The 72,089-nt window shown below is 33.9% G+C and overlaps 3 protein-coding genes across 3 annotated transcripts; all 3 read right to left on the bottom strand.

The window, feature by feature from the left end:
- Positions 1-27,487: 27,487 nt before the first annotated feature.
- MKKS (MKKS centrosomal shuttling protein) lies at positions 27,488-45,186 on the bottom strand. The gene is made up of 4 exons (XM_074287855.1): positions 43,756-45,186; positions 37,266-37,441; positions 35,519-35,629; positions 27,488-28,251 (listed from the first exon to the last, which is right to left on the bottom strand). The coding sequence occupies exons 1-4, from the start codon at positions 44,741-44,743 to the stop codon at positions 27,814-27,816; spliced, it is 1,713 nt and encodes a 570-aa protein (XP_074143956.1). The 5' UTR covers positions 44,744-45,186; the 3' UTR covers positions 27,488-27,813.
- LOC141555183 (uncharacterized) lies at positions 44,764-45,120 on the bottom strand. The gene has a single exon (XM_074287857.1). It carries the CDS (start codon positions 45,118-45,120, stop codon positions 44,962-44,964), a length of 159 nt encoding a protein of 52 aa, XP_074143958.1. The 3' UTR covers positions 44,764-44,961.
- On the bottom strand, positions 44,764-51,198 carry LOC141555182 (uncharacterized). Its single transcript, XM_074287856.1, has 2 exons — positions 50,983-51,198; positions 44,764-45,186 (listed from the first exon to the last, which is right to left on the bottom strand). Exon 1 carries the CDS (start codon positions 51,196-51,198, stop codon positions 51,001-51,003), a length of 198 nt encoding a protein of 65 aa, XP_074143957.1. The 3' UTR covers positions 44,764-45,186; positions 50,983-51,000.
- Positions 51,199-72,089: the final 20,891 nt, after the last annotated feature.

Genomic DNA, 72,089 nt, shown 5'->3' with positions numbered 1-72,089 from the left:
CTGAAGACCCATACTGCTCATAAGAGTTGGAATTAATAAGTACCCCTAGAAGGGTTGCTATAGTGGAAAAGAGAAATCTAAAATCACAACACTATGAAACTATTAGTAGGAGCAAATAACCTATATATTGCTATAGCCCAGGAATTAAAAAAAAATTTTCCACTCATGATTCCTTTTCTTTTTTCTTTTTTTGCTGAGGTAATTGGGGTTAAGTGACTTGCCCAAAGTGACACAGCTATGAAGTGTTAAGTGTCTGAAATCAAATTTGAACTCAGATCCTCCTGACTTCAGGGCTGGTGCTCATTAAAACACCTTCCTTCCTTCTTTCTTCTGTCCCTCCCTTCTTCCCTCTTCCCTTTCCTTTGTCCACAAAAGGTATGATACCCTTATCATACCCTTACCTACAGATGCTCTTAAACGCATTTTTTTCTTTTCTTTTGTACCTCTGAACCCTCCCAATATATTTTGGGATTTACTGTTTAGATTTGTTTCTTAAGGATTATACCTTAAACCAAAACCAATCTGACTCTCACTGATTGGCCATTAATATGTTCTATGTCAAGCCCTATTTGGTCATTTCTTGGGTTTTAATTGACTCAGATTGAATGTAAATAGTAATCACTTTTGTTTTAGCAAGAAATCCTGAGGGTCTTCCTCTCCCAGATTTATTTATTTAGATTTTTTTAAATAGGTGAAAGAGGAGATTCTTTGCCTCAGTGACTATCTAGCCTTAATCACTGACTGAGGGCAGCTCAGTCAAATTTAGACCAGTTGAAGACCTTACCTTAAAAGGGCCAAAATCTTCCACTGCATTTAGGGCCATTTTCAGTCATCCTGATCTATGTCTGGCTACAGGACCCAGATGGTTCTGGAGGGAAAAGTGATACAGGTGACCTTGTATAGTCCTCCCTCACTGAAATAGCATTGATTAGCATGCCATAGTATCCCCTTCCTGACGTCATGGTCCTTTTTGAGAATAAAGGATAAAAAACAACAACAGCAATTCATAGAATTGACCAGGATGTCAAGTTATTAATTGGTTAATTAAACATCTGGGGTGGAGTGTAATATGGTATATAGTTTGGCCACCAGATGGTGCTTGTATTACACATAAGTAATGTGCCCCCTTCTTGGACCCACTTCCCGCCCCCCCCCCCAAGTCTCAAAATAATAGGAAATGAATGAAGTATTCATTAAGCACTTGCTTTGTGCATATAGAAAAAGTTAAGTCAGTCTCTGTTTTCAAGAAACTCACATTCTTAAGAGGGACACGATATACAGATTTTAGCAATAAGTTAAATTGAAAAATCCCATTATCCTAAGGATGTAGCCAGCATAGCAGATGGTAATGCTTCTTAATGTCATTTCTACTGATTAAATCATATCAGTCTCTCATGGTGAACCATTCCATAGTGCAAAAGAATTTTATTTCCTCTGTCTTCAAAAGCTGTGACTATAATATCTAGAGGAACAACTGTCAGGTTGCCCCCTCCACAGGGGTGGCTTTCCAGAATGAAGGCTGAGAGCACTGGGCTAGAAGTACTGCAGTCCCCAAGTATTGCATTCAGAACCCTGGGCTCTCTCTATAAGGATCTAAGAGGGGATGTTGTTCAAGGTGAGAATGGTGACTTAACTTGCCTGGCATATAATGTCTCCTGTCTCTCCCTGAAACTTTATTGCTTTAGGTAGCCTGGCTTGCTTGTCTTGTGTGTGTGTGTGTGTGTGTGTGTGTGTGTGGTAGTTGGTAGGCAGTTGTTGCCATTGGTGATGAGTAAGAAGGAACCCCTTCCTACTATGATTACTCGTTTCAGATGGCTGTGGGGGCAGAGCAAGAAGCAGTTCTGGCAGTTTTTGAGACGTGGAGGACTCTTCTTGGGGTTAGAGTCTCCGGTTGTCTCCATCAGAGGGGAGATGGTGCTCAAAGTAGTGGAAGTGAGGTGATTTGCTTGGCAAATGCTTCCTTTTGTCTCTCCTTCAAGATGTCTTGCTTTAACTAAGCCTTGCTAGCTTGTTTATCTTGTGCAAACAGACCCTCTGAAGAATTCAGGAGCAAGATTAGAAATATATTCAAAGTTACCAAAATGGTGAATCCTTTTCATCAATCAATCAATCAAGCCCACTCTTTAACTTTTAGAAATTACTCTTCTTATTCCTGGCTCCTCATTCATATGATTTGACAATGTTCTTATTAGGTCATATAATTTCTTGAAACTCATTAAAGTAATAAAATAAAGGAGCACATGAAATAACTACCAAACAATGCCGTAAAACTATAACCAGTCTTCAAATAGAAAAGTGAGGGTTCTTTGTACTTTGGATAAACTTCTCTTCACTGCCTCCTACTTCTTCCATATCTCTTCCCAGCCTATAGAAGGATGAAAAAATAAAGATAAGATTTAAGAAAACATTGAGATTTTTTTTTTTTGGCAGCTCTTTTAATGGTCTAGGAAGGTAGGGTCATTGTGACTGTGGATCAGGCTGAGTTTACCTCGTCTTCATCAGAACTGAATCTGGTTTAGGCTACTCTATTTCCAGTTTGTTTTAGGTTCACAGAACTCTAAGTCTCTATTTGAAGCTCAAAGTAGTTTCAATTTTCCATTCCCTTCATCTCCTTTGCAGGAGCTGTGGTGCTCTTTCCCTGATCTAGCCTGTAGGAAAGGAAAATCTAAACAGAATTTGGACGGGAATCTCTTTTCCACCTGAAGACCTCAACTTATAGCCTTAAGCCCTTGATTTTCTTATTTTCAAATATTGGACTTTAGTGTTGAAAATTATGTTTCTCATATGTTTATTCCATTCTAAGTATCTTCCCTATGATTAAAAAAAGGAAATGTGTCATCCTTTATTATTTTGGATTATACATTTTGTTAAAGGAAGTATGAAATTACCAGCAGCTGAACTTCCATCTCAGTTCTATTTCTCTGGTTTGAAAGATTCTAAACTGACCAGGAAGCACTTTGAACTCATATAATGTCTATCAAAACTTTGTTGGTGTTTAACTTTAGATTATTAACTGTTTTTAGCTGGGTAGGGAAGATGGAGAGGACAATCTCTTCTTGGTATTAGGAAAGATTCAAACCAGTCTTTATAATATATAGCTGTACCAGTCCTAAAACTATATTATAAAGCAGCAGTCATCAAAACCATTTGGTATTGGTTAAGAAATAGAGGAGTTGATCAGTGGAATAGATTAGACGTACAAGAGACAATAACCAAAGACTACAGTATTCTGCTGTTTGATCAATCTAAAAACTCCAGCTTCTGGTATAAGAACTCACTATTTGACAAAAATTGCTGGGAAAATTAGAAAATAGAATGGCAAAAACTAGGCATTGATCAACACCTAACACATTAAACCATGATAAGGTCAAAATTATTTCATGACTTAGTTATAAAGGATGATACTATAAGCAAATTAGAAGAATAAGGGATAGATAACCTATGGAGAAGGAATTTATGACCAAAGAAGAACATTATGAAATACAAAATGAATAATTTTATTATATTAAATTAAAAAGATTTTGTATAAACAAAACCAATGCAGCCAAAATTAGAAAGGAAGCAGAAAATTAGGGGAAAATTTTTTAGATCTTAGCATTCTGATAAAGGCCTCATTTCTAAATTATATAGAGAACTGATTCAAATTTGAAAGAATACAAGCCATTCTCCAATTGGTAAATGGTTAAAGGATATGAACAGACAATTTTCAGTTGAATTTAAAACCATTTCTAGCCATATAAAAATACTCAGTCATTATTGATTAATAAAGGAAAATTAAGACAACTCTGAGTTATCACTACATACCTCTCAGATTGGCTAAGATGTCAGGAAAAGATAATGATGAATGTTAAAGTGAATATGGAAAAACTGGACCACTAACACATTGTTGGTGAATTTGTTGAACTGATACAACCAGTCTGGAGAGCAATATGGAATTATGCCCAATGGGCTATCAAATTGTTTATACCCTTTGATCCAGCAGTGAGTGTATCCCAGAGATCATAAAAAAAGGACCCATATGTGCAAAAAAATAATGTAGCAGCCCTTTTCCTGTAGTGGCAAGAAACTGGAAACTGAGTGGATGCCCATCAGTTGGAGAATGGCTGAATAATTTATGGTATATGAATGTTATAGAATATTATTGTTCTGTAAGAAATGATCAGCAGGATGATTTCAGAGAGGTTTGGAGAGACTTACATGAACTGATGCTAAGTGAAGTGAGTAGAACCAAGAGAACATTTTATATAATAACAAGATTATGTGATTGATGTTCATTTCTGATGGATGTGGCTCTTACAAAAATGAGGTGATTCAGGCCAATTCCATTAGACTTGTGATGGAGAATGCCATCTGCATCTGTAAAGAGTAGTATGGAGACTGAATGTGGATCACACATAATATTTTCACCTTTTTGCTGTTTGTTTGATTTTTTCTTTCCATTTTTTTCTTTTTGATCTGATTTTTCTTGTGCAACACAATAAATATAGAAATATGTTTAAAATAAAGTAAATACAGTAGATAAAAAAGTAATATTTAAAGAAAGTCAGGGAGATCAATGGTCAAAGTAGAGGAGGGAGAAAAGAGTATTCTAGGCACCAGGAACAATCAGAGAGAATGTCTAGAGACAAGAGATGGAATTCCTTGTTTATGGAATAGACAGGAGGTCAATGTTAGTAGACCAAAAAGAACATGTTAAGAACAATGGTATAAAAAGACTGAAAAGGTAGAAGGTGGCTAGTTTATGAAAGGGTATGAATGTTGAACAGATGTCCTTGAGGCAATAAGGAGCCACAGGAATTGACTGAATTAGAGGGCAGTGTTATGATTGGACATGTGTTTCAGGAAAAAAATCTTTCACTCCCTTAAAATAGCCTTTGAGAGTCAAGAATCATCTCCTTTAGAAAAGAAGCACCGGAGAAGAACTCCCAATGGTTAATGGGCAGCAAGATAGTATGGTGGATAGAGTGATGGGCAAGGAGTTTGAAAGAACAAAGTTCAAATCCTTACTAGTTGTGGGACATTGGCCATGTCATTCTGCTTGCCTCAGCTCCCTCAACTGTAAAATGATGATGCTCATAGAACCTACCTTCCAGGACAGTTGTGAGGAATCAAATGAGGTAACACATATAAAGCACTTTGTAAATCTTAAAATACCATATAAAGACTAATTATTATTAATAACAATCACCACAGGATTATAGGATCATATAATATCAGTTATCTAAACTGATATTGACTAGTAGTCTGATATATGACTGATATATGATTTAGTAGCTATCTATTCCAATTCAAATCTGGAAATGAATTCCTTTTACCTAACATATTTTTAGTATTTCGTTCTGGCTTATCTTACAAATGAGGAAACTGAGGCAAAACAAGTTAAATGAATTGCCTTATAATAAGTGTATAAGGCCAGGTTTGAAGTCAGGAACATGGGGTCCACCACTCTATCCACTATACCATCTAGATGCAACCCTCTTACATCTTACCCGGAGTATTGTGTTCAGTTTTGGGTACAATGGATTAGGAAGGACATTGATAAATTGGAGAGTTTAGAAGAGGGAAGCCAGCATGGCGAAGGACCTTGAGTCTTATCAAATTGGCTGAATTGTAAGGAATCTCAGTAAGTAAGAAATCTTAAGTAAATCTCGGCCACATCTTTTCTGTAACTTTTTTGCTGAGAACATGAGAATGTGCTTGCAGTTATCTGATGGAATTCCATAAAAAGAATAAAGAAAGGCAGATCCTCCTTTCTTATGTTTTAATCAATGAGTATCCTTTATTACAGGTCTGTGTTTACCTCAGAAACCTGGCCAGTTCCTTGAGTAAACACAGTCCTCCTAAAGGAATGAACAAATATTCTCCTTGGTGAGCCTCTTACAATGAAGTATCCTGTACCTGAGAGGATGCTACGTCTCAAAAGTCACATATCAAATGAAAATACTTAGCATAGTGCCTTTTTTATTCTCAGCCTATAAAAACCTCTTAGTGGAAAAGGACTTGGAGGATTCTGCTAGGAAGTACTATACAGCTTACCTAACAATGGCTCCCACTTGATATTCTGAATAGCTGTGACCATGGGTCTTCCCAGCCAAAGAATTGAGACATTGGTGCTTCCTTGAGTGGTGATGATATATTTTGTATATTGTTTGTTTGTTATAGAGGCCACTGTGTTTGCTAATGGTGTATTTCTTTTGTGCTATGAGCTTCCTGTTCTCATATCTTATTAAAATCAAAATTCTGAACAGTAATAAACTTGTACCCACCCTCTTTAAGATTATGCCTGTTGAATGTGAATTCTGAACCTAAATTACTCTTACATGAATAAAGGAGATTCTTTGAGCCTGGCCATATAAACAGTTCTGAATCCAGTCTAAACCATGTTTCTCCAGCTTGTCTATAAGAATACTATGAGATAATTTTACCAAAAGCTTACTAAAATTTCCAGCACTCTTTTCACCTATAATTTTAAGAATATTGTCAAATAAATAAATGTTAGGCTATTGCCTATTCTTGGTGAAGCTATGTTGGCTCTAAGGCATCTCTGCCTTGGAAACTCCTGCTTTCTACCAATACAGATATAAATTTCTTTATAATTTATATTCGTAAGAGGTCATTTTAGGGAGACAATTTAAGTAGCTAACTATTTATTTATTTATTATCTTTCTAAAACCTTTTTTTAAATACACATTGTCTTATGAATCATTTTGGGAGAGAAAAATTAGAGCAAAAGAGAAAATCTATGGGAGAGGAAAAAAAAAAGAAGGGAACATAGTATGTGTTAATATACATTTAATTCCATGGTTCTTTTTCTGGATGCAGATAGCATTTTCTGTCCAAAGTCTATTAGAATTGTAGCTAATATTTATATAGCACTGTTTAGTTTATGAAGATATTTATTAATATTTGTATCATGCCATTTGATCCTCAAGACAATGCTATGACATAGTTACAATTATTATCCTCTTTTTAGAGATGGGAAATCTGAGACTGAGAGAGGTCAGATGACCTGCTATGGGTCACAGAGTTAATATGTGTCAGAGGCATGATTTGAAACCAGATTTTCCTTGGATTCTAAGATTGACCTTCCATCCTGTATTCAATGCTACCTCTTCTCATAAGAGCAACATTTCTGAACATCTGGATTTTTAGCAAATCATTATATAACATTTAAAATGTCCAACTCCATATCCCTATTCAAAGAAATATAATGATGATGACTCCTTAGTCAACATGAAGAATCATTTTGTAAAATGATGAATAACTTCCTTGATTAATCATATTTATTTTATTAATGTTTTATTTCAAATTTTTAAAAATATACTTAGTTATAATCTACCTCTCAATACCGTATTCAAACCAGGATCTCTATGCCAGTTGAAGAAAAATCAAACACTTTGGAATTACTAGAATTTTAAAAACCTTTTGAAAATATCAGAGATATAGCTTCACTTTCCAATCTCCTTTGTCAATATTTACTCAAGATAGTAGAATTGTTGGTTCTGATTGTTAAAAAAAAATAATAATAATAATACTTACATGGAGATATTGGAATAAACATTCTTTGAATGATTTTTAGCCTACATGTTAGTGAAGAACTGACATTGAAAAAATGACCATAACATTTGCAATGTAAAAGAAAGAGAATTTCTAATATTAAATAAGTAAAATTTGCCATTTAAATTGCCTGCTACTTTAAAGGAAATATGGATATTTGTTTACTTTGCACTCTTATTTTATTGACTTTATTTGAGTTATAAGTTGATAATTTTTATACCAATTTCTATTTCTTCCTTGACGATAACAGAAAAAATTTCATTAAATTCTATTGGTTAGTAAAAGTCTATTATGATGGCAGAAATTAGATATGGATCCACACTTAACACAATATACCAAGATAAGATCAAAATGGGTCCATGATTTAGCCATAAAGAATGAGATCATAAATAGATTAGAGGAACAGAGGATAGTCTACCTCTCAGACCTGTGGAGGAGGAAAGAATTTATGACCAGAGGAGAACTAGAGATCATTATCGATCACAAAATAGAAGATTTTGATTACATCGAACTAAAAAGTTTCTGTACAAACAATACTAATGCAAACAAGATTAGAAGGGAACTAACAAATTGGGAAAATATTTTTACAGTTAAAGGTTCTGATAAAGGTCTCATTTCCAAAATATATAGAGAACTGACCCTAATTTATAAGAAATCAAACCATTCTCCAATTGATAAATGGTCAAAGGATATGAACAGACAATTCTCAGATGATGAAATTGAAACTATTTCCACTCATATGAAAGAGTGTTCCAAATCACTATTGATCAGAGAAATGCAAATTAAGACAACTCTGAGATACCACTACACACCTGTCAGATTGGCTAAGATGACAGGAACAAATAATGATGAATGTTGGAGGGGATGTGGGAAAACTGGGACACTAATACATTGTTGGTGGAGTTGTGAAAGAATCCAACCATTCTGGAGAGCAATTTGGAACTATGCCCAAAAAAGTTATCAAACTGTGCATACTCTTTGATCCAGCTTTGCTACTACTGGGCTTATATCCCAAAGAAATACTAAAGAAGGGAAAGGGACCTGTGTGTGCCAAAATGTTTGTGGCAGCTCTTTACATAGTGGCTAGAAACTGGAAGATGAATGGATGTTCATCAACTGGAGAATAGTTGGGTAAATTATGGCATATGAAGGTTATGGAATATTATTGCTCTGTAAGAAATGACCAACTGGAGGAATACAGAGAGGCTTGGAGAGACTTACATCAACTGATGCCGAGTGAAATGAATAGAACCAGAAGATCACTATACACTTCAACAACAATACTGTATGAGGATGTATTCTGATGGAATTTGATATCTTCAACATAAAGAAGATCCAACTCACTTCCAATTGATCAATGATGGACAGAAACAACTACACCCAGAGAAGGAACACTGGGAAGTGAATGTAAATTATTAGCACTACTGTCTATCTACCCAGGTTACTTATACCTTCGGAATCTAATACTTAACGTGCAACAAGAAAATTGGATTTATACACATATATTGTATCTAGGTTATACTGTAACACATGTAAAATGTATGGGATTACCTGTCATCTAGGGGAGGGAGTAAAAGGGAGGGAGGGGAAAATTTAGAAAAATGAATACAAGGGATAATGTTATATAAAAAAAAAAGTACTCATGCACATGTACTATCAAAAAATTATAATTATAAAATTTTAAAAAATAAAAAAATTAAAAAATAAAAATAAAAATAAAATAAAATAAATAAAGTCTATTATGAAAGATTTTGGCTTAATCTTTCATACTTCTGTTGAATTAATTTTAAGTTGTTAACAGAGGAACCAATCATCAGGGAAGGGTTCACTATATGCCAAGCATTGTGCTAGGTGATAGATCATTCCTTTTCTTCTGGTCATATCCAAATCTCACTTCTATATTCTGGTCCCCAAAGCTCTATCTTTACTCCTCCACCATCCCACAGGAAGAGTAAGGAATTCCTCTACTCAGGCAGAAACCAGCTAGACGGTGCAGTGGATAAGAGTCTTGGGCTTGGAATGAATCTATAGGACAACACACTTACTAGCTGTACGAATCTGGGCAAGTCACTTAACTTGTTTGCCTTAGTTTCTCATCGATAAAATGAGATGGAAAAGGAAATGGAAAATCACTTCAATATATTTGCCAAAGTCACAAAGAGTTAAATATGACTAAAGTGACTCAGTAATACTCAGGCAAAAACTTCCCTCAAATCCACAAATCTAAAAAGTAATTTCTTTCTTGCTCTCCTAACATTTGTTATGGACTTTTAAAATCTAGGTCATGTATTTGAGCCTATCTTGGTGAAGCATGAAGCACTGGTCTAAAAGCAACTTTCTGCAAGACTATTCTCCAGTTTTCCCTTCAGTTGTTGTCAGTCAATGAATCGTTCTCTCAGTAATTGAGGTCTTATGGGTTTATTAACTACTGTGCTTATTTGCTTCTATATATTGGGTAAATTATCTGTTCCAGTGATTATTGTTTTTAGCCAAAACTAAATCATTTTATGATCCACTTGTGGTGGTTGTGAAGATATTCTTTTTGGGGGGCTTACTTCTTGGGCATCTCTTGAGACAATATTTCTTCATAAAGTTTGGAATCTTGTAACATTTCTTGACTCAAGTTTCTGATTTGGGTTTTTGTTCTAGCACTAGGCTCGATTTTTGGACAGGATGGTCAGACCTCATTAGGTCCTGAGCTCTATTTCTTTGGCTTATGTTTATTTCCATCTCCCATAATATGTAAGGCACAATTCTGGAAAGGTTCAGTGTCCCCACTTAGAATTCCATTGTTTATTGTTCTAGATCTGGATGTTGCTATAGCTTTTTACTCCTCAAATGTCTTCCCTGACTGGAACAATATTATGAATTTATGGACTTTTATCTGAGACTGTGCAGCTTTCCTTATGGGGCACCTCCATTAGGGTACCTCCATTAGGGTTTGCATATTCTTGCTGTCTTTATATGCAGAACATACAGATATTGGATAGAGAATCTTACTGACATTTCTCTTTGGATTTCTAATTAATCAAAGTATTGCTTTATTTTTATCACTATTGAAGTCTACATGGAAAATCATACTTTTCTTTTGCATTTCATGTTTTTGTGTTAATTGAAAATCTAGTTGGGTTTCTTTACAACTTTTTTCTTATTCCTACTGGTTGTTAACTTTATGCTATGTTATTTTAACTACTTAATTAGTTGTGCTCTTCTGTCCTCCATTCACTTTCTTATCCCCAAATTTTTCACACTTTTTCAAAGCACTCTCTTTTTCTTTTGTCTTAGAGCTGCCCTGATGAATGGGCCTGGCCTACTCACAAACCTTAATTTATTCTGAAAGTGGAATATCACTGAGTTAATTTTTTTCTTCTGAAGACAATGTTGTAAAATTGCAGTAGCCACACACATTATAGGACTTCCCATGGCCAGCAAATGAACAGTGCATTAGGAGAGCAAAGTTGCAGAAGAAACCTCATCTCCCTGAGAAATTTTAAAAGCTAGATATTTGAAATTGAGATGGAGCAGCAGAGACAGTGCTTGGCCAGGAGTCAGGAAGCCCTCAGTTCAAATTCAGCCTCAGATGGTTACTATCTATGTGATCCAAACAAGTCAGACCCATATCTGTAAAATGAGCTGGAGAAAAACATGACAAACCACTTCAGTATCTCTGCCAAGGAAACCCCAGATGAGGTCATGAAGAATCAGATGTGACTGTTATGACTGAACAATTTGAAACTGCAACAATACATGTCATAGGCTTGCTCTGGGGCTTGAATAGTGCATGGGACAGAAGCAAGGAGGAATAGCAAGGAACATTCAAGATAAAGGGCTGGCATATTGGTCCTATTATATTTTTTTCTGTAAGGATTTCCCATAAACAAAGGAGGGAGAAAAGCAGCCTACCATACCTCAAAATATAAAGCAATAAACCTCAAAACCATATATTAATAGTTAGAAAACTTAAAAGTTTATCAGTGGAAAGATTGGGCATATGATGCCCTGATGAAATTTGAAAAGTAGCATAGTGTTAAATACAACCAGGAGCTCCAACCAATGGGTTAAGGCCCGAGAATCAAATGTTTCCTTTCCAATCTCAGCTATACTGAATTTAGGCAAAAACTTTTACTTAAGTAATCAACATTATCCTTTTTACCTTCTGGGATCTACTTTGTCCTTATTTAGTCATGAACTTTTCATCTATTCATGGAAAAACAATTTTTTCCTTTTTTCTCTATGACATGACCTTTTTATACCAAGGTTATTTACCTATTTTAAGCTTCTCTTAGTATATTGTTCAAAGTGTTGTCTAAACCTAATTTCTGCCATGCTTCTGTTCAGTTTTCCTAGTAGTTTTTGTGAAATACACTGGAATGAGTACTTATCTCAGTCTTTATCAAACACTGTTACTGGATTCATTTGTTTTGGTTTGCTGATATTAAATTTGTTTCACTGATCAAACTTTCTGTTTCTTACTAGTACCTGGTTGTTTTAAAGATTATTGTTTCTCAATTTGAGACTTGTTCTTGCTAGGTCCTCTTTTTTCTCTTTTTTCCATTTTTTTCCCTTGAAATTTGTGATCTTTTGTTCCTCCAGGTTAATTTTATTATTTTTTCTAGTTCTGTAAAGTAATCCTTTGTTAATTTGATTAGCATTGCACTAAGTAAATTAACAGATAATTTTACTTGTGTTATATGGGTTTGTTCTACACTCAAGCAATTAATATTCTCTAATTATTTAGGTCTTTATATTTGTAAATATCATTTTTTTGTATTTATGTAATTTATTGGTAATATTATGAAATGCAAGTGATTTATGTGAATTAATTTTATATTCTTAAACTTTATTATTGTTTCAATAAATCTTTTGTTGACTTGGTTTCCTTAAGTATACCATTACACAATCTGCAAAAATAATAATTTTATTTATTCTTTGCCTATGTTTATTCCTTCAATTTCTTCTTGATTTCTAGCATTTCTGCACTATATAAAATAGAAGTGGTGACAATGTATAAATACATATATATATATATATGTATACATATAGAGAGAAATTCAGGTATTGAAGAAATTTTGGGTATAAATCCAGCTGGGCAATAATATATAATAAAATATAATATGTGCCTGTGGTGTTTGTCTTAATATTTTCTTGGATTTTTTTGCATCAATGTTCATTAGAAATATTGTGCTCTGGTTTTCTGTTTTTGCTTTGTCCTTATAGTCTGGGCAGTTTTCTTTCATGATTTCTTAGAATATGATGTTCAGGCTCTTTTTTTGGTAATGACTTTTAGATAATCCAGTGATTTTTAAATTATCTCTTCATCTGTTTCCCAGATTAGTCATTTTTTATATGAGATACATTATTTTTTCTGTAACTCATTTTTCCCCAATTTTTTCCTCTACTGCTTTAATTTTATTTATATCTCTTTTTAAATCTTACATCATTTCTTCTAATTGCTTGCTATTCAGCTCCTACTGTTATGTCTCACAGACATCTCACTATGGATAAAGTAGAATCAATTATTTTCTCCTACTCAAACCTACCTGTCTTCAAACTTGCCTATTTCTGTTAAGAAGACATCATTCTCATTTGTGGCAGCCCTCTTTGTGGTGGCCAGAAATTGGAAACTACGTGGATGCCCATCGATTGGAGATTGGCTGAATAAATTGTGGTATATGAATATTATGGAATATTATTGTTCTTCTGTAAGAAATGACCAACAGGATGGTTTCAGAAAGGCCTGGAGAGACTTACATGAACTGATGCTGAGTGAAATGAGCAGGACCAGGAAATCATTGTATACTTCAACAACAATACTATATGATGATCAATTCTGATGGATGTGGCCCTCTCCAATAATGAGATGAACCAAATCAGTTCCATTAGAGCAGTAATGAACTGAACCAGCTACACCCAGCGAAGGAACTCTGGGAGATGACTATGAACCACTCCATAGAATTCCCAATCCCTCTAATTTTGTCTGTGTACATTTTGGATTTCTTTCACAGGCTAATTGTACACTATTTCAAAGTCCGCTTCTTTTTGTACCGCAAACAACTGTTTGGACATGTATACATATATTGTATTTAATTTATACTTTAACATATTTAACATGTATTGGTCAACCTGCCATCTGGGGCGGGGGGAAGGACGGGAAAAATTAGAACAAAAGGTTTGGCAATTGTCAATGTTGTAAAATTACCCATGCATATATCTGGTACAAACAAACAAACAAACAAACAGATAAATAAATAAATAAATAGAAAATTTAAAAATAATAATTTTAAAAAAAGAAAACATCATTCTCAAAATCTTCAAGGTTTATTATCCCATAATCACCCTTGAATCATCTATAATACCTCAGCCCTATGCCATATTCAATCTGCTATCTTGCTGATTCCAACTTCATAATGTCTTTTACATCAGAACCCTTCCCTCTTTATAGCCACCACCTCAGCTTTTAGATAATTATAGTGCCTTTCTAATTGATCTCCCTTTCTATTCTCTCTTTTTCCACACAGATGACAAAATAATCTTCTTAAATAAAGACTTAAAGAAAGTCTGAATGACATTACAGTACTTAAAAATCTTGAGCAACTTCTCCTTGCTTCTATGATAAACAAACTCCTTATTCCTGGCATTTGTTTAGACACAATGAGGTTCCCACCTACGCTCCCAATCTTATTATCTTACTCCTCTTCAGAACTTTATGTTCCAGTCAAACTGAACTAATGTTCAGTTATTCCCTGTACAAGATTCTTAATTTCTTACCTCTGCCAGAATGTACTCCTTCATCTCTATTTTCATAATTATTTGTTCAAGGTTCAGCTCAGATACCCCTTCTTTGTGAACTTTCCACTCCAGCTGTCAGTGCTCACTCTCCCGTGGGTTTTTCTTGTCTCATATTTATTGGTGTATATGTTTTGCAGAATATAAGCTCCTTGAGGGAAAGGACTGTTTTATCTTATTTGATCCCGTAAGGAGCAACACTCTATCTCTCAAAGTAACCTGGATAGCTCTATTAGGAAAATTTTCCTTACATCAAACTCAATTTCCCAATTTCCACCCATAAGAGACTGAAAGTGTTGCAATAAGGGTTGATGAGACACATTTAGGGAAAAGCAAGTAACAATTTGGTGAAATTACAATCAAGAAAGAAAGATGGTTGTAGACAACTAGGGAGGTCCTTAAATGTCCAGCTAAAGGCTTTAATTTTATTTTATTTTACAACTAGTTTCCCTTATTGAAGGTCATGTGATTAATGCCAATTCTTGAATTCACATCAGCCATGATAGATTAAAAAAAATGAGGTAAAGCTTTATGTAGAACTATTCATAGTTTCTTATAGGAATTTTTTTTTAATTTTTAATTTTTTTTAAGTTTTCTGTTCTGTTGTCAGACACTCATAAGACTATAAATTTAATTCTGTAAGGGACTTTAGAGACCATCTGATACAACTCCCTCATTTTTCAGATAATGAGTTTGAGTCCCAAAGAGATTATGGACTTGTTCAAAGTCACACAGTTGATTTGAACTCGTGTCCTTTGATTCCAATGTTAGTATTCTTTCCTCTGTACCATGCTATTTTGGCCAAGATCATCATGACCTAAAACCCTGACATTTGCCCTGATTAAATTACTTTTAAAAAGAAATGTCATACTAGGAAGAAAGAAATCATGATATTTCAAAATAACAGTTTTTCTAATACATAAAGTTTTCAGAGTAGAAATACCACCAAATTATATTAATTTTACTAATATTATATTAAGCTTAAGGAAACTATTTTATTTAATGAATTAGATTACAGTGGAAACTGAAGTCACATATCCCGTTTCATTAATCTTTACAAAAAGGGCCTGAAAATTTTTACTTTTCAAAGTTCAGATGGGCAAAGTATAGACTGAATCCAGGGGAAAGCAATGGCTTTCTGAAGTACCTATGAACAGATTTATTTTTCTAGGAAGTGGAAAAACAAAAGAAAGCCAAATGTAATGTTTTCTATGTCACTGAAAATAAAAGCAGTATTTATTTTAAGAGCAGTACTCCTGAAACGTCACATTATTGTATTTCAATGGCAAGCTGTTATTAAGAAAAATACTATTCACAGTCGATGTTACAGAGTCATCATTAACTGAAGTAATACTAGTATTCTTGTTGTCTTTTCAAATACACACACCCTGATTTGGCCTTGCTATTTCTGATCTTTTCTGAGCTTGCTGGATATATACTAGGAAAAACTTAAAACGGGAGAAACAAACAATTCCATATATTTGGAAATTCCAAATCACTACTTCAAACCTATTCCAAAAGAACAGCCTCTAAATATAATGAAACTTAGTGTTTTGAAATTAAACAGCAATACTTTCTTATTTCTAATTTACTAAATGCTAACTTGATGATCAAAAGACGCTACTGATTGTACTACTTTGACTCACAAATTAAATATATGTTGGTCTACTTCATCATCTGAAGTAAAAAATTCTTTATCAGAACAATTTGTATTTGCTTAAGTTTTAATTACAAGTTTCAGTACTTAGATCAATGATATATTACTTCAGATTGGGAAGGGGGCGGAGCCAAGATGTTAGAGAAGGCACACACTCTTTAAGCTCCTCTCATGCCCTCACTACCAATCTTTGAATTTAGCCTCAAAAATAGTGCTTGACTGGTGAAATTCATGAAGATTAAAGGTGCAATGACTTACCAGCTGAAGATAATCTGGAAGAGTGCCAGAGCAGGTTTGTCCTGAGGGATGGGACAGACCAGCAGCAGGCAGGGAGATAGGAAAGTCTGGCATCCTGAGAGTACCAGGGACAGGGGTAGTCTCTGTGGCTAGAAGAGCAGTGGAAACGGCCCTGCCATAGGCTGACTGCTTTGCCTTGATTGTAAAGCAGGGGACCAGCACAGAGATTAGAGCCAGAGGTACAGGGTACTCTAAAATCACCAAAATTGTATTCCCCCCAAACCGAAAGTGACTCAGCATAGACCAGAGCAACTGTTCAGTTGCATGCTGAAGCACAGCCAAGGCAGCTGCAAGTCTACATGGCGGGGGGGGGGGGGGGGGGGGAGGAGGAGGAGGAGGGGTGCATCCCAGGGCAGCCTCTAATCTGCACAGTGGGGGGCTCAGCCAGGGGCAACAGAACTTCCAACAACTGTGCTTTAGGGCAGAGACACTTCCAGTCAGAGCAGGGCTACTCAGCTGGTCAGCTGCTAATACCCACAGTCCCCAGCCAGCTTTGGATTGGGGTGGTGACACTTTCACTGTTCAACCTCTTACCTCAGGGCAGTTGTTAATCTGCACAGAGGGGTTCTTTACAGGGCATCCCCATAGCTCAGCCTTGCAGGCCAGAGTCACTTCCATTGGGGAACTATTTCCAAGAGCATCTCGTACCTGGCCATTCTTCCTAGCCAGTTGACAGGCCATCCATAGACCTATCCCTGTTCTGCAGAGGAATCTGGTAACCTCCTGGCCCTGAAGGAAGACCCTACAGGCTTTAAAAAATGAGTAAAAAAATTAAAAGGACGATTGATAGCTTCTATACAGAAAGAGAGCAGGTTTTCAACCCCGAGGAGAATAATACCAGACAGTATCCTGACAATTGTTAGTCCCCAACACAAAAGATTCTCCTATAAGAGACTATTAAAAATCTTAAAAGAGAGCTAGAAGAAAAATGGGAAAAAGAAAGAGAAGCTATGCAAGAGAGTAACAAATTCCTGAAAGGTAAATTGGAAAAGGTAAAAAACCAGGAAGTTCAGGGAAACAGAATTTGTGAACTGGAAAAGGTAAAGAACTCTCAGGAAAGTAGGATTTGTGAATTAGAAAAAAAAATAACTCACTAAAAAAAAATTAGTGAAATGGAAAAAAATTACATAGAGCAAAACAACTCATTTAAAACTTAATTGGATATATATAAAAAGAAGTAAAAAAAGCTAATCTAGAAAATAACTCATTAAAAATAAGAACTGAACAAATAGAAACAAATGATTCCCTGAGACATCAAGAATCAGTCAAGCAAAACCAAAAAAATGAAAAAATAGAAAGAAATATTTCATATCTACTTAGAAAAACAACAGACCTGGAAAACAGATTTAGGAGAGATAATCTGAGGATTATTGGACTTCCAGAAAATTATGATGAAAAAAAAAAAAAGGCTAGATACTATTTTACAGGAAATCATCAAAGAGAACTGCCCAGAGGTAACAAAACCAGAAGGGAAAATACACATTAAAAGAATTCATTGAACATCTTCTGAAAAAGACCTAAAAAAACCCAAAAAAACTCCACGGAATATTGTGGCCAATTTCAGAAATATCAGACTAAGGAAAAAATATTACAAGCAGCCAGGAAAAACAATTCAAATATTGAGGTGCCACAATAATAAGTGTCACTCAAGATCTGGCTGCCTTCACATTAAAGGATAAAAGGACCTGGAATCTGATATTCCAAAAGGCAAAAGAACTTGGAATGCAACCAAGAATAAACTACCCAGCTAGCTGAGCATTTTCTTCCATGGAAGAAGATGGACATTTAATGAAACAGATAAATTTCATTTGTTTCTAAGGAAAAATCCAGATCTAAACAAAAAGTTTGATCTCCAACAAAGAGAAACAGAAAAAGTTAAAAGGAACTCTTGAGAACTGTATTTCTGTTGTGGATAAAGTCTACATGTATAATTTCTACATGTGGATAAAGTCCACATGTATAATTTGATTTTACTGATATAACATAAAAAAGGGAAATAGAAATAGAAACGGAATAGTATCATAAAAAAGGAAAAGGGAAGATAAAAAGAGGGAAACTACATCCTAGGAAGAGGCAAAGAAAATGTATCATATATGAGGGAAGTTAGAGAGGGGGAAGAACATTGTGTGAATTTTACTCTCATCAGAGTTGGCTCAAAGAGAAAATAACTGACATATTTGTTTTACAAAGAATTCTTTCTCACCTCATTAAAAGGTGGAAGAGAAAAAGGGAAAAGGAAAAGAGTAACAAGGGAAGGGTACAAAAAAGGGGAAGGGATTTAAAGGGAGGAGGAAGAGATACTAACGAGGGAGGGCTGCGTGATGCAACTGGGACCCATAAGTTTAATACTGGGGAAAGGAATTGGGGGGGGCAAGGAAAAAAAAAAGCATAATCCAGGGATGTTATGATGGCAGGAAATACAGAAGTAGTAATTTTAATTGTAAATGTGAATGAGATAGACTCTCCCATTAAGTGGAGGCAAATAGCAGATTGGATCAAAAGTCAGAACCCTATAATATGTTGTTTATAGGAAACACATTTAAAGCAGGGAAATATATACAGAGTAAAGGTAAAAGGCTGGAGCAGAATCTATTATGCTTCAGGTGAAGTCAAAAAAGCAGGGGTAGTCATCCTTATCTCAGATCAAGCAAAAGCAGAAATTGATCTAATTAAAAGAGATAAGGAAGGAAACTATATCCTGCTAAAGGGTAGCATAGACAATGAAGCAATATCAATACTAAACATATATGCACCAAGTGACGTAGCATCTAACTTCCTAAAGGAGAAGTTAAGAGAGTTGCAAGAAGAAATAGACAGCAAAACTATAATAGTGGGAGATCTCAACCTTGCACTCTTAGAATTAGATAAATAAAATCACAAAACAAATAAGAAAGAAATTAAAGAGGTAAATAGAATATTAGAAAAATTAAGTATGATTGATCTTTGGAGAAAGCTGTATGGTGATAGAAATGAGTATATTTTCTTCTCAGCAGTTCATGGAAGCTTTCCAAAAACTGACCATATATAAGGACATAAAGATCTCAAAACTAAATGTAGGAAGGCAGAAATAGTAAAGGCTTTCTTTTCAGATCACAATTCAATAAAAACTACATTCAACAAAAACTTAGAGGTAAATAAACCAAAAAGTAATTGGAAACTAAATAATCTCATCTTAAAGAATGATTGAGTGAAAAAGCAAATTATAGACACAATTAATAATTTCACTCAAGGTAATCATACCAAATTTTGTGGGATGCAGCTAAAGCGGTAATAGGGGGAAATTTTATATCTTTAGAGGCTTACTTGAATAAAATAGAGAAAGAGAAGATCACTGAATTAGGCTTGCAACTTAAAAAGCTAGAAAAAGACCAAATTAAAAACCCCCAATCAAATGCTAAATTTGAAATTCTAAAATTAGAAGGAGAAATTAATAATATTGAAAGTAAAAAAACTATTGAATTAATAAATAAAACTAAGAGTTGGTTCTATGAAAAAACCAATAAAATAGATAAACCTTTGGTAAATCTGGTCAGAAAAAGGAAAGAGGAAAACCAAATTGTTAGTCTTAAAAATGAAAAGGGAGAACTTTCCACCAATTAAGAGGAAATTAGTTACTTTGCCCAATTTCATGCCTATATATTTGATAACCTAAGTGAAATGCATGACTACCTCCAAAAATATAAGCTTCCCAGAATAACAGAGGAGGAAGTAAATTGCTTAAATAGTCTCATTTCAGAAAAAGAAATAGAACAATCTATTAATCAACTCCCTAAGAAAAAATCCCCATGGCCAGATGGATTTACATGTGAATTCTACCAAACACTTAAAGAACAATTAGCCCCAATGTTATATAAACTATTTGAAAAAAATAGGGAATGAAGAAGTCCTACCAAATTCCTTTTATGACACAGACATGGTACTGATACTTAAACCAAGTAGGTTGAAAATTGAGAAAGAAAACTATAGACCAATCTCCTTAACAAATATTGATGCTAAAATCTTAAATAAGATATTGGCAAAAAAAAAAAAACTACAGAAAATTATCCCCAGGATAATACACCATGATCAAGTAGAATTTATACCAGGAATGCAGGGCTGGTTTAATATTAGGACAACTATTAGTATAATTGACCATATTAATAATCAAATGAACAAAAACCATATGATCATCTCAATAGATGCAGAAAAATATTTGACAAAATTCAACATCCCTTCCTACTAAAAACACTTGAGAGTATAGGAATAAATGGACTATTCCTTAAAATAGTCAGGAGCATATATTTAAAACCATCAGTAAGCATCATATGTAATGGGGATAAACTGGAACCTTTCCCAGTAAGATCAGGAGTGAAACAAGGTTGCCCACTATCACCATTGCTATTCAATATTATATTAGAAATGCTAGCTTCGGCAATAAGAGTCAAGAAAGAGATTAAAGGAATAAGAGTAGGTAATGAGGAAATCAACTGTCACTCTTTGCAGATGATATGAGATTCTAACCCCAGAGATTCTAATAAAAAGTTATTAGAAATAATTCACAACTTTATCAAAGTTGCTGGATACAAAATAAATCCACATAAATCCTCAGCATTTTTATACATCACCAACAAAATCCAATAGCAAGAGATACAAAGAGAAATTCAATTCAAAATAACTGTCGATAGTATAAAATATTTGGGAATATATCTACCAAAGGAAACTCAGGAATTATATGAGCAAAATTACAAAACATTTGCCACAAAATAAAGTCAGAGTTAAATAATTGGAAAGACATTAAGTGCTCTTGGATAGGCCACGCGAATATAATAAAGATGACAATACTCCCTAAACTAATCTATTTATTTAGTGCTATACCAATCAGACTCCCAAGAAACTATTTTAATGACCTAGAAAAAAAATAACAGCAAAATTCATATGGAAAAACAAAAGGTAGAGAATTTCAAAGGAATTAATGAAAAAAAAATCAAATGAAGGTGGCCTACCTGTACCTGATGTAAAATTATATTATAAAGCAGCAGTCACCAAAACCATTTGGTATTGGCTAAGATCAGTGGAATAGGTTAGGTACAAGATAGTAAATAAAAATAGCAATCTAGTGTTTGACAAACCCAAAGATCCCAACTTTTGGGATAAGAATTCATTATTTGACAAAAACTGCTGTGAAAACTGGAAATTAGTATGGCAGAAATTAAGCATGGACCCACACTTAACACCACATAAGATCAAAATGGTCCATTATTTAGGCATAAAGAACGAGATCATAAATAAATTAGAAGAACATAGGATAGTTTACCTCTCAGACTTGTGGAAGAGGAAGGAATCATTATTGATGACAAAATAGAAAATTTTGATTACATCAAATTAAAAAGCTTTTGTACAAACAAAACCAATGCAAACAAGATTAGAAGGGAAGTAACAAATTGGGAAAATGTTTTTACAGTTAAAGGTTCTGATAAAGGCCTCATTTCCAAAATATATAAAGAACTGACTCTAATTTATAAGAAATCAAGCCATTATCCCATTGATAAATGGTCAAAGGATATGAACAGACAATTTTTAGATGATGAAATTGAAAGTATTTCCACTCATATGAACGAGTGATCCAAATCACTATTGATCAGAGAAATGCAAATTAAGACAACTCTGAGATTTCACTACATACCTGTCAGATTGGCTAAGATGACAGAAAAAATAATGATGAATGTTGGAGGGGCTGTGGGAAAACTGGGACACTGATGCATTGTTGGTGGAGTTGTGAAAGAATCCAACCATTCTGGAGAAAAATCTGGAATTACGCCCAAAATGTTATCAAACTGCATACCCTTTGATCCAGCATTGCTGCTATTAGGCTTATATCCCAAAGAAATAGGAGGGGAAAGGGACCTGTATGTGCCAAAATGTTTGTGGCAGATCTTTTTGTAGTGGCTAGAAACTGGAAAATGAATGGATGCCCATCAATTGGAGAATGGTTGGGTAAATTATGGCATATGAATGTTATGGAATATTATTGTTCTGTAAGAAATGACTAGCAGGATGAATCCAGAGAGGATTACATGAACGGATGCTGAGTGAAATGAGCAGAACCAGGAGGTCATTATACACTTCAATGACACTATATGAAGATGCATTCTGATGGAAGTGGATCTCTTCAACAAAGAGAAGATCTAATTCAGTTCCAGTTGATGGACAGAATCAGCTACACCCAGAGAAGGAACACTGGGGAATGAGTGTAAACTGTTTTGCATTTTTGCTTTTCTTCCTAGGTTATTTTTACCTTCTGAATCCAATTCTTCCTGTGCAACAAGAAATCTGGTTCTGCACACATATATTGTATGTAGGATATACTTAATACATTTAACATGTATGGGACTGCCTGCCATCTAGGGGAGGGGGTGGAGGGAAGGAGGGAAAATTCGGAATATAAGTAAGTGCAATGGATAATGTTGTAAAGTTACCCATGCATATGTACTGTCAAAAAAAAAGTTATAATTATAAAATTAATTTTTAAAATGTACGGACAAGAATTTACATTCTAAAAACATTTTGCTCATGTGCTAGAAATGTTTGAATACAAAGATTTCTGTTATTCAGGCTATAGTTTTTTGCAAAGATGATATCACATAATAAAAATGGCATATATAGTAAAGACAGGTGGAATACAAAGCAAGGTTATATTCTACTGATAATTCTGCAAGGTGATAGAAATTTTACTTTTATTATATTCAGTACACAAAAAGCCTTTAAATTTGCCAAGTGACTTTTTTCAAGATTTTAATATTATCAAATGAAGATAGAATCGTATTGGAGCTACTCACTAATCTGTTACATCATAAAATGCATAGACAAACACAAAAACTAAAAACTAGTTGTGTAGGTTGTGAAATGCCGCAACTAAGTACAAGTTATAATCAGTTTGCTTACAAAAATCCACCCTTTTTCTTGTAAGTAAAGAAAAGGTACTCACTTCAGACCACCCATTTGAATTTATAGTGTTCATAATAAATAATGAATAGATGAAAAATGTAGCATACATAACATGCTAAATATTTTTTTAATTTTAATTTTTTAATGTTAATGAATCATTTGGAGAGAATTCATAAACAGCTCAATTACATTTAGCATTCAGGAGAATAGAGACATTATGCTCATTATAACCTAAATTCCTTATAAGAGGACTTCAAAGTTAAACTAATGGTTCAATATATTTCTCTCTTTCAAACAAAATTTAAGAATTAAGATTTACTACATCAGACTGCTATTTTGGGGAGTGGGGAAATAAGGGCGGAGAAAATTTGGAACACAATGAGTTACAAAAATGAATATTGAAAACTTTCTTTGCATGTATTTGGAAAAATACTGAAAATAAAAAACTTTAAAAAATAATTTACATTCCCCCTTCAAAAAAAACAAAACAAAACAAAAACAGATTTAGTTGATACATTACAATAAAGAAAATGTAATAAAAACTTGAATGCCTGAATTTTTGCTGAATATACCTAACAGATAACAGTAGAGAAGTATTACTAAAAGGCAAAATAAAAAAATATCATAACTTCTTAAAAAATGTAAAAATTATAGGTTTTATGTATTTACTGTATGCTGTTATTGTTATGAAAGTTTCATAATCTTCAGAGCAGAAATATGACATCCAAAGGAAATAGCAATACAGGTTAGAAATGACTTGATAATAAAATCTGACATTGAGAAATTTTATAAAACCTGATGGTATTTCTCTTCGGATGAGAATTTAAAATACAGTTAAAGGAATCCACATGTTTTAAAGTAAAAGTTTTTAAAAATTATCAAATTCATTAATGTTTGTAGTTGTTTTGGAGTAGAAAATTAGTAAGTAATGTGAAACCTTCCCTTGGTTTGCAAAGAATATGCTTTTTTCTGCTTGTATATATAAACTGTTTTGAAAGGATTCTAATCTAAGCGCTATCCAGTAGATTTTAGATAATTATTTGTGCCAAACATAAGGACAGGAAAAAATAAAAGGTAGTTTACCTGAAGGAAAAACACCACACATTAAGTACTAATTTTTAACAATTTTGAAAATTATTTTAACACTTTACAATTTAGTTCCCAGTTAAAAATATTATGCCTCTTTAAATATATATATATATATATATGTATATATGTATTTATGTATATGTATTCCTGTAACTTGCCAAGAATAAGTGAGTTTACTCAAAATGAATTCTTAATTTAATGGTATACCATAGGAATGTTTTCTTTCCTTCAAAGCCCTAAATGAAGAGTTTGTTAAATTTGTTAAATCAAACACACATTAATTGTAATCTTTTTTTTTTTTTAAATACACATTACATCTAGGGCCATCTCCAGTTTTCCTATACACATACATTCTGCCATTAGACCTAGATGAGTCCAGAAGGGAAAGTAAGGTTGTGCAGAGTGCATAGCCCTGCCACCTTCCTGATGTTATGGTCATTCTTGGGAATAAAGAATAAACAATAACAAGATTGAGAGACTACTGTGTTTGAAAGATGTGGCTTAGAGGAAAGAATCTGAATGAATTAGGGAATAATAGAGTAAATGGAAATATTTAACCATTAAAAAAAATTGTCCAATCCCTTTTCACCAGGACTAGAGATATGCTGACAATTGAAATACTGTTCTGTATGAAATGTCTTGTCTCCATAGATTATATTTTTCTGAAATGATTAGGTTAGCTAATTGGACTCCCCCATGGAACTAAAGATTATGTTACCCTATTTCATATGTAATACTTACTCACTAACAATATATGTGCCATCAAACAATGTGATTTTGTTTTAAGAATTCCCCAAAGAATAGCTTTTTCTCCCCTTTAAGAATACTAAAGATGGTAGCATTTGTGAAGTTTTAGATAGTATGCTATGTACTGTTTACTAAGCTTTGTATTACGTTCCTATCTTGTGAAACTACCTCACTTATATAAATTAAATAAACCCAAGGGAAATAAAAGTTTTAGTAATGGGCAATTTAAGCAAAAGGTTATGTGGGGGGAAGTATGGCTTCCCAAAAGGCTAACAATTTAGTAAGTCTAACATGAAAAGATTCATTATAAATCACAAGTAGAAATATTTGATTACAGGTTACTTATACCTTCGGAATCCAATACTTAACTGCAACAAGAAAATTGGATTTACACACATATATTATATCTAGGTTATGCTGTAACACATGTAAAATGTATGGGATTCCCTGTCATCTAGGGGAGGGAGCAGAGGGAGGAAGGGGAAAATTTGGAAAAATGAAAACAAGGGATAATGTTATAAAAAAATTATTCATGCATATATACAGTCAAAAAATTTATAATTATAAAATTAATAAAACAAAACAAAACAAAAAAAGAGAAATATTTGATGAATATAGTATAAACATACTCTGCACAAGATTATCTGGACTAATATAATATTTACTTATTGCAACTAATCACAATGACACTATGACTAAATTCTACCATAAAATCATGAAGTAGCTTTGTAGTATTATTTAGCTGATGGCAGTAGTTTATAAGATTGTTCTTTTGGAATTAAACTCCCCGTAATCCTGTTTTATCCAGCATTGTGTTGTCTAACCTATTTAGGACATTAGGTTGAGCATATGTCTGTGAATAATGGTTATTTTAATTTATTACCGAGACCCCAGAAGCTGTTGCTATATATCCTACATCACTAGCTTTTGATGAGTAAGATTTCAGTCTTAATAAGCCATCCTTTGGCTCAATGATTGGAATATTGATTCTAATGTTATCACCTCAATATATTTTATTCAGCACGTTGTAACTTTCTAGTTTTCTTTGTTTTGTTCTCTTATTTGTAGAAACTAATGTTTCTTGCCTTCATATCAGATATTTCTTCTCATCTAATATCCAGTCTCTAATTTCACTACTATTCACAAATCTGTTTTTAAGGAAATAATTTTTTGTCATTGAGAATTCCCTGGAGCTTGGTAATAATAATAGAATACTGGGCAAAATGGACCATACCATGTTAATTCCTGTTTTTTTTTTTTTTTTTTTTTTTTTAAATGATGCTAATACTTTTTCTAAAAGTGATCCCAAAATGCCTTGCCTTTGCACGGGTTGCATGAGAAACGTGAAATTCATGGGGGAAAGTTCATCTTTGTTGGAAGGACAGAGAAGATGCAAAGATAAAGCTGTCAAGCACTGAAATGATCTCTTGTGAGAATTTTTTCCATTTGCAACAAAGAACCAAAAAGAATTACTTTATTAAGAAATTATTTCCCCTCTTTTCTTTTTTTAACTTTTGATAATAAAGGGGACAAGCATTTTGTGAAATGTTTAAGCTTAGCTAATTTTTCAATAAAGATAATGGCAATTTGTGGAGATCAAAAGTATTTCTGAGTACTTTTATTCTCCTTCTCTTTAATCGGCTTATGGCCCAAAGCCAATTTTATTTTTTGAGGAAAGTATTTTAAAATTCAATCCCATTTATTCACAGCTAGAAATCTGATCTTTATATCTTTGTGAACACAATCAACCAAAATTATAAAATGATGTTCTGTACTTTATATACCATTGATGAGAACAGAGTATTTCTTCTAATTGCTCAATGGATTTACCTGTACTATGTGACAATTTCTTTACAATTCTTTGTAAAACATCACTACAGTTGTATAATCAAAGTTTCTTTATATTAAAAATAAATATTTGCCAATTTCTTATTTTTTTTAATAAGAAATTGGCAAATACTTATTTTTAATATAAATTTTTAAACTTCTTTATAATGTTTTCTCAAGTTCCACAGGAATGTCAATTCTCAATTTCTTTTCTGTGTTTCAGTCACTACTTCTACTCTAACTGCTAAGGCATTAAAAAATAATGTTTCACATGAAGCCAATCTCAGAGTGATTGCATATAATTATTCTTTCAAACATCTGCTCATCATTTTAAGTTTTCCAAGTCAGAATTGTGATACAAAACAAATATGTAGTCAAATATGATCTTGCATTATTAAAGTTACCACCTCCATGCATTTATTTTCAGCTAACTAATGTTTGAATAATTATAGGCTAGTTAGTGTAGACAGATTTCATAATTTTTTAGATTAGAGAAGAATGTTATTGCTTGGGGTAAATTTTAATATTTTAAATGTACAGAATTAGTAATACATGATAAATATCTATAATACTCATGTCAAAAATGGAATGAGAACAAGGCAATGCTTTTCTCTATTTCATATTTATTGAAAGATAAATAAGGAAATATTCAGAATAAAGATGTTATACAGTAGCTGCTAAATTTACATAATTATTAAAGTTCCTTTAACAATACTCTATAGGTTTACTGTTGGATGAATACTTCCACTTAAGTTATAATTTCGCTTACTTTAAATGGTCTAATCAAACGAGTTGATTAACTCAAAAAAGAGTTAATATTCATAAGAGTAGAAAAAAATTCAGAGTGAGTTACTATGTTCAATATTTTTTCTACCTTGAGAATTTTTTCACATAAACATATTTTTTTCAAAATGCACTTGAAATTCAGATCAGTTTTTATCTTCAATGATGTATGACAGATCCAAAATCAGACTGGCTGTCTCCACAGCAACTTGTAGGCCGTGAAGCTTTGCAGTAAAACAGTCCAAAGTCAGATGGTCAGTTGAGTTTGTGACTTGTTGGATAGAAGCATTTTGTAGAGAAAAGGAATGAATGCCTTGTAAGAAGCACCAATTTAGATCTTCTTGGTTACCAAAGAGTCCACAACCACATTTTAAAACCAAATCTTGCCATTTCACATTTGAGGGAAAATCTGGTTGAATTGACCAAAAGTGTCCATATTTCCTATCGATAAGAATTTTACCCTTATCATGTTCTAGAGAGCACGCAACAGACTGTAGTGCATTGCAAAATGCATCAGCAACTATTTTGTATTCTGTTTCAGTACAGTCATTGACTTTGAGGATGCTTTCTGGAACACTGGCAACCTGAAATGAAATATAGACATTGTTGAAAGACACATGCAGTTAAAAGACTGAACAGTCTCAAGTTTTTAAAAAATTATTCGAGTATCTCTTTTGAAAATCTCATTAACGAAACTTCTGTTATTGATGAATCCAACTAACTGGAGTATATTACCAAGAAAACTGTATGGGTCAGTCTGTAACAGTTTTGTTCCATAGTAATGCATGTAGGTCAAAAGCGTGCACAGGAAACTAGCCAGACCTCAAAATGCAAGAGTGGAGATGGGTTAGTGAAGATTCATCACTATCATTGAGAGAAAAATCAAATACATTTATCTTTGCCAGAAATGTTATCTTCATAGAAAAAGGGCAGTGTGTCATAACAATATATTTTTTATATTTTATTTGATACATTTATTCTAATAGAAAATTCCATAAGGGGTAATGTCAATATTTTTGCACTGATTAATACTTTTAAATGCAATGACTTATCAAAAATTAAACCCCCAAGATTTGATAGTTTAAAGGTAAAAACAGAGAGGCACATTTACAGAAAGCAGTTCTGGGAGACAAGAATGTCTAGGATTTGAGCTGCAAGTCTAAGAGCTGTAGGCCATTTTTTTAATGCTACAAGCTGTAGACAAAGTGCTGATGCATGTTATGTGAAGTGGTATCACCTGAAAATTCTTTATATCAATGAACTCACATGTGTAGTCCCTAACTCATCTCTATTTTCCACTTTTAATTCTTAAATTCTTGGTGGGTCACACGTATAAAGAAGAAATCCAAGTTGGAACAGTGGCAAAATTTCAAAAATATTCAGGGAACAATTTTCAAGGAAAGATTTCTGAAAATTCCAAGGAAAAGATTTTGAAAGGTGATCACCATCCTAAAAACAGCCACAACCAAGATAATCTTGGTCAGCACATATTCAAAAATATACTTGAAAATATAAAATACATTATGAGCAAGTCTTCGTAAGTTATTGCCAAATTAGACTATATTTAGTAATACAGATGATTTAGTAATATAGAGAATATCAGATGCCTCTGTGTTTATGGTTCTAATACAAAACACTACATAGTCTTTTCACTGATATTGAGTTATAGTTTTTCAAACAAAGGCACTATACATTTTTGTTCTGTATGACTATATTTTGTTATGGGGGATGAGTTTTCATTTTTCTTTTTTTTTTTGGGGGGGGAGAAGTAGTGATCATGATAATAAAAAGGGAAGACAAAAAAGGGTGTCAATAAATCATTTAAAGAGTAAATTGAAAAGGATAGGAGGAAGTTTAGGGGAAAAAAAAAAAAAAACCAGGGCCATGTTGGAACTATCACATTATATTTGAATTATACAAAAAAAAAAGATAAAAAGTGATCATGGTGTAAAAAGACAAACAGTATGTAACAGAAGTTGTTCGTAATTTCTTATGCAATTCCCTTTTTTTTTCTTTGCATATTAAAATGTTGATATTTATTAAATTCATAAAAAAATTAATTTTTTTTTCTAAAGAGATTTGGTCTCTCATAAGACATAAGCATAGCAACCTAGAGAGGAAAAAAACAAATGGATGAAAAATGTATGTTGCCCAAATTATGACATGTAGTTATTTTCGGTCAGGCCAATCCTCTGTAGAGCTGGGATAAATACACAGATAAAAAATGGCTAGGTTCTGGAATTAAGATAAGAAAAAAATTGGAACAAATTTGGGAGGTTGAACAGAGCTTTTAATTATCTCAAACTGTTCATTGACATTAAAAAATATACCTGTACACACACACACACACACACACATATATATATATATAATAGTCTTTTGCTGATGTTTTATGGCTACAGTTCCTACACTGCAATGATTTTAAGTGAATAAAATGGCAGGAGAGCCAAAAGCCAATGAAAAGGAGCAGAGAAAACATACATATGGTGCAAAAACATATTATGCCACTTTTTCACAAGAAAGTTGTTGATGAAATATATCAAGGATATACATGATTAGGAAAGGGAGGTGAGCTGGTCATATACTTTAAGAACAAGTATAGCCATAATATCTATGAAATGTAAAAAGATAGAAGCTAGCAAATAGATGTTTTTTGGAAAATTTATGGATGAAAATGAACAATAATAATACAGGTTTAAAAGGTATGCATGAATCTTCATTGGTGGAAGAAAGTGTCCACAATGATAACAAGATCCTGAATTTTTAAAAATTAAAATCTAAACCCTACAGGAACAAAAACAAACAGGAATTAATGAATGTATGAATGAAGGATTTATTAAATGCCCACCCTATGCACAGAATTGTGCTAAGTACTGGATATAGAAATAGATAAATCAAACATTCCCTGGCTTCAGGGAATCTGCATTCTGATAGGAGAGAGCAGAGCTGGATCCATGAGTTTACAAATTACTAGAAAGGAAAAGTCATACATGAATAGCTGATTTAGGGGAAAATATAATACTAAAATCTGAGGAGAGGTTTACAGAAAATTTAACAATACTGTATAGATGCAAATTTTTTTTTTTAATTTCAGTTCACAGTATTTAGAACTCACATATAATAAAAACCAACATTCTCTGGAAGTGTGGGACATAAAATATCCTGAAAGAGCTAAATTGCTGAATTATAACACTAATAATACTGAGGCTATATGTGATGTGAGTACTTAAATGCTCCAAACCTCCTCTGTTGAGCATCTTTCCTGTGGCATCATACTGCCTCAAATCTCTCACCACTGTAATCAATCCTACACTGCTGCCAAAATGACTTTCATTAAATTTAGATCTGACCCATGGACCCACATTTAACACCACATACTAAGATTAGATCAAAATGGGTCCAAGATTTAGGCATAAAGAACGAAATCATAAATAAATTGGAGGAACATGGGATGGTTTACCTCTCAGACTTGTGGAGGAGGAAGGAGTTTGTGTCCAAGGGAGAACTAGAGACCATTATTGATCACAAAATAGAACATTTTGATTACACCAAATTAAAAAGTTTTTGCACAAACAAAACTAATGCAAACAAGATTAGAAGGGAAGTAACAAATTGGGAAAAACATTTTTACAGTTAAAGGTTCTGATAAAGGCCTTATCTCCAAAATATACAGAGAATTGACTTTAATTTATAAGAAATCCAGCCATTCTCCAATTGATAAATAGTCAAAGGATATGAACAGACAATTTTCGGATGATGAAATTAAAACTATTTCCACTCATATGAAAGAGTGTTCCAAATCACTATTGATCAGAGAAATGCAAATTAAGACAACTCTGAGGTATCATTACACACCTGTTAGATTGGCTAAGATGACAGGAACAAATAACGATGAATGTTGGAGGGGCTGTGAGAAAACTGGGACACTGATGCATTGTTGGTGGAGTTGTGAAAGAATCCAACCATTCTGGAGAGCAATCTGGAATTATGCCCAAAAAGTTATCAAAATGTGCATACCCTTTGACCCAGCCATACTACTACTGGGCTTATATCCCAAAGAAATACTAAAGAAGGGAAAGGGACCTGTATGTGCCAAAATGTTTGTGGCAGCCCTTTTCATAGTGGCTAGAAGCTGGAAGATGAATGGATGTCCATCAATTGGAGAATGGTTGGGTAAATTATGGTATATGAATATTATGGAATATTATTGTTCTATAAGAAATGACCAAGAGGAGAAATACAGAGAGGCTTGGAGAGACTTGCATCAACTGATGATAAGTGAAACGAGCAGAACCAGAAGATCATTATACACTTCAACAATGATACTGTACGAGGATGTATGCTGATGGAGGTGGATATCTTCAACATAGAGAAGAGCTAATCCAATTCCAATTGATTAATGATGGACAGAATCAGCTACATCCAGAAAAGGAACACTGGGAAATGAGTGTAAACTGTTATTTTTACCTTCTGAATCCAATTCTTCCTGTGCAACAAAAAAATTCGGTTCTACACATATATATTATATCTTGAATATACTGTAATATATTTAACATGTATAATACTGCCTGCCATCTGGGGGAGGGGGTTGGGGGAGGAAGGGAAAAAATCTGAACAGAAGTAAGTGCAAGGGATAATGTTGTAAAAAATTACCCATGCATATGTACTGTCAAAAAAAAAAAAAAGTTATAATTATAAAATAAAATAAAAATTAAATTAAAAAAAAAAAATTTAGATCTGACCACAATCCTCTGCTCAATTAACTCCAGTGATTCTTAGGACAACTAGTATTAAAATATAAACTACTCTGTTCAGCCTTTAAAGCCTGTTACAAGCCAAGTCCAACCTCTCTCTCTATTCTTGTGGTACTCTACTCTTCACTCCATCTTCTACAGCCCCACTTTTGAACAGCTCTTCTTCATGTCTAAATGCACTCTTTCTACACTATCATTCATGTTATAGAGTTCCTTTCTTCAAGATGCAGCTCAAAACACCTACTTTGGCAGGAATGCTTAGCTTCCTTCCCAAACAATTTAGTCTTTAACTATTTTGCACTTGCTCATATTTGTTTACTTTAAAGTTATTCTGCATATAGTAACACATATACATGTTATCTTCCCCATTAGAATGTAAACTCAGTGAGGAAAAGGATTGTTTATATATGTATCCAAAGACTTGACACATAATAGATGCCTAATATTTGCTGATTAAATGTTTTTAAAAATAAGGAATACGAATTTATACAAATGGAATACCAAAATTTATATATCATAAAAATTTCAAAACAATGTATTTTAATTAATTATTATAAATTTGGGTACTTGGCAAAGTGCTAACAAAATTTCATTAGCAGTTCTTGGTCATGCTAGATCCTGCAAAAACCCTACAAACATATTGCCTCAGCTAAAAGGCCAAAGAGTTTTTATATGCTGGTGTTGGGTTTGCTATAGGAATTGGCTCAGAAGGAATTTAAGTCTTCTGGCTCTCTTTTCATTGGTTCCAAAGGGTTGAAACTTTCATAGTTCCAAGAAATGAGCCTAGAAGTTGGAAGAGTAGTGACATTTTCCCTATTTCTAGGCACTTGAACTCTCATGAACTATGCCCTCCTCATTCATGTAGGTTAGTTATTAATTTCATAATTCTATTAACTTAATATCCAGTAGCATTTACAAAAGGAAATTTCCTTCAAAGATTTATATGTTTTCAAGAACAAACATATAAACATTTCTTCCACCACTCAGGAGAAAAGGAAGATGGACAACATACTCTTCCTTATACTACTTTGGTCTCAGGAAAAGGGATTAACCGATTTTTGTTTACTGAAAATTGCAATCAGAATCACTTCAGTGGAGGAACAGAGATCGCAGAAGCTGTGCCCACAAGATAAATAGCTGAAATGTGGCAAAGGATCATCCTAGGAAGGCTACATGATAAGATGGAAAAAAACAAACAAACCTGGAACTGAAGGCAGAATCCAGGTCTATGACTTACTAATTTGGTCAAATGACACTGACTCTCTAAACCAGTGGTCCTCAAACTACGGCCTGCGGGCCAGATGTGGCCTGCTGAAGACGTTTATGCGGCCCGCCAGGTTATGGCCAATAGGCTGAGGGGTGGAGACAGAGTGTGAATTTTTGTTTTTACTATAGTCCGGCCCTCCAACAGTCTGAGCGACAGTGAACTGGCCCCCTATTTTAAAAGTTTGAGGACCACTGCAACCTTATTTTTTTCATAATTTGAGAAGGCTGAACTACATGATTTATAGGTCTCTTTAAGCACTAAATCTATGATCTTTAAATTAGGTATCAGTGTTAAATGTATAGGGACTTAGTAATTTGCAAAATGTCCCTAACATTCCATATATCTTTTCCTTGCTTCCCTGGTATTATTTATTGAAACAGCCTAACTTATGGAATCACAGAATACTGAAAAAAAAAAAAAAAAAGTTAGAAAGACTTTAGTTCAAATTCTGATGTCAATCTGGACAAGTCATTTAATTCCTTAGGGCTCCATCTTTTCACCTGCTTGGCCTTATATCTTCCAAGATCCTTTCACATCTACATCTATGATCCAATCTAACTACCTCAATGAAAGACTGGGATTCAGAAAGGCTCAGAGTTGTGTTCAAAGTCATAAGAGAAAAAAGCAGAAGGGGGGATTCAAATCCAAGTCTTAAAATTCCCATTACAATATTCTTCCTATAATACTACAATTACATGCTGTTTTAAAGAGGCTTGTTGATGAGATGAACCAAATCAGTTCCAATTGTTCAATAATGAATAGTATCAGCTACACCCAGCAAAAGAACTATGGGAAATGAGTGTAAATCAGAACATAGCATTTCCACTCCTTCTGTTATTGTCCACTTGCATTTTTGTTTTCCTTCTCAGGTTATTCTTACCTTATTTCTAAATCCAATTTTTCTTGAGCAGCAAGATAACTGTATAAATATGTACATATATATTGCTTTAACATATACTTTAACATATTTAACATGTATTGGTCTACCTGCCATCTAGGGGAGGGGGTGGGGGGAAGGAGGGGAAAAGTTGTCACAGATTTTGCAAGGGTCAATGCTAAAAAATTACCCATGCATATATCTTGCAAATAAAAAGCTATAATAATTATTTTTTAAAATTATACATATTGATAGAGGTTAAGTAATGGCAAGACAAGTTAGGAACAGAATTAAAGCAAAGGGTCAGCTGGGATAGGACAGATATGTATATATCTATGTGAGGGTGTGTGTATTTATGCATGTGTATACATCTACATATGTATATATAAATACATCCTTTCTTAATTATAACCTATTTGGGGATGGTAGGGAGGATGAAAAGGGGAAAAAAAGAATAAAGTAAAAAAACTTGCCCAGCAGAGAACAAAAGAACAATTTATAGGGAAGTGAAAAAAAGATGGACATTTGTGATTATAATTTCTTCTACTTTATGGAAGTTGTATTTGTTGTTATATATTTTGAATCCTCCCTGATGTTCTGCTGGGCACATGATAATGTTCTATTTTGTTTTGTATTCCTTTTGTTTGTTGTTGTTTTTTTTTTCTTATGTTTCTTTAAATGAAATAAATTTGAAAAAAAATTGATAGACATGACCAAAACAAAAATAATAAAATAAAATTTCTAACTTTTATGAAAAAAAATAAAGAGGCTTGTTGCATGGAAAACCTACTCAAGTGATTTGGTTATTCACTAGAAGAGAATATTCTGTAGTATAATTCAGCTGTTTGAGGAAATTTACTCTTGAGGTTGAAATTGAATCCACAATCTAAAAAATATAAATAAAACTAATATAAATGTGGCTAATCTCACAAGGTAAGTTAAACCTTACTTACCTTATTTCTTAAAAAAGAGGCCAAGTGGGTTTCAGTACAGCCACCTCCCAGCAAAGCCAAAGGTTCCCTGATTGTTAACTGTAAGACATGCTGTGCTGTTTGACATGCAAGCTGAAAAACAGAAATGCGTCTAGCAAAGTCAGAAGTTGCTATCACATCCATAAAGGGGAAAAAAACTTTCAAAGGAACATGACACTCAATAACCCAACTGTAATTTTCAAGGGACAAGAGTAAGTGTTGGCATGGTTCAAATGCCCAACTGAAAATGGTTCTGGCCAACAAATAAGAGAAGGTACTAAAGCGTGCATACTTGTTTTGGGGCACTGGAACACACATCTCTTCCATAATAGATAACATGGTCCAGCAGAAAAGGACCTGTTCTTGGAATCAAGAGGTCTAGATTTGAATCCTGTCTCTCATGCTAACTACCTGTGTTAGTATAAGTCACTCACAGGCTATGACCCCAGTTTCCTCATCTGTAAAGTGAGTTTAATACTTGTACTATGTACTTCACAAGGCTATCGTGGGGTACTTTGTAATTTTTAAAAAGTTTTTTTTTTTTTTAAATAACAGTTATTACATACAAACAAGTTTCAACCAAGATGATTTCAATCAGCGATACAACTGGACTGTAATCTTCTACACAACTGTATTCTAAAGAAAATATGGATCACAGATTCCTTTTGAGAACAGCTTCTTTGAAACTTTGAAGTAGCTATTGAAATGAAGACTGGATCTGTTTTCACTGGTACAGGGAACCTTCGGATGAGGAACCTGTTACTACCAATGCAGAGTAGCCTCTTCTCTGCAACTTATCATCTTTAGTGAATAGGTGACATAGCTCATATGTATCAGAGGCAGGACTTGAATTGAGACCTCCTGGTTCTAAGGCCAGTTCTCTACCCACTTCATGGACTGATTCTCAGTAATCTTGTGATAAGAAAATTAAAGTCTCATAGAATAATCATACATGTGAACAGACTGATTTTAAGTAACTTTGTCTCTGCAATTTTTGTTCTTCAATGAAATTCTATATATTATTATATTTGGTTCAAATTCTGATGTCAATCTGGACAAGTCATTTAATTCCTTAGGGCTCCATCTTTTCACCTGTAAAATGAAGAGCTTGGTCTTATATCCTCCAAGATCCTTTCACATCTACATCTATGATCCTGTGATCCAATCTAACTACCTCAATGAAAAGACTGGGATTCAGAAAGGCTCAGAGTTGTGTTCAAAGTCATAAGAGAAAAAAGCAGAAGGGGGGATTCAAATCCAAGTCTTAAAATTCCCATTACAATATTCTTCCTAAAAATACTACAATCACATGTTGTTTTAAAGAGGCTTGTTGATGAGATGAACCAAATAAAATCAGTTCCAATTGTTCAATAATGAATAGTATCAGCTACACCCAGCAAAAGAACTATGGGAAATGAGTGTAAATCACAACATAGCATTTCCACTCCTTCTGTTATTGTCCACTTGCATTTTTGTTTTCCTTCTCAGGTTATTCTTACCTTATTTCTAAATCAAATTTTTCTTGAACAGCAAGATAACTGTATAAACATATACATATATATTGCTTTAACATATACTTTCATTGAAAAAACAATAGAAAAGAAATAAATAATTCTAATTCTATGAAAGAAATAAATAGTTCATCAAAGGATAAAAACACCATAGTGGTCATCTCATTTACCTATTTAAATTCTGTACTTAAATGGGGAATTCAAGACTCTTGCCTCACCTTCAGTTCATTCCAGGAAGTCTCATTTCTGTTACAGAGAAGCAAACTGCAGACAGTTGAATCATTAGGAATTAAGTGAAAGTAGTGTTTTGAACCAAAATTCACAGTGCACAAATCCTTCACATATCCATAACTTGTAGGTGAGATAAAATTCAGGGAACCAATAGGTTGTGCACCTATTCAACAAAACATTTTAAATTGAGTGCATTTTTCTAACAAATTAAGTAACAATTAAACATTTTAAATTAAATAACAAACAAATTAACACTTCATATATGAGTTAAGGGAAAGCAGGGAAGAGACTAACACTGTGAATTAAGTCTGAATTATATATTTTTGTAAAAGAATGCAGTTTCGTTTGTTATATTTATTAGGGTTCATGATTTTGGTAGACAATGGATTAGATAGCCTCACATATTGTAAAATTAAATAAATTATTAATGAGTTAATGAGTTCCTTTGGAGATCTGAGTTTGATGACTAATGTTACTGAGAGAAATTAATAGGGACAAGGCAAAGAGGGCTGGATTTAGAGGCAGAAGTCCTGATTCAAATTTCAGCTGTTACTTGCTTTTTCTGTGATCTTAAACAAATAATTTCTACTCTTAAGGTCTCAAATTCTTCATCTGTAAAATTGTGGTGTAGTATTAGGTGATCTTTGCAAGTCCTTTCCAGGTATAATCTATGATTCTGTGATCCTCTCATATTCTTGATTAAATTATGACTTTTACTTTCAGTTAGCTCAGCTGGTTGGACTATAGTGTTCATGGAACTATTTGAGGACAGTTAGTTTTGTCCCATTCCATGGCCATATTATGTATTTACTATAATTTTGCTCAGTAATTTAAAAAAAAATTATTCATTGGACAGTAGTAAGATTCAGTCCAACTCCATTCAGAGAAGACAAAAGGATAATAGTTTCTAACTTAAGAAGCATTTCTTTTTACTGGAAAGACATAACATTCAGATAAGCAAACACAAAGTAAACTCAATGCTAATAAATGGAGAATTGGAGAAGGCTTCACAGACAGAGAAGAAAATTTACCTGAGCTGAACCCTTTAGGAAGAACTGAGGAGGGATTACATTCTAGAGATAGGGAAACAGTGTGTGTATATCCAAAGAGACAAGAATTAAAAGACAGATTCAAGGAATAGCTAGCTAATAGCTCACATAGGGAAATAAAGACATGAATAAACCAGACTGTGGAAAAACTTAAATGTTAGAAGAAACATTTTGTATTTTCAAATCGAATATAATTGACAAGCATAATTTCCAAACTTTAAAAAAATTAACCATATTTATAAGTAGAAAAAGCAATATAAAATTAAAATTAGGAAGATAATTTTTAGACATTTTTATACTTATAACCTCTCTAAAGCACGTTTCCACTAATAACCATTTCTTTCTAGAAATATACTCTCTGAGCTTCTGTATTACAATGTTTTCTGTTCTCCCTCTACCCTATTGACCAGTTCTGTCTCCTTTGCTGATTATCATTCTATTATATGCCTCTAACTTATTATATGCTCTTACTAAGGCACTGTTCTATTCTCTTTTCTCTGCACACACTCTTAGTGACCTTATCATCTCCCATGGGTTTAATTATAATTTCCATGCATATCATGCTCACTTCTATACAATCAGCCCTAATCTTGCTCCTTAACTCTCATTCTGTTTCACTGTCAATTTGACATACAAGCACCATATATATCTTAAATGGAACATGTTCAATTTAAACTCATTTTTTCCTTTAAACCCATCCCTTTTCCCAGACAACCCTATTTCTTCCCAGTGAATAACTATACTGCTAATCACTCAATTTGTAATTCTCAACTCCTTCTTCTTACTTCCATCCAATTAGTTGTCAAATCTTGATTTTACCACAACAGCCCTTCTTTCTCTCTAGTCACATAGATACTCCATTTTAATTCAGGCTCCTTCACTTGTCTCCTGGAATACTACTGAAACTTCCTAAATGGTCTTCCTCTCTTAAGTGTCTCCTTTTTTCCAACACATCCAACATATATCTGAAAAATTATTCTCCTGAAGCACTAGTATGTTGTTATTTCTATTCAATAAAGTCCTGTAGTATTGATTTTGACCTTTGGGCCAATGGCATGACTGAATATAGAAAGCTAATATAGAAATCGACACCTATGTTGGCAAATAATCTATTGTCTCTTAAAATAACATCCAATTTAATTTTTTTTGGTGTTATTCAATGATTTCCACATCTGACACTCTTAATCACAGTTAGACATAGAACTAACTACTTATATTTTCCTGCTTAAAATACTTCAGTAGTTCCCTATTGTCTCTAGTATTTTCCCTGTAACATCTACAAATTATTTAGTCTGGTTTTAAGAAATAGTTTAAAAGGATAAGAAATGGTTACAAACTTCTTGACCATGAGAGAAGATCAAAATGAAAATAGCAAATTAGTAGAAATAAAAGACATGGCTATCATTTAGGGAATGGCTAAATAAATCACTTTATAAATGTAATGAAATATTAATTATGCTGTAAGAAACAACAAAAAAGATTATATAAAATCCTAAGAAACATAAACTTATACAAAATGCAAAATTGAAGTGTAGCACCAGAACAATGTATACAATGTCAAAATTGTAAAGGAAAAACAACTTTGAAAGACTTAACACTGATTAAAGCAAAATCTAATCTTATCTCTAAAGGACTTAATGTAGAGAGCTGGAACCTTGGAGAAGTATACTTTACAACAAGATGGTAACTCAGTGGAATTGATGATACAATGGTTATCTAATTCACAAATGTACTTAGTATGGTGATGTAATGGTTCTCTTGTTCACACATACTCAGTATGCTGTAATGATGTAATTACAATAAGGTATTACAATAAGGTATATAAGGGCTAAGAAGGATTGAAAGATAGACATTCTTTGACCAGTCTTGTGGTGACTGTCATGCCTTCATCACTTCTCGGGCTGATGCCGAGGTCCTCCAAAAAGCTAGCCTGAACATTAGAGACTTATGTGAAAATCACATTGTTCATTTCCTGATGGATTCAAGGTGCAGGAAAAGACATACATTTTTGGACATTGTCACTGAGTGGATTCATATGGACTAAGCAAATTTTTTTTAATTGACTTACTATTCCTATTGGAACATTGGCTCTTCCCAACCTTTCCTCTATCCCTTCTTAAATATCCTTTCAAGCTGAGAACTTTGTCTCAAATTTCACTGAAATATGAGCTATTTTCTAAGAACCCCTCCTTTCCCTTTTTCAATTGGGGATAAGTGACTTGTATAGCAGTGTCAAATACAGCTAGTGTGTAAGGCTAGATTTGAATTCACATCCACCTGATTCCATGGCCAATTATCTACTGATGCCATCAAGATACCAGCGATTGTGAAGGTTTATGGAAAACTGTCAAATTTGGTGCCCAGAGAAATTCATCAGAATGGGTCAATTTCATGATCTTGTTTAATCCTCACACAACCATAAGAGGTAGATGCTATTACTAGCCTCATTTTAGAGATGAGAAAATTAAGATGGAGTGAGTAGCTCTCTGCTCTGAGGACTATCAGACATGGACTTCCCATCCTTGGAACCAGACAACTCTGCTTTTTTAGGCCCTAGAGTTCCCCAGGAAAAAACGGCATCAGCCTCCTCTATGTTATGCCCTCATAATTAGAAGATACCTATTTACATAGAAGATAAGGATAGTTTTATCTTATATCATCACTGCTTACAATAGCAGCAATGATTTTTAGATTATATCCTATATGGAAGTATGATCTTGCCCAGACATTGGTAATGACAAGTAACTAAAATATGATCATCTCTATGTAAATTTAGAAGTACTTTCTGGAATATGATCTAGACATATCCCTCTATAATCAATTTGATATATTTCCACATATTTGCTCATCATATAGATGGGTTCCTGTTGATCTCAACACTGGCAGATTCCTACTTCCCCCAGAAATATGTTAACTCTATTAATTCCAGGTTGTGTACTTTAATTAGCTTAAGCATTTATAGGATCCAACTCATTTCAGTTTCTTTGGATACTGTGTTATGGCCAAGTGTCAAGCTTCAAGGTGGAAACCAAGTTATTTAATACCTATTTAGGTATCCATCAACATCCATCAATGAATATCTATGGTTAACTTCACCCTACTCTACAACTCTCCAGTTGTCTATACCATCATCAATTCATAGAGCCTATACTTGCAATGTGATTTTGACATTTGAATATAGAATTACTCAGGGAGGTCAGATCCTTCTCACACTCCATACAAGTAACTTTTCTTCTTTTCTAATTATTGGGGATGAAAGTGGACTCTCTCTTTTCAGATTTAACCTTTTTTTTTTCTGCTAGCAAAGCTTAATGGCTAGTCTCTGCCATCCTATCTGTCAATTCCCTGCCTTAGTGGATATCTTTTTTTTTTTTTTTTTTGATCTGCAAGTAGAGCATACTGTCAGAGTATTCATATAGAACCTGTACAGTGGTCAGTATATTCTTTATGGGCAGTGTTTTTGCCTCCTTTTTTATCCCCAGTGCTTGGCATATAATAAGCACTTAATATATGCTTCTTAACAGTTCCTCATATGCAATCATTCTAGCTCCTTAATGTCATTACATTCCTACCCCATCTCTGCTTCAATAGAAACCCTCTATTCCTTCAAGAGGCTCAAACATCAGCTTCTACATTGTCTTTCCTGATCCCCTCAAACTCATCACCTTAATTTTAAACATTTTATGTATTTTCTTTGTATTTATTTTTAATTTACTTATATGTTTACTTGTTTTCCTACTAAATGTAGCATGTAGCATGGATTATTTAATTCTTTTTATTTATATTCCCAACGTCTAGCAGAGTGCCTGGTGGATAATTTGCACAATATATTCAAATTGCCTGATTCTTTGTTGGAGACAACATAAATATGTAACTATGGCAAAATTATTCATAAATACAAGATAATTCGGAAGAGGGAAGGGTACTAGCAATTGGGAAGATAATAAGATTCCACTAGGAGGGGATATGAGTTGAGTTTTGAAGGAAACCAGGAATTCTAATAAAGTAGATTACCACATGGAGAAGATATAGAACATAATGTTGTGAGGAACAAGAAAAAAAAGTTTTACTAGGCCAGTGTGTAAGAGTATGATGTACAAGACCAGAAAAGTATGTCAGAGCTAAATAGCTGTGTTTTAAATGCTATACTGCAGACTTTTTAACTGATTTTATAGTTAACAAGGGAACAAGAATATTAAGCAAAGATAGTGACCAATACATTAGGAAAATGACTGACAAATGTGTGGGGGGGGAATATTGTATTGCAGTAAAGAGATTTGTAGCACAGAGAACAATTAGAAGGTTACTGTCATAGTCTGAAGTGATAAAAGCCTGAATTAAGATGAAGACTATAAGGAAAGATGGCAATGCATATTATGTAGATAGAATCAACTGACTACATGGGATGTTACCAGGCTCATTAGTTTTACCTAATCCTGTAGGCAACAAAGAGTCACTAAAGGTTCTTTAATAAAAAGAATGACATGATTAGACTTAAGCTTTAGAATTATATTGGCAGTTGGACTACATAGGAGGGAAAAAGCAAAATATAGCAATAAACCTGGAAAATCTGTGTAACTATCTAGGTAAAAGGTGACAAATGAGGGCCAAGAGTGTTGGCAAGATGAATGTAAAGAGATAAGACACAAGGGATGATGTGGATTTGGAATTAAGTCTTGGCAACTGACTGGATATAGGTGCCAAGGAAGGGTTAATGATACTGAGTATATGAACCAGGGTCACTTTAAAGTATGCTGATGTTTTTCACAGATAAGAGATTAAGCCAGGAGAATGAAAGGGTTTTACAAAGATAAGAGAATTCCTAAATGAATATTCTAGCCTACCTTTTAGGCATCATTCAAGTTATCACCACTTGAGTATTCATTCAATGCAGTGTAGATGATAAAATGAAAAGTGAGTTTTGAGAAATGTAAAAAAGTCCTACTTTATAGCTTAGTTCTAACAAAGCTGATAAGATCATGCCAAAAATTAATTTTGGACATGTTAGCCTTTTCATTGACCTGTGCAACCAGAGTTATAACTACTCTCTATAGGTATACACAAATGTTCTCAAAGTTTGATTAGGTTTAGGGCAAAATATGAAATGCCATTCAGAAAGCATTAATATGCGACTGGGACTGTGTCAAGTATGTGTGTATACATGCAAATACATTTATCTCTGCATATGTGAAATGGGGAGAAGGTAGGAGAAGCAAGGGGAGAGGGAGAGGGAACCTTCTTTCTTTCTTCACTGATTTACTATTCACTTAGTGTCTAGGTTGATGTGAAAAAACCTTTGCTGTAGAACAATGTACTTAATCTACTATATGAACAATTTCAAAATATGCCAACAGTGGACAATACCCCAAATGGGAAAATCTTAATTTGCTAAAAAAAATAAAATAAAATAAAACTAACTCAGTATTACCTGTCATTTCACCCAGGGGTTCCATCAGAGATATTCCAACTCTGTCTACGGTAATAATGTGATGCTGATGGAGGTATTGCTTCAAAGCTGGATGTATAACTTTTTGGCACACAACAACATTTACATGATCATTAATGAGCCGATTTCCCAAGTTAAGCAGCTGATCCAAGATTGCACTTTCAAGAGAAACTCCATAACTGATCACTAGTGTTCCTTCTCCAGGGTCAGAAAGATCTCCAGACATAGATATACAAAAAAGTGCCACCTTGAGGGCATCTGAGGGTAACTTTTTGATAGGATACTTTATCAATTGTACTTCTGGCATTTCAATGACTATTCCGGGCAATACAGTAGAATCCATAACTTTTTCATCTTTTAAAGGTATAATTATACTTTTCCCCAAAATAGCATGATCTGTAGCCTTTTCTGGAATTGTAAGCAAAAATGCTTTCAGAATCAAAGTACTGATATGATCAGCTTCTTTTTTGTTGAGTAGGCAAGCAGGCTTGCTTGTTAATATGCTTTGCACCAAACATAGGAGAGTCTTCAAATTGCTAAAATCTACAGAGATTCGGCAGCCACAGATCTCAGAGTTGAGATAGTCAATGCAGAGACTCAAAAGATGCTTACTTATTTTAATGACAGTAGCAGCTGACAAGTTTAATCGCTGAAAATGTTCAACCAAATTAAAACAGAGAATGGCTGTGAATAAGCCACAGTCACTAAAACGTGATACGTGATTTTGCACAGAGGTTGTCAAAATCTTTAATATAGGATGGATGACAGAAAGGTTACTGAACAAGGATGATGATGATGATGTTGTACAAACGGAACCTCCAACACCATTGTGTAGCTGCTTCAGTCTACCAGAAGGGCCATAGCAAGAGCTCACAATTTCTCTTAATACAGAGATTGATTTACTAATAATATCTTTTGTCAGTAGTTCGCAGGTACATAGTGAAGGTTTTTTAGGTTTAACACGAGACATCTTACTTTGGGCTATATATAGGTAGTAAAGATAAGTTTTATTTTCTTAATCATATTTTTTTAGACAATGTGTTTTCAAGTATTTTAAAGTAATAAAATTAATTCATCAAGGATCTTTCAGAAAATGAAGTACAAATGCCATGCAATTTTAAACAGTTTATACTTTTGAAATTTATCAGATCATGCTGAATGAACACATTAATACTTCCACAGATGCTTTTACTTAATTTCTTTGATATTCTTTTGTTTATATTCAATTTGAGATTTGGCAGAGTGTTTTGCAGCTATCTGTAAAATATATGTGCTAAAATGGACACCTATAAAAGTTAATCCAGCTACAAGGAGCCAGTTCCTTCTAATCCAGCTGGTTTGTTTCATCTCTTGTTCTGATGCCAAAGAGAAATCCAAGTTTCAAAGACAATTCTTTTGGGAAGAGACTTCCTTCTGTAAGAAACAAAAATATTAAGATATCCGAGTCAGACTAAGTGATTTCTGAGGTTTCTTCCCCAACTTAAAAATTCACATATATCTTGCAAATTACAATTTTTAATGTTATTTAATGTCATTTCTAATAGCCTGTGTCCTCTGAATAAGTTGCAAAGGACTTCAAACTGGTACTTATAGCAACTTAAGTCTCTAGAAATTCAGATATGTAAATTAAACTAGATTTCAAATCCTTGCATTTTTAAAATTTTTGAGAATAAATATTTACATTTAAATGATTTTGGAAAGCAAAACAATGTGAATTATAAGTGCACAAGGGAAATTAGAATATGGTAAGTGATCTACAAATGCATTTCACCTCAAAATTAAAAATGTTATTTTATCTCAGATGAGATAATTTTACTAAATGGGATGTACATTTAATATATTTCTGCCTATAACCAAATGCAATTTCTTTGGAAACTTGAGGTATTTATAGTACTTATATCTTACTTATAGCCATCACAACAGAACAACTTTTGACATCCTTAATTTTACAGCCACTACTATTTTATACTTACAATAAATGTGTATATATATATATATATATGCATATGTGTGTATGTATATATAATAGTTATATATATATATATATATATATATACACACACACACATATATATGTATATACACACACATTAAAAACCTTTGTATTCTAACAATGCAACAAAAATATGAATAAAATCACATTTAATTTAAAGCAGAATTTTCAGAAGAAATTTCAATTGTGATTAGTAATTTTCAGTTTTGAAGTCTTGTCCAAAGAAACATGTTTAAAATCTGGAGTTATTAATAACACACACAAGAATGCCAATGATGTGCTAGGTGGCAGAGAATGAACATAGGCTCTAACTTGATCTTTGATCTCAGTTTCTCTGATCTTTTAAACTTTATAAAATTTCAAATAAATGCACAAGTTGAAACAAAGCACCAATTTTCTTAACTATAGTAGTAAATTATATATTAGGAGGAATGATAGTTTGAAATGGTAAAGCTTAATACTATGGATATATTTATCATTTTATAGCTTCAAGTTATTTTGAGAAATGGATTAACCCTGTGACCCTGTGATTTAAGTATAAATTAGAGTGAATATCTGAGAAAAAAAAACAACTACTATTATAAAAGTCAATGGGGCAAAGTAAGTTAAAGGAAGTATAACTTCTTTTCTTATAAAAACTGTTTGTAGGGGCTGTTAATTGGTGCAGTGGATAGAGCACTAGCCCTGAAGTCAGGAGGACCTGCATTCAAATTTGACCTCAGACACTTAACACTTCCTGAGTGACCCTGGACAAGTCACTTAACCCCAATTGCTTCAGGAAAAACAAACAAATAAAAAAAAACTTTAATCAGAGAAAAAAAGTCTGTTTACCTAATAGTCAACTAGCCCTTCTAAGTGGAAAGATAATTGCATATCTGTGGCTATGTTTAGGATTGTCATCATTATTTTGGTTTTTGTAAAATCAAAAGAAAATGTTTACTTGAAATTGTGGTTTTATATTCATGCAATAAATCTTTGTATATCAATAAACTGATGTAATATAAATATCATGATACTACATTTAGAAACCCTTTTCTCTATCAACAAGACCAATACAACAATTAAGTTACCAGTATATGCATGATGCTGTAGTCAGTTAGGAGGCTGTGAAGATGAATACAAACAATCCTTGCCCTCAAAAAGCTTATAATGCAATGCAAATAAATGGCCATAAGAGTAACAAAGAGAGAAAAAGACAAGTGAATTATAACTACAGTGTAAAACAAGAAAGATACAATGTTTTACAGGTATTCAAAGGAAAAAAAAATCATTTCCTGTGGAGGAAGCTTTATAATGAAGATTTGAGATGTCAGAAGCTGTACAGAAATGTGGCAAAAGCACCAATTACGAAATGGTAGAAAAATTTGTCATTGAATGACAGGACTTTTTATTCACTAGACTGTTTTCTGAGCTAAGGGTTAGTAGTGAAAACTGTGAGACACGCACATGAGGAAGATTGACAATAGAGCCTGTAGGGTGGATTAGGGAACAGGGATGTGGGCAGCACAAAGACTTGTTAGAATGCCATGGCAATAATACAGAAAAGGAAATAAGGGCAGGCAGCTCCATGCAACTTACAAACCTAATCTAAAGAAAATGAGTAATAACAACATCCTGGAATCTTGTTTTAAAGACAGAATAAAATATTAACAGCTACTATTCAATCTCTTGTTCCTTTGTTCTAGAATAGTGCAAGGACAGAGATTTGAGTGAGAAGGTCTTGTCTTTACTTTTCCAATATTCCAACCTTGAAATGCCTCTAACCAACTTATCCACTCACACTTACATGTTGTTGGAGAAATTCATACTAACTTGCTAATTGGATTTGCCAAAATTATGTTCATCAAGGCACTGGCTGAAGGTTTTCTCTGACAGAAACTGAAAATTATTACATGCTTCATATTTCATACAATATTTCAAGAGAATAAGAGATTATACAACACTACTTACTTCCCTCTAGTCCCCTATTCTACACTTTAAAAATCATTCTTTACTGTCCCTTTCTTTCAATTTCTGATGAGGAAGTATCCATTCTTACCAAGGCAGACTCACACTTTTTCCTCTCAGAACCTTCTGTTTCTATGAATATATCAGCTCCTTAATTCTCTTCTCTCCTACCTTCAATCTCTCCTTATCCCATGGTTCCATTCCTAGTGTCTATAAACACTAATTTCTTCCCTATTCATAGAAAACCTTCATTTGACCTTCCTAAGCTGTTAAGCTAGTTTAGCATTTAAAGTGGATTCTTTTTTCACAGCCAAACTTTTAGAGAAGTGTTTCCATTTTCTCACCTCTCATTTTTTTCAATCACTTGTAATTTGGCTTCTAACCCCATTCCATTTATAAAGCTGCTTTTCCTAAAAGTTAGCCACAATCTCAACTACTAAAAGTAAATAGTCTTTTTTTATCTACCTGATGACTTTGTAGTTTTTCCAATTTGACCACCTCTTTGTCCTGCCCACTCTTTTCCTTCCACTTCTATGTCACTGCTTTCCTTTGGTTTGCATTTTCTTTTATCATTTCTTCTCATCAGCTTAATTATTATACTTTTCCCTTAAGGTTTTGAAGTGGGCCTTCTCTCTCCACTTTATCTCTTTTGGTTAACTCAGCAGTTCTCAGGGATTCAATTATCATTTAAAATCAGATAATTCTAACTTTACATATCCATTTTTAATCTCCTGAATTTCAGTCTTGAAATTTGAGATTTCCATCTGATTTTACTGTTGGCATCTCAAATGTAACATCAACTGTTTCCCTCAAAACATAAAATTTATAAAAACTTCTAAGGGCACTGCCATTCTTTCAGGCACCAATGTTTGTCAACTTGAACTTATTCTTGACTTTTCCTTCTTTCTCATCCTCCATATCCAACCATTTGCTAAATTTTATTGATTTTCCTCCACAATATCACTCTCATCTATCATTTTTATGGGTATGTTGCATCCCTATAATAGGAAGGAAACTGCTTGAGGGCAGAATCTGTTTTCATATCTCTATTTCTATTGCTTGATATATGGCATATGGCAAATGTTTGAGGTATACTTGCTGAAATGAACAATTAGGAAAACTGACTTTTATACAGTAGTTTATGGTATTACAGAACATTTTCCCCACAACAACTCTGAAAAATGGACAATGGGCAAGTATTACCATCCTTGTTATATAAAAAAATATGAGACTATCTTTTGAGCAGCTAGATGGCACATTAGATAGCATTTTTGGTCTACAGTCAGGAAGATTCATTCAGCTGTGTGACTCTGAGCAAGTCACCTTACTGTTTTCCTCATCTGTAACATGAGCTAGAAAAGAAAATGGCAAACCCACTTCAATATCTTTGCCAAGAAAGCCCCAAGTAAGGATCTTGACTGCAAAACAATTTTTGATTATAAACATGTTGGGGCAGGTAGGTGGCGCAGTGGATAGAGCACCAGCCTTGAATTCAGGAGGACCGGAATTCAAATCTGGTCTCAGACACTTAACACTTCCTAGCTGTGTGACCCTGGGCAAGTCACTTAACCCCAGCCTCATGGAAAAAAAAAAAAGAGATGATGATTATAAACATGTTAACATTAGGCTTTTCACTGTATTATGCTGCTCTCAACGTAACACAAAATCTCTTGGTATTATTCTACCCACTTTTAATTCAGAAATCTGGTTCACAGATTTAGTTTAGAGACACACTTGAAAATTTTAATTGCCCAAATAATAATTAAAAATCCAAATAATTTCTCTCTTGATCTCCAATCTATATTTTAAAACTATTTAACATTTAAATGGCTGCTTCACACACATCTTAAATTCAACATGTTCAAAACTGGACTTATCTTTTCCCTAAATACTTGCTTCTTCCGAATATTTCTATTCCTATGGAGAGTAACACCAACTTCCCAGTCAGCTGGGCTCAGAACAATGATAACAGACTTTACTCCTCATTTTCTCTTATCCTCCATCTCCAATCTGTAGCTAATTCTCATACATTCTACTTTGGAAATATCTCCTGTAAACAACCTTCTCTCCTTTGAAACTAACATCACCATGAGGCAATATTCAATATTTGCTACTGACCCACCACCTACAATTTTCTCCCACTGCAGCCCATCCTCTGTATTCAGTTATCAAAATGATCTTAAAGCACAAGTTTGTCCATATAACACCCCTATTGAATAAAGTTTAGTGGCTCCTATTAACCTTGCAGGATCAAATAAAAAAATCCTCTCTTTAGCTTTCCTTTTATAATTTGGCACCTTCTCAACCTTTCCTGGGTTCTTACAACTTTACTGCCTTTCACAGAGTCTATGATCTACTGGCCTCTTTGTTGTTCATCAGACAAGGCAATGCATTTTCATCCATTGCCCCTCATACCTGGAATTTTCTTCCTCTTCATTTTTGTCTTGTGGCTTTCTTCAAGTCTCAGTTATCTGTGTGTTGTCTCCACCTTTACAGTGTGAGCATTTTTAGAGCAGGGACTATCTGTTTGTGTGAGGGAAAGGGATGGGAGGAGAGGGGAAGTTATATTCCCATTGCTTAGCATAATGCTTAGCATTTTGTCATTTTTCATTCTTGTCTAATTCTCTGTGACCCTATTTTGGGATAATCTTGGCAGAGGTACTATAGTGGCTTGATATTTCCTTCTTCAACTTGTTTTACAAAGGGGGTAAAGTGATTTGTCATTGTCACAAAGCTAATAAATGTCCCAAGGCAAGATTTTAACTCTTCCTGACATTAGGCCTGGTACTCTATATACGATACCACCTAGCTGCCTTGCCTGTCATATAATAGATGCCTAATAAATTATTGACTTGATTTAAATCTTTCTAAAATTATGCTATGTAGTAATTACTCACATGTAATTCTTATTTCTATGATCTCAAATCTGTCTTTATGGCATTACTTTTCTAAAAGTCCTAATGAATAACAAAATTACTAAAGGGATAGTAGGCTATGTGATCTGGTTGACTTTGCAAAAATAAAGAGTCAAGATCTTAAAAAAACAAATTGCAGCTATGTCTGACTCACTATACTACTGAAACTTAACAATTCATTTTCAGATATACACAGATGAGACATAGTTACTTTCTGTAAACACACAAAAATTATATAAAAATCTGCCATTACTTCAATTAAAAACAGATGATTTGCCCAAATTTTTTCTGTACACATTCTCTCTTCTCTTCATTAGTACATATTCGTTTAGTTGCTATAGCTAAACCACTTACCTAAGCATTGCATGACTGCTATTTGACTTGGTTTTGGTTCTTCTGAGTAATCATGTGTGTCACAATTCCAGATTCTGGAATACTGTCCTCGTTAGCATTAGTAGGTTGGAAAATTGGATTGTTCTTAATACTCTTCCACCCTATGTGAATCAGTCCGATAGAAGGTATCATAACAAGAAGAACTTTGTAGTCTCTCCAAAAGGTCTTAAGACTCATAGCAACTTTGGCAACAATGTACCTATATAAAAAGTTAATTATTTTAAATAACATCCTCCCCAAATTGCTTTTGTAAACTACAAAAAGAAATAGCACTGCTCAAAACAGTAAAATCTGAATGTCAAGCATCTTCAATTACTGTCTACCACACCATTAATTAACAAAAAGAAATGTATAGGCAGAAAGCAGAAGCAGGAAGCTTGGCAAACTCATAAAGTAATAATTGAAAATAAGTTCTGTTCAGCTTTCATTAAAGAACATTAATTATTATACCTGCTAGGAAAATTATACTATCAACATTAGGAAACAGATTTAGAAAAAGAACTCATTTATATGACTATAACTTTTTGAGTAATATTAAAGTTGGATCATTTGATGACTTAAGCTTTTTACAAAAATAATCTCTTAGCTACTAAAATTGATTAGGCATTTATTATTTGGGCTCTGAACTAAAGAAAGCAGAACACTTGAAGAGTTAATCCAGAAGTAAGCAGTGACAAAGCTTAAAGATTTAGAGGATGGGGAGGAGAAACCCCATAAAGAACAAAGGAATCAGGGAAATAATTAGCCCAAAGAAAAAAAGTTGAACTACTGTTTCCACTGAGATCAATGCAACAAGCCATAGGCTTGAATTTTTTAGCAGAACTGTTTAATTTTTGAAATAATTTTGCATTAAAAAGACAGACACATCATTCAAGGATGTTGTAAAATATTGTGCATATGAGGCACTCGAATTTTTTAGTCATTAATTCACTCAAACTTAAGACAGGATTTTTAAAATAATAAAAGATGACTCATCCTAGGTAGATTTAGGAGTCATTTTGTCTTATAACAGCAAGAATAGTTTAGCAGTTCTCAAATGTTGTGATTTAGAACTGGTCTTAAGGCCCTTTTACAATCTTAAAAATTACTGAGGAATTTCCAAAGAGCCTCTTTTGTTTTATCAATAGTTATCATTTAAAAATGAAAATGTCTTAATATTAATTAAATAGTTTTGACTTTGCAGACACCTTGAAAGGGTCTCTCAGTGTCCTTCCTCAGACTATACTGAGAATCACTGGTCTTAATGATCTTTAAAAATCTGGCTTTGCAAAATAACTGTTTGGACATGTATACATATATTGTATTTAACTTATACTTTAACATATTTAACATGTATTGGTCAACCTGCCATCTGGGGGAAGGAGGGGAAAAGTTGGAACAAAAGGTTTTGCAATTGTCAATGCTGAAAAATTACCTATGCATATATCTTGTAAATAAAAAAAAAAAAATTGGCTTTGCATTTCTTTAAAAAAAAAAAAAAAAAAAAGTTTTGTTCAGATTCTGAAAATCCTAACATTTCAATGGTTCATTGACTAAGTAGTAGATGAGCAGCAATCTACCTCAAGCTTAATTTTTACTAATATTCACTATTGGAAAAAAAAAAAAAAAAAAGCTGATGTTTTGGTTCAAACAATAGTTGAGTGTTTCTACATTAGAAAAAAATCTTTTATTTTGTTGGCATTATTGTTAGAAAAGGTTAGAGATTACCAAGTTGTCTCTTTTCTTCTAAAGTTTAATTGTATTAGCAGTGTCCCTAGTAGTTTTTAATCATTCCCTATTTCTTCTGCAACACATACTAGAGATGTGCTTAAGATTTTAGCAAATGTTTAAACATTATTTGTGAGAATTCAGAACCATCTTCTATAAGGTCCAAATTCCACTCTTGCAATTACTGTTGCAAAATTTAACTATTTAGCCAAATAGTTCCAATGGTATTTAATATGCTTTGTGCATTATCTTTTAACAATTCTTTGTTTTACACCAACTGACAGTTTCTAGTTTCACCGGTGAGATAAGCTAGAGACTATATTCATTTTGCTCTAACACATGAACTATGAGAGTAATAATAATGCAGGTAGAGTAAGAGAGGTACTCTCTCTGTATTAGCTAAGTAAATGGAGAGTGAGGTCATGGACAACTTAACAAAGGCAAATTATTCCATATAGATTCTTGTGTTTTCTAAATAACTGTAACACTTTTGTCTACAAAAGATCTGATATTGCTAATGATTACCACCATTCCTTATGTCCAACTTCAATACTTTAGGCAACACTATCAACTATCTAATATATTATGTATCTTCAACTCATCTAAATCTAGGCAAGTTATAGCATGTTTCAAGTAGTAACCTAACTTTTAAAATTCGGTCTTTCTTCCATCCAACTTTTCCAACCTGCTCTACCTTAGTATCTGTCATCTTCTGCTTGGAAAACATCACACTTCTCTTGAAGGAAAACTTGAAAAAAAAAAAAAAAAAAAAGAAAAAAGAAAAAAGAAAATTATGTTTATTTCTGAAATTACTATTTTGTAGTTAATTAAAAAAATTTTTTTAAAGAGACAAAGTATTGTGGAAAAAGTTTTAAAATTCATAATGGAATAATAATATTTAAAATGTAATAATAACGTGCAATAGATCTACATGGCAATTTCTTAACTGAGAAGCACTTTATATGAAATAAATGGAATTGAATGGAAATTGAAATTACAATTCTTCTTGGAGAACAAAAGAAGAGACTGTCTAAGAATTCTCAATAATAACTTTCCACTACTTTATTTTGAAATACCGTGATTCAGGGAAGTGCTTCTGTTCACTATTTGCCATGTACCAGTGAACTATAAAATTTCCTATTTCATAAAGTATGTATTTTATTTTGATTATTATAATATTTATTCAATAACTTATATATTCCAATCATCTTTGACTTACTTCTTAAACAGTTGGGATGAGAGAACAGATAATTACTTTCTAGATATCTCTAATGTCCTTTGGATGACAGCTGAATCTATTTTCTTGGTATTTTATATTTTCAAAGGCAATCTCTACATATGTCATTTAATCTTCTTAACAACCTTATGGAGTTTACTCAGGGTTAAGAGAATTATAATGATCTTTATTTTAGCCAATAAGGTAGGAACAAATTGCCATTTTTGTTAAGTAGTAATCACTTTAAAAAAAACTATTCATATTTGCTGCAGCTAGGTGATGTAGTGGATAGAGCACCAGCTCTGAAGTCAGAGGACCTGAGTTCAAACCTGGTTTCAGATACTTAATACCTCCTAGCTGTGTGACCTGGGCAAGTCATTTAACCCCAATTGCCTCAGACAAAAAAAGACGACAAACTATTATTATTTAATTACTTAACTTTTAATACACTTTTTCACATGTATTTCATGTTTTAATTGCAAAGACTTAAAGAAATGACATACCCATTTTCCTAGACAAGTTATGAAAGGCTCAAAAAAGTGTTATACAGGGTATTCTAATTCAGATCAGAAACAACATAGCAAATTATGGTTACAGAATTTGCTGGAGGGATTGAGAGATTACAAATAAATCACCAGGTATGCCTAAATTAAAGTTGGCCAAATTGTCTTTTATTTTGTATTCAAAATACTTTATTAATTTCACAATCTTCAAAACTAGGTGAACACCTCCTACTTATTATTACCTTATTCCTCCCTGACCCATGTCAATTGTTACTTCATTTTTGCAGAATTTGGGTTTGGTCTGTATTCAGGAAAATAATGTCAACCAGTTGACAGTTGAACTGTGATTAGAATCTTAATCCTTCAGCTTTTAAGGCAAGGTTTTTCCCATTAAATTTATCTAGAGTCAAAAGACTGAATACTGTTTTTCACTGATCAAAAAAAGGGGAAAAAGGACCTATTTGTATAAACATTTTGATATTTATAGCAGCACTTTCTGTAGTGGCAGAAAACTGGAAATTAAGGAAATGACCATCAATTCAGTTGTGAAAGACTTAGCTAGGATGAAGACAATAATCCAAGAGAATTCCAAAGGAGCCATGATTTAAAAAAAAAAAAAAAAAAAAAATGCTTTCTATTTTCAAAGAAAACTAATGAATACTTGCTACATATTGAAGAATACTTTATTTGTCTTGCTTTTTCTTAATGTGCATTTTCTTTTGAAACATGACTAATAAGGAAATATTTTGTATGACTTCACACAGAAAACCACTAATTTATTGCTTGCCTTTTCAAAGAGTGAAAAAGGGGCAGGAAGGAGGAGGGAAATTAGAACTCAAAATTTTTTTGACTTTTTCATATGTATTTTGGAAATATTTAATGAAATAAAAGATATTTAAAAATAATTTTTAGTCATAAAAATGCTTAGGCAGATGATAAAAGAACACTCAGGTATCATTGCCTTCACTGGAAACTATAGACAAAAGCTTAACAAAATCAGGGACTGACATCTGACATGGGCTTCCCTTTTCACCTGATCCTCTTTTATCTCTGACAAATAAGGGATTAGCTAATGGTGATCTACAAATGAGTCCCATTATTTTTAAGCCAAAATCAGTGGGTCTATTTAATTTATGGTTTACCAGTAGTTCTATGACCTCAAATCCTGTGTCTTCTGTCCTGCTGATACTTGGTTAAGTAATATAACTGAACTAATTTTAATTTTCTCTAGCCTGTTTGGTTCACTCACTCTGTTATTTTTCTCTCATTTCAATCATTTGATTCCACCTTTTAGAGTTATGTTTTGTAATATGATGTCTGTTAGAAGAAAACATTACAAAGGGGCGCATAAATCACAATTACTCTCTAAAAGACAGCCATGACTATGGAAATCCCTTTTTTCCATTTATTTCCTAGATTACTTCTTTTTCCAATCATCATCTGTGGCTGTGACCTCTAAAGCAGCTTAATCTGCTATATTTGGAATAATGTGAAGACTACTTGGGGACTCAAACAAACACTAGTAAAAAAGTTCTTAATTGCTATGAAATTACTTCAAGTGCAATTTTATACACTATTCATAGTCCACAAAGGCCAAACAAAACTGTCTCTTTACTTAGTAAAACATATCAAGGCATTTAAAAGCAGCTTAAAAGACTTTGGGTTACGATAAGATGACTATCCATTTTCTCTAATTCACAGAGCCTCTTAAACCTCTGGAAAATATAAACATATATGGCCATAAAAATGAACATATATGTATATATACACAACATACATGTATATATACAATATACATATATATATTTCCCCCTAGGATATACATGTGTTTTTATATAATGTGTGTACATATACCTACCTATATTTAATCAGGCTTTTTCTATTCTGGTTCTCTTTAATGCTATTTTTATTTGTTCTATAAATATACATACATGCATAAAATGTGATAATTATATTACTTCTACCATAGACTTTACAGTTAAAAAGGCTTTTCCTGAATCCCTAATCTATAACACATTTATTCAGAACCCCATTTTCTACCAAATCTCACATTCTAACAGTGCTGTACAACAGGATCCTCCCAGACTTATGTTCTGGAAATCATTTGGCAATTATTTTGCTGATGCATGCTATTGTTGTTGACAGATACCCTCTTACCTCCTACACTCACTTCAGTACCTCACTCCATCATTCTGAAGTTACAAACAACTGACCTCAAATTTCTCCCCCAAGCCCTCAGCCTATGCATGATATCTCTCTCATGAGGTAGAGGAAAACAGGAAGTTTTCTTTGACAAAGGCAGCACTTCTGATGCAGGGAAAAACAGAAGGAACTTGGGCAGAATGGCAAGAGTGTATTTGAGGGGAAAAGGGGTTCAACAGGCCTGATGAAAAGAATCAAACTAAGGTCAAATATGCTCTTCCAGAAGCCATTTGGGATAGAGACTGAGACTTAAGAAAAGTGAATTCCCAAACACATGATGCATCTTGAACAATTTTGAGGTCCAGCCCTTAGGGGATCTATCATTTAAAAAAAAAGACAGAAAGTGAGCAATAAGGTAATTCATAGGGGAAAAAAACCTGAAATTATGGAAGATCTAAGAAAAAAGAAAACTCCATTAAAACTTTTTGAGCACAAGAAAATAAGCAGAGGACACAATAATAGAAGGGAAGATGTTTTCCAGATCATCTAAAATGAAGATACTTCTGAACAAATATTACAAGACAAAAGAAACATTAATCAGTACTTGATGAAGCAGAGGATCTTGTGAATTCTGAAAAGATCACAGAACCACAGCAGGATGTTTCCAAATGCTTCAAAAGCAGAAATAGGATACATGAAAGCAGAATGAATGAACTGCAAACTAGATCAGCAAATAATCAGCAGACTAGAAACACTTGAATTCAAGGCAAATCTCACAAAGAAACAAGGAACTAGAAATGTAGGTCAATCTGGAATAAGAGAAGTAAAAAACATTGTTAAATTCATTTTTTTTTAACAAGTAAAAAGATAGTCATCTTATCCCCTCCAGGTAGGTAATTTATTTTTTTACATGTAAATTAATTTTTTAAATATACATATCTATGAATCATGTTGGGAAAGAAAAATCAAAACGAAAGGAAGAACCCATGACAGAAGGAAAAAAAGCAGAAAAATATTAACATGTTGATTTTCATTCAATCTCTTTTTTTTTTTTTCTAGATACAGATGGCATTTTCTATGCAAAGTTTATTGGGACTGTCTAGGATCACTGAATTGCTAAAATGATCCAAGAGTTTCATAATTAATAATGGCACAATCTTGCTGTTAACTGTGTACAATATATTCCCAATTTTGCTTGTTTCACTCAGCATCAGTTCCTGTAAAACTTTCCAGAACTTTTTAGAAAGTTTTATTCATCTTGTACAGAGCAGTAATATTCCATTACATTCATATATCACAACTTATTCAGCCATTCCCCAATTGATAAGCATCTACTCATTTTCCAATTCTTTACCACCACAAAGAGCTAATACAAACATTGTTGCCCACGGGCTCTTCCCCCCTTCCCCCCCCCCCCCCAATTTATGATTTCCTTGGGATAGATAGCACCAAAGGCACTAAAACATTGTGATCTCATAGACAGGATATATAGAGCAACTTAAGGACTATAGGTGTCCCAGAACACAAGTCAAAACACTTGAACAAGATAATGCAATAAATAATACAATAATGACCAGGTACTTCTTTAACAAAAAGTGTAGATAGAAAGAATCACTAGATCACACCCCCAGGAAACAAATCAGAAAACCCTAAGCAGAAAAATCCTTAAGACTAAGTGGTTAAATATAGCAATTCCAATGCCAAACAAATAAACAAACCACAGCTTAAGAAGCTGAGATATACAAAACTATGGTGTATTATTTTTGTTTTGAGAATTCCAAAACAATCTAAGATATTATTTATAATCTTAAAGTAAATGGTAGGAATTGTTGCTGGGACTAAAAGAACACTGTATAAGCGATGTAAGTCCCTTATCTAGGGCAGGGAATTTTGACATTTGAAGAATAAAAGATTAATAGGTACAATGTCTTCTTTAGTCACATACCTTGTTTACAGAAGATTGGCGGGGTCACTGAACTTCAAGTTGGATATGTCAAGATGAAAGAATAAGATATCTATAATCTTCAGTCAAAAAAGATTCCTGAAAGGCAACAAAGAAAGAAGAATGTATTTTATATATATATATATATATATATATATATATATATATATATATATATATATATATATATATATATATATATATATATATAGTAATAAAGCAGTTATTTGAAGCTTGAGCTTGGGTTATGATTAATTTAATATTAGAATCCTAGTATGAAAAAATAAAGGCTGCTCTGAACATTTCCAAATTATGTCCACTCATCACAAATATAAAAGTAATCCTATGAATATACTTAGAACTTTCCTTTTTAACAGGTCTTTTATACTGTCTACTAACACCTGAACTGTTAGCATTCAATATTCCCAGTATTTGATTATACCTTCTCCTTCTTCCCCCTCAAAAAAAGGTACCTATTACTGCTCTGGGTCTCAAGTTTCTTTATCTGTAAACCAAAGGGATTAAACTCAAGTGAAGAGCCCTTCAAGTTCTAATACTGTATAATTATGAAAACATTTGTCTTTACAAAATAGCTATCATCACTTGGTATTTTGATTAAATGTGAATAAAAAAAAATTAAATAGACTTGTTTGTGTGGATTGCATTTAGTGGGTTGACAATTTCCATTAAATTTGAAATGCAGGGGAAAAAACTTTTACCCAAATGTTTTGATTAAAAATTAAAATATTAATTTTCAAATTAATGTTTCTCCTATTTCATTCTTCTCTTCTTCACAACTCCAGTCATAACATGTGTTTTGGAGTCTAAAACATAATTAGCAATAGCAATAGCTTTTTCTAGGACCCTTAAAAACAAGACACAATCTGAAAAATAAATTCTTTAGTAATTGCATTATGGGTCTTTTGTGGCCTCCAAATGTATCTCTCACTGTTATGAAATTATATTACTTTAAGATTCTTAATGAACTAATTAAGTTATTCTCTTGTTTTGATTCTCCTGGTTTACAACCAAACTAATTAAATAGCTTCAAAAGACACAAAATGGTTTGAGAAAAATTAGCCATATAGGTCGTACAAACAGCCCTACAAGAATGATCAATTTTAAAGCCAAGGAAAAACAAAATATCGACATCCTTGGACTCACAAATAGTGAACTACAATGTAAATTCCTAGAGTAGAGTTAGTTTGCTCTCCTAAACATGATGTCTTTATAAAGTAAAATGTCTGTATATAGAGAATGAAAATTAACTGCAACTGCAGAGTTCACTATATTATTTATCTGCTTTTTTGAGGGGGAGGGGAAAATCTCTGAATTTTCTACATGACTCCTTGCAAGCGAGCACAATAAATGTGTTGAATAAAAAAAAAAAAACTCTCTAGTTTAGTTTCCCTTCAGTCTTTTATATATCAAAAGTTTTGGGACCGAGAGTTCCTTGGCAGAAATGATCCGGAAAATCAGTGGCAGACACAGGAATGCAGGGCCCAATTCATGTTTTGACACAAGTTTTATGTACAGCTTCAAGTTTTGAGTACGATCTCCCAAAACCAGGCAATGGGCAGCACTCCCAAACCAATAAGCTGGCAGTACCCGGAAGCCAAAAAGACCCGAGTTCAAATCCCGCTTCTAACACTTTCCATGTGACCTTAGACAAATCATTTAACCTTGGAAGATTCCTTCTAGACAGAAAGCAACTGTAATTAAAAGCTATAAGAATTTTCTTAAATGTTTGTTAACTCCCAAAGCAAACAGTACAGCACCAGCTGCACAGTGTACCAGTCTCGGCAGCCCAGGCCAGTTAAAGGACACACAAGGAAGGGTCATCCTAGTTGGGGACGTTGTCGGGCCTTCCTGGGAGTCTGCTGCTCCGCCCCTCCCCCTCCCGGCATCCTTCAGTCTCAGCAAGGAACTGGGAGCCTGTGCCAAGGAATCCCCGGAGTCGATCCTAATCCCTCAGAGATACTTCTCTGGCCAGCTCCAGGCCCCGTATGGGTGCTTTTTTTCTCTCTTTCGCTCGCTCTCTCTCACCTGCCTAACCGCCGCTCCGTCTTCGGAGGCCGCTACTCCGAGACCGGGCCAAGAAGGAAGCCCGCCTTCCAACGTCCGCAGCAGGTGAGAGACGCCAACGACTGGGCATGCGCCCGTTCCCGGGTGATGGCCCCGCCCCCTTGCCTTCCGGTCCTGAAGGGGATTATGGCCAGTCTCCGGGTTTTATCCAGGTGCCCCTCAAAAATCGCCTAGCAGTTCTGCGTCCGGTATCCTGACCTGAGGAAAGCTGAAGGAGAATGGGAATCCATGAACTGGATTATATTCTCACGGATCCTTTCAAAAAAATTCTTTTTAAATGAAAAAAGTGGGGAAATCAGGAATCCCAGAATGAAAAGATCTGGATAAATCAGATTAAGATGCCAAAAATTGTCGCGAGAACTATACCCGAGTGTTCTCAGACTGTTCACACTAGGCAAAAGAGTCATTGAACTAGCATGTATTAAGTACTTACTGTGTTTGTAAGTACTCTGTGCTTGTCATTAGGGATATAGAAAATGATGAAACGGTCACTTACCCTTAAGATCTCATATGCTAATAGAGAAGGCATTTAGGGAGGGAGGAACATACATTGGCACAAATACACATTGCATGCGTAACTATATGCGTATATGTGTACCTGTGTCAATAAGCATTATACATTCTGCTAGATGTTAATAGGCTTCAAGTGAATTCAAGACCTGAATTTTTTAGTCTTGTGACCAGCTGATATATGCAGAGTGGATGGAAGACAATCCTAGAAGGGAAGATACAAACAGGTGATAGGACAAGGCATTTTGCAGAAGAAGGTAGGACTTAAGATATAGATATGTACTATCTATATTCATATATACATATATACAGATGTGTGGGCAGCTAGGAAATCATCTTCATGAGTTCAAATCTCACCCCAGACACTACTAGTTGTGTTACCCTGTGTGACACTGTTTGCCTCAGTTTTTAATCTGTAAAATGAGCTGGAGGCCATGTAAAATGAGCTGAAGAGGCCATGGCAAACTATTCCAATCTCTGAACCATTTTGCCCTTTTTTTGAAGCTATATATACATATGTGTGTATGCACCTTCGGCAAATACATATATATTCTTCACTTATAAAAATATATACACACCTTCTGCAAACATGTGTCACACAAACATATATGTATTTCCAACCATTGGTTCAGAAATTCTGGAGCTATTCTTCAATGCCCTCTGCTTCCTCGGAAATCTGGAGCAATGGAAATTGAGGTAGAAATCCCCTCAAAGTGTGGACAGAAAGGGCTTCATCTATCCAGTTTAACCGGGATGGTTTCTGGAGGAGGGAATAAATTCCTGCTCCCATCACTTGGGGTTTCATGGAATGTTATGCCAGTTCTCTTTTATTGTCCTGACTCAGTTTCCCTAATTATCCTGACTCAGTCCTGCCCCGGTTTCCCAGCTTCTCTGTTCGGCAAAGCCTCCCCTCCCTCTTTATCAGAACACTTGATAAGGATAAAAGACCTTGTTTTAGAATATCAGAATGCCTCTCCCCATCCTCAGCTATCGGAAAGTCTGGTACCGTCTTATCAAGATGCCTCTCCCAGGTCCGGGGTGCCTCCCCTGATTATGTCATCCCCTCTCCAGAGGCTCACCCCACCCGCTCTCGGTACCCTGACTCCGCCCCTGCCTCAGTTTACCCTCTAAGTCTGAGCCAAGTGTCATTGAGAATTCTTGATTGTTGGCTGGATTCTTGGAGACCATAGTCTCATTCAGCCCTGGAACCAAACATGGATTCATTTGATTCCAGTATTAAATACTCTCTAATCTCTATCTTGCTCAGTTTCTTCCTCATTATAGAAGGACTGAAAAACTAATAAATCGGTGCCTTTGGCTTCATGCCTCTTATGTTTGGGGGCTGTTGTCTTTTCCCTACCACTTAGGCAATATTATCATAACATTTTTTTCTCCCCGCTAGTAATGCTCCATTAAACAAAACAAAACAAAACAAAAACAAAAACAAAAAAAAAAAAAAAAAAAAAAAAAAAGCGTGTTTAGGGGCAGCTAGGTGGTGCAGTGGATAGAGCACCAGCCCTGAAGTCAGGAGGACCTGAGTTCAAATCTGATCTCAGACACTTACCACTTCCTAGCTGTGTGACCCTGGGCAAAGTCACTTAACCCCAGCCTCAGCAAAAAAAAAAAAAAAGTATATTTAGTAATTTTATAGGGCCACCACCTTTATTTCCCAGCAGTTTGTGACTTAGGATATTTTAAATTCCGCACTCTTTCGTTTTCTCTCCTTTCAGAAGATTTCATAGAACATCCGGACATTTAAAATTGCCTTTAAGAGGGTCATTGCCCGCAGCTAGCTCCAGAATGGCCCGTGAGGAACCACGTGACCTAAGTGCTCGCGCTTCCCACCGGAAGCCTGGGAAGCGCACTTGTTACCATCTTTGTTTTGGTTTGACATAGGACCAGTTGCTTCGGCTTCCATGTTTAGTATGGGCAACGGCGATAAACTAAAGGACCGCCCTTTAGGAGTATGCTTGACGCCCATTTTATTTTGGGGCACAGTTCTCTATACAGCTCTGGGAGGTTTCACTTTCCGTCGCTGTGTTAAGCTCTGGCAAAAGTTTCGGAGGTCAGTGGAGGTCACCTGAGATCGAGGCCAGACGCGGCTTCCTCGACCCGGGAGCCGGCTCGCGCGGCTCCAACACGGGTCTCCGAGTTCCTCCGAAGCTCGGCGGAGCGTCCGGCGTTTCTCTAGTTTAGGCTTTCACAGCCGAGTGCTAAATGAATGGGAGAGGGAAAAAAGTCACAGCTGCCCTCCCCCTCCCCCTCTCCCCCCGGTCTGCACGGTTTCTTAGGTAAGAAGTTTCTGCTTTGTGCATCATGCTGTCCTCGGGCTAGGTCTCACTCCTAACCTGGCCCTGTGCTCCAGAGCGTTCTTACACTTGTCAAAGACGCTCTTTCCCTAGCGCGCATTTAGCTCCGGCGGCGCTAATTCGGGAATTAGAGCTAGTCTCTTGGAGGCGGCCGGAAAACTAGGGAAGGGAAACGCAAGTATTTAGTAAGCAACTACTGTATACTGGGCTTTATTACCGTATTTGACATAGGACCAGTTGGATCAAATGTGGTCCTAGTAACACCCTGGGGACTTGAAAACTGAGGCTGCACTTGAACTCAGAGCTTTATTACTCCCGGTCCTAGGCCGAGATTCCCGAGGAAAGGAGAGAGGAGTTGACCGCGATTGTGGAACCGCTATCCGTCCGCATAGAAAACTTCTCCAATGGGTGCGACTCCCTGTGGCAATCTATACAAGTATATTCCCTGCCTAAATATCGTCTGATGTGGGAGTGCTGTAAAAAACACAGTTTATATAGGTAATCCTACTATGTTTGCGGTGCAGGGGACTAAATGATTTCCTTGGTTTTCTTGAAACTCAGAAAAAAAATTTAAGTACATAAAATAAAATATGTAAATATATAAAATAAATAAAATATTAAATATATATAATATATTAAAATAAATTATAAATTTATTTTATAAAATATACATAAAATTAAATATAAATACAAATACATATTTATAAGTAAAAATATAAACATATTTTATAAATAAAATATAATATAAATATAAAATAAAATATATAAGATTATGATAGAATCCAATTTTATTGAAATAAAATGTTCTTTCCTACCTTCCCAACCCAATACAGTGCCCCCCCCATCCGTTTTTTCATGTGTAAAATTAAGGGACTGGACTAAATGACCCTTAAAAAGCTTGCAATTCTGTTCTGTGTTCTATGGAGCATAAATATGCCCCTGTATAAAGAGAGAGACTGGTGGGTTTATTGCTAATGTGTTAGAAGCACCATGGAGTAGGAGGTGGACATGGAATAGTTTTAAAGGGGTATACTTCTATGAATGAATAAATAAAAATTATTAGAGGGTTGACTGTGTTCTGAGTGCTGGGTATACAGATGCAAAAGGAAATACTATTTGTACTGTTACAAAATTTAAATTTTAATGTTCAGTTTTGACCCCATTTGAGATTTTCTTGGTAAAGATACTGGAGTGGTTTCCTCTTTCCTTCTCCAGCTTATTTTACAGATGAGGAAACTGAGGCAAGCAGGGTTAAGTGACTTACCCAGGATCACACAGTTAGTATCTGAAAACAAATTTGAATTCAGGGAGATGAGCCTGACTCTGCACCTGGCACTCCATTCATTGCACCACCTTGCTGCCCTTGAACAACAACAAAAAATTAGAAGTAATCTCAGAGGGAAGACACGGAGATAAAGGAATAAACCAGATGAGGCTTCATGCAGCTGGTAGAATTTTAGTTGAGATTTGAAGGAAGCTGGGGAAGCTGTAGAGCAGAAATGAGGAGATCCTTCCAAGGTGGGAAGGGGCAGTAAAGCCAGTGAAAATACACAGAGTTGGAAGGTGGAGGTGTATCTTGTTTGAGAAGCAGCAAAAGTCGGTGTGATTTAATGCAGCAATGTAAAGGGGAGTAAGATGTAAGAAAAGTGGAAAAATAGAAAGGAGCCAAATTACAAGTTAGTTTGAAAGCCAGACAGGATTCTGCATTTGATGCTGTTAATAGTTGCTGGGCTTTCCTGGAGGAGTGATGAGACAGAGCTGTGTTTTAGGAAGACCAATCTGACAGCTGAGTGAGGGGCAGATGGGATCAGAGACTTGAGGCAGGCCAGGCCAGTTGCAGGCGCTCGGTAGGAATGTCCACTGAGGACCCAGAGCCTGCCTTGGGGTTGTTGGTAGTGGAGATGACAGTCCTGGTAACTGAGTAGGTGATGAGCCAGAATGGGCCAGGGACTGGGAGGGCAGTATCAGTCTGGACAGAAAAAGGGAAGTTTAGGAAAAGGCAGGTTTTCAGAACAGATTGACACACCTCTTCCAGAAATAATGGCAGTGCTGTTTGGATTGTGATTCCAGAACTGGAAGGAAGAAGAAGACACCTGCAGGGTTATAAGACTGCTGGCTGGACTTCAAAAGATGACTTGAAAGTAGTATTGCTGAAATCAAGAGGGGAGATGCCAATCAGAATGATGTGTGCTCTAGGGCCCAACTTCTCAATCCCCTATGGGGTCTGAAATTATAATTTACACACCTCTGCATATAGGAATATAAAATCAGCATGCTCATAAACATTTACTGATGATAAATCCTAAAGAAATTTACTTAAGGCAATTCTTTGGTATACATATAATTTTACCATTTATTAAAGATGAAAGCAAGTTTTCATACTAATGAGATAGATATGTTTGTTTATTTTTACATAAAGGATTAAATCTTGGTGGAATATTTGATACCTTTTACTGTTGCCAAATTTTTTACAACCCCCACATACAGTTTCAATACCCTATATGGGATGGTGACCTACAGTTTAAGAAGCCTTGATCTAGGGCAAGAGTTTTGGAAATAAAAGGGTCCAAGCCACCTGGATATGGTTTCTGGACCACAAGGCTATTGAGATGATGACCACTTAAATTGGACTCCAGACTGTGGTCTGGGCAGCAGGGTGAGATCTCAGGGTGGAAAATGAAGAACACGCACCAGGTTTTTTTGAACTTTTCAGTGTGACCTGAGGGTGATTGACTCACTAATCTTTCAGTGCCCCAGGTACCTCCAAAATATTAAATTGCTGAATAGTTGAAGTCCTTTGGTTGAGTTTCCTTACTGGGAGTTTAATCTTTCATAAACCATAAAACAAAACAAAAACCCTCATTTTTAAAATATAACTTAAGGACAAATATAATTATGTATACCTTATAGAACTTAACTAGATTTTCAGTTCTTTAATAATTTAAAATTAATTACATGTATCAAATGAAATTAGCCTGCTCGTGTGTTTATCTGTGCTTTCATCATTAACATCTGTTCCCAGCATGCTAAATTTTTGCCAAACTATCAATATATTATAATCTTGAAAAGTAATATTGACATATTTTCATGTGAATTCTTTTAACACCTAAGAAAAATTGTTACTGTCTGTTGGCTTTCAGTCCTGATTCTTCTCCAGTTTCACTGCTCATAGTCATTGAGGAAAAACAGTATTCTAATTGATTTATATGTCCCATCATGTTAGCACAGTAGTCTATGTGCAAATCTTTACTTTTTAAATGGGGAAAGGTTAAGAGCATAATTAATGATGACTGAAGTTCAACAATTCACAAGAAAAGATGGATTCACCACATTTCCTTCCTTTAAAGCACCTTGCTTCTTTTTGGGTGGAGTTTTCCCTTTGTAGTAAACAATGATCTTCTTTGGAAAGGGAATTAGCTGTATGAAACATTACAAACTTGCCAAATGACTCTGAGTTTTCCATTCAGACACCTTCTCCTCCTCCCTTTCTTCCCTCCCCCCCAGGATTTTTCTTAAGCATATGTTTAAAATGGATTCATGAGATTGTATCATTTAACTGGAAATTTTGTGGGTGGTCCGGGTCACTATGGAACTATTTGTGAGCCAGGAAAAAAAAAAAAAAAGAAAGAAAGAAACACTTCTGTTTCTCCATCTTTTCCATCTTTTAATTGGGAAAGTAAATATGAGTATTCTTATTATGTATTTCATAAAGGTGTTGGGAAGCTCAGTGAGGAACCTTGTTCTTAAAGAAGAAAGAGAATAGAACATTGAATAGAACAGTAGACCTGAAGTCAAGAAATCTTGAGTTCAAAATCAACTGCTTTTTCATCTCATCTGTGAAACTGAGATAATGATCCTTGTCTTCTAGGGTTGATAAAAGGATAACATGAAATATTTGCAAAGTGTTTTTCACACCTTAAAAGAGCTATAGAAATACTAGCTGTTGTTAAAGTTGTTCTACAAATGTGATATGTGTTATTTATGGATTTTAACATATTTTATTATAGTTTTGATTTTAGTGACATTTTGGTCATTAAGGTTGGGGGTAGCTGTAGAAACTGTTATGTGAAACAGTATTACATATTATTATGAAAAAGGTTTTACTTAGAAAAGAATATTGTTTAAGGCTTATGTGACAGGGTGAGAAGATACAGTTTTAATCTTAATTTTACTACTTAATTTCATGTTGCTTTTTAAGATACGTATATCATGTGCACCTAAAATTTCTTGTTGCAAAACAAAATTGTTTCCTGGCCAGAGCTTCCAATATACTCTATTGTTAAACCCTGGAAAATAGATATTCATGTTAAGATCTGCTCATGCTTAGATTTCACATTTGGCATTTTCAGTTTTATAATATATATTTTATAATTTTTTATAACTTAAGCACATGATTTTTTTTGTTTGTTTGTTTTTGCAAGGTAGTTGGGGTTAAGTGACTTCCTCAGAGTCACAGAGCTAGTAAACATTAAGTGTCTGAGGTTGGATTTGAACTCAGGTCCTTCTATCTCCAGAGCTTTTTATCCATCTTTTTACTGGAATATAACTTATTTATATGTGTTTAATAATATTAAAGAACATTAAATATTAAAAACCTCTTTTATGTCTTTTTTTTTTTAATAGCTGAAATGAAATCATTTATATAAAATAAGACCATTCATTTGTCTGTAAAATATAGGCTTGTAAAGCCAAGGGTATATTAAATAAAACCTCATTTATTTTTTAAATAGGAAAAAGCAATAACTTGATTTTCATGCTATTTTATATGCTTTTTGAAAGTATAAACTTGAGCTTTAGAAAATTAGTATCTTGTTACTAGTGTTTCCAATGCATGCTACCATAAATTAGAACTTGGTAATTATAAATGAAATATGAAGGAACTTGCCAATTTAATTGTTCGGATATCATTTTGGAATTTTGATTGTGTATATTTGTATTCCCAACACAATCCTTGGTATGAAGTAGATGGTAATTTAATAAATGAATGGAAAATAATTTATTAGCTACTTAAACTATATGCTTGGCATTAATTAGACTCTTTGAGTTATAGATAGAGGGAGAAAGGGGAAGAGAATGAGAAAGAGGGAGATGAGCCAGAGCTATTCTATGTAGGAAATTCCTAGGATTCAATGTCTCATTTACCATGGAATACCAGTGAAGAAAAAGCATTTTTTTTTTTTTGCTTAATAGTATTCTTTTCTATTCAATGATAAGTTATGATAGTTTTCAACACAGACTTTTATAAGATTTTGAATTCCAAATTCTTTCCCCCTTTCCCAAGACAGCAAATTATCTGATATAGGTTTTACATGTGCAGTTATTTTAAACATATTTTCATATTAGTCATGTGAAAGAAAAATCAAAACAAAAGGGAAAAACCATGAAAAAAAAGAAAAATAATAAGCTTTGATACATATTAGTCTCCATAGTTCTTTCTCTGGATGTGGATGGCATTTTCCATCCTTTGTCTGTTAGAATTATTTTAGATCACTGATTGATGAAAAGAGCTAAGTCTGTCATAGTTGATCATCACACAATCTTACTGTTACTTTATGTACTCTTCTCCTGGTACTGCTCATTTTATCAGTTCATATAAGTTTTTCCAGGCTTTCCTAAAATCATCCTCATTATTTATCATAGAACAATAGTATTCCATTTTATTCAAATACCACAACTTAAACAGCCATTCCCCAATTGGGTATCCACTCAATTTCCAATTCTACTACCAACCATAAAAAAGCTGCTACAAATAATTTTACACATATAGGTTGTTTCCATCTTTTATGATTTTTTTGGGATATAGATCCAAGAGAGAGACTGTTGGATCAAAGGGTGTGCACAATTTTATAGCTCTTTGAGCATAGTTCCAAATTGCTCTCCAGAATGGCTGCATCAATTCATAACTCTACCAATAATACATTAGTGTACCAGTGTTCTCACCCCTCTTCCAACATTTATCATTATCTTTTTCTGTCATCTTAGCCAGTATGAAAACATAGTTTTCTAATATAGAAATGTTCATCATACAGAGACTGGTGAGGTAATGGAGGATGGGACATCCTCACAGGGGGAAATCATCAACAAAGGTAGCTAAGCAGAATAGATTTTAAAAGAACCAGGATAGAGGATTGTCATCAAAAGTTGGAGAGAGGAGAGGATCTGGTAGAAAGAGTTAATCAGCAGTGTCAAATGAGATAAAGAAAGAAAAAAATGTATTTAATTCCAAGCGTTGAACTATCAGTGTTTTACAAAGCATTAGCATATCCATTTAGGAATTTCTGTGACATTAAACTTTGCCAGATTCAAACATTTAGCAGTTTTTTTAACTCTCAGGAAAATAGTTAACTTACATTAGAGTTCAGATCTAGTAGCACAAAAACAAAGATAAAATTATGTTTTTGCTGTATATTGTATTTTCCCACAGAATAATCTAGTAGGTCATTGACTTTTATTTTTTAAAGTTTATCTCTAATTTGTATTAAAGTGGCATAACAAAACATTATGCTTTTTAACCCTGTTCTTTTCTCTTTCAATTTCTCAAAAAATTTTAAAAGAAAAAAATTTAAAAAAGAAGAGGAGTAATCCCCCAAAATTTATCAATATATCAAAAAAAAGTCTGAAAATATATGTTATGTTCCATATTTGTGGACATATTTTTTCAGAGCACTGGAATGGAGTGAGGAATGACATATCTCTTTTTTGGGAGTCATGCTTAGTCTGTATTGTTGCAATATTCATTCTTCATTTTTATTGTTCTTTTCATTTACATTATTCTATTATTGTATATGTTATTTATTTGTCTCTATTTACTTCACCCTTCCTTGGTACAAATAAGTCTTTCCATGTTTCTGTTTTCATTCCATTTGCCATTTCTCATATCCCAGTAATATTATATTATATTGATATATCAAAATTTAATTTATTACTCAGTGAATATCTACTTTGTTTCCAATTATTTGCCATCATAGCACATATTGCTATAAATATTTTGATGACCACCTGGGTGACTTGAAGAGTATGGCATTTTGTTTATATTATTTGTATAATTACAAAATGCTTTCAAAGTTGTGCTGATTGACAACTTGAACAAAAATACACTAATGGGTTTGCTGTCTTCCCATAGCTAGTCCAGGATAAATGATTCCTATTTTTTTGTCAACTTTGCCAATTTTCTGAATGTGAGTTTAAACTTTGGGGTTATTTTATTATTAATTTCTCTTTTTAGAGCTTTGGAACATTCTTTTATATGGCTGTTAATACTTTACAAATATTCTTTCGAAAAATATTTTTTCTTATCTTTTGATAATATATATAAATATAAAAATTTTCCCCATTTGAATTTCTCTTATTATAAATGTCTATTTTCTTTTGTAGATGTTTTTCAATTTCATGTAATCAGTATTCTCCATTTTAATGTTTTTGTAATAACCTTTAATTTGTATTTGGTTAAAAAAATATCTAGACATAGTTGTGAAAGGTGTAGAATTTCTCTTCTAATTTTTGATCTTTAATATTTAAGTATCATCTTTAATTTTTATGTCCTGAATCTGTTTTGAATTTATTATGAAATAAGGATAATGTGTTTATTCCAAGCCTGATGTTTACCAGGATGCTTTTTGGTTTTCTTAGCAGTTACATATCAAATAGACATTTCTTTCTTCAGTAATTTATGCATTTGGTTTATTGATCATTGAATTAATTTCTATTTTTTTCTGCTTCTCCTTTCTCCCATTTGTTCTATTGATCTACTGCTATAAAACTTAGCCAATGATAAATGATTTTGATGACTGTGGATTTATCTTTAAGCCCTATTCTTTCATCCTTTCCTTTTTTCACCATTTTTTGCTTCTCCAAATGAATTTTGTTATTATTTTATCAAGTTTTGTAAAGTATCACTTTGAAATTTTAATATGGCACTAAAATCATAAATTAAGTTTTTAAAGCATTGTCATTTTCATTATATTGATATTACTCAACCTTGAAGAAGGAAGAAAATAAATAAGCATTTATTAAGTGCTCACTATGTACCAGGCACTGTTAAGCATTGGGAATACAAATTCAAGCAAAGAAAAGCAGTCCCTGCCTCAAGAAGCTTACATTCGACCAGGACAATACCCCAAATGGACCTGAAAAGTGGGGGAGCCCGAAAGGTGCCTGGGTTTGGGGCATAGCTTTGAAATCCAGAAGCCAGGAATATGATCAGTTGTAGAATGAAAGTCATCCTGCTTTTCTCCACAAAATGAAAGCTTTAGGAGAAACTCACCATGGAAAAAGGGATAGGTTTTACAGAAGGATGTTCCTGGTTGAAAAGATGTCAGGATTGGTTGGGTGGCTCTGGGAAGTTCCAGATTGAGATACTGTGAGCATTGCATATTCCTCCAGCTATCTTAAGTTACTCTTTATTTCTTTAAGGACCATTTTATAATTGAATTTTCAGCGGTAACTTGTAAGATTTGGGTGATTGAACCTCCCTGAATCTTTATGCACTTTCTCTTTTTATTGTTGTTACTTAGATTTTATTAATATATAGAAATACTTAGATTTATGTTATAGCCTGCAGATTTATTGAAGTAATTTTCTTGATTAGTAGCTTTGTAGATTCCCTCAGACTTTCAAAGTAAACCATTATGTCATCAATGGATAAGGAAAGTTTT

Source organism: Sminthopsis crassicaudata, chromosome 2, assembly GCF_048593235.1.
Source record: "Sminthopsis crassicaudata isolate SCR6 chromosome 2, ASM4859323v1, whole genome shotgun sequence".
Lineage (NCBI taxonomy): Eukaryota > Metazoa > Chordata > Mammalia > Dasyuromorphia > Dasyuridae > Sminthopsis > Sminthopsis crassicaudata.
Note: the sequence above shows the minus strand (reverse complement) of the source record. Positions and strands in the feature narration are given on the sequence as shown.

Coding starts and splice junctions, on each gene's coding strand:
- MKKS (XM_074287855.1), bottom strand. CDS start 44,743: ATGTCTCGTGTTAAACCTAAAAAACCTTCACTATGTACCTGCGAACTA. Junction 37,442..43,755: donor ACCCCTGGGTGAAATGACAG/GTAATACTGAGT, acceptor TTTGTTGAATAG/GTGCACAACCTATTGGTTCC. Junction 28,252..35,518: donor CCTCTTTTTTAAGAAATAAG/GTAAGTAAGGTT, acceptor ATTTCATTTCAG/GTTGCCAGTGTTCCAGAAAG.
- LOC141555183 (XM_074287857.1), bottom strand. CDS start 45,120: ATGAAACAAACCAGCTGGATTAGAAGGAACTGGCTCCTTGTAGCTGGA.
- LOC141555182 (XM_074287856.1), bottom strand. CDS start 51,198: ATGAGTCTTAAGACCTTTTGGAGAGACTACAAAGTTCTTCTTGTTATG.